Below are 69708 nucleotides of genomic sequence, written 5' to 3'. Positions count from 1 at the left end.
TTTCTTGAAGTATTATTCAATAAATATCTATAAAGGATTTTTGAATTGTTGCTATTTTTAGAATATTTAAAAAAAAATCTCACGTACCCCTTGGCATGCCTTCAAGTACCCCCATTTGAGAACCACTGGCATAATGCAATTGTGACATAACTCACCTCATAATTCTGGTACCAGGTACCAACACGTCTCTTTGAATGGTAAAAGTTATGAGGCCCTCTTAAATACGTCACACTTTTAGTGTTTAGTAGCCTTTTCTGTGTTGACGTAAATATTGATTGTATGGCCACCAAGTGTTAATTTGCCCTTACCAGCTCGGCTAAAGGATCAACTATTCAGGATATGACATGACGTCAGAGCAAGAACACACCTTAACGACATGCTAGGTAAAAAGTTGAGCAACTTCACAGTTTACCTGTCGCCGTCTTCCGAATGGGCCAGCGGGGGAGCAAACACGCCGAGATCCGGGTCCTTCTCCTCGGTCTGGACAACGCGGGCAAGTCGACCGTCCTGTACAAACTGAAACACAGGTCGGCCTTCAGCACCGTGCCCACCGTGGGCTTCAACGTGGAAATGCTGGACGTAAAGCGGCAGCGCAAGAACATTGCCCTGACCGTGTGGGACGTGGGCGGCCAGGCGGAGATGCGCCGCCACTGGGGGGGCTACCACCAGGACACCGCGGCCGTGGTCTTCGTGGTGGACAGCGCGGACCGACAGCGCCTGGACGAGGCGCGCAAGGAGCTGGAGAAGACGCTGAGGAGCGAACATCTGCGGGAGCGTCCGCTCCTCCTCCTCGCCAACAAGCAAGACGTCGCCGGCGCCATGACGGTCACCGAGCTTAAAGACGCCTTCAACCTGAAGAGGATCTGCGGGGAGCGGGAATGGTTCGTTCAGGCCTGCTCGGCCGCAACGGGAAGTGGACTGGTCGAGGCCCTCAGGCGGGTCAGTCACATGGTCAAACTACCGTCAGACCCTGCAGCCGCCGTCAAAGAAAACATCAAAGGCACCGTCAATTATATTCGAGACAAGTCTGTACGTTGACTTGGGAAACAAGTGGACGGTGACGTCATCACCATTGATCAAAAAGTCATTTATTTATTCCCGCCATTAAACTGCTCTGACCAAATATAACAACTACAGCGTGGCTCGGGACAACTAACAGATTGTTACGTGTTCTCCAAATACAACAAAACTGCACTATGACAAGATAAAAAGAGCAAATATGTAGATGGTGACTATCTAACCTGTTGGAAAATTGTAAAACAGTCCCTGAATAGTTCATTTTTTACCATTAGACGGGTGTCTCACGCTCAACTTAATTACTGTCAACTCTCTTCCTTAGGCTGACCATATTCTGAAATCCCAAAAAGAGGACACATACTGTATATGCATGCCAAGGTGAACATTTGCCAATGATACTTGAACTTGCTTTATAAATAATATATTTATTTAAACAAATCCTTTTTTTTATCCTCTGTTGACAGCAGTGTTGGTGCTAGGAATTTTCAAAATGGGGTCCCCATGGACCCCATCAAGTCATAATAATGGGGTCCCACAGTAAATTTTTGGGGTTCCACCTTTTTGTAAGAGTTTTGAAAACATGATAAACGTATGCATTGTCCTGTTATATCTCACATTCTATGTTGTGTTTTGGAAAGAGGTTGTCATAAACGTTAATTCATTAAAAAAAATTATATTAAAAAAAAGACATTTGTATGCATACGTAAATGTATTCAGTTATAAACATTCATTCACTTTCTTCTTTCCTTCATGGATCCAAACTTTACAGGCTGCTGGTAGTTTGTTCTATGTTTTTATTTAATAAGTTGTAAGTGTATTTATTTCAGTATGAAAGAGTAAAACATGTTTTAATTCGGTCATGAAATTATGATAATGGTGTCACTGGGCATACACACATACTTCAGATCTATTCCTCATTTCAAAATGTTTTTTTTTTGTTTTGTTTAGTTTTCTGCCCTGGCAAACACAAAATATGCTAAATCTTCCACCAAAAGTATTTTTCAAAGTGGAATATTTGATCTGACGTAATCGGGGTTGAGTTAGGGGCATGGGGTAGTGTGTAGCGGGGGGTAGGGGGGTGGAGGGGTATTTGTTCTGTTGTGTTTATGTTGTGTTACAGTGCGGATGTTCTTCCGAAATGTTTTTGTCATTCTTGTTTGGTGTGGGTTCACAGTGTGGCGCATTTTTGTAACAATGTTAAAAATGTTTATATGGCCACCTTAGTGTGACCTGTATGGCTGTTGACCAATAATGCCTTAACACTCAATTAACTACCTCTGTCTCTCGCTCTTTTATGTCTGCCCCTCCCTCACGAATGTTGCTGCGTGCGCACACATTCACAATTTGTTTTGATTTTAACTCCTTTTAACCCTGTAGGTACATTGAAAATACACGCAACTTTGACACAAAATGCCGGACATTTGAGGCATTTAAGAAACCCCGCCTGGACAGTCTCGCCAAAGAGGACATGTCCGGGGAAAAGAGGACGTATGGTCAGTCTACCTTAGAACTGTTTGAAACACTTTGTACATACTACAAAAATTCCCTTTGTGATTTTTCCTTTGAAAAATGTAACATTTCACATATTTTACCAAAGGTTTGAAAATGCCATCCATCTTCTTCCGCTTATCAGAGGTGGGGTCACGGGGGCAGCAGCCTAAGCAGACTTCCCTCTCCCTAGTCACTTGGTCCAGCTCCTGCTAGGGGATCCCAAGGTGTTACCAGGCCAGCCAGGAGACAAAAGCTGTGTTCGAATTCAGGGGCTGCATCCTTCGAAGGGCGAATTTGAAGGCCGCTTACATCACAACGCTGCGCGAAGGCTGTCCCAATTCATTACAAATCGAAGGCTCCTCCAAATGCGCCCTCCTTTTCCCTGTATTCGTAGGATGTACCATGACTATTCTTCGTGGCCTCCCATATCCCAAGATGCTTTGCGCGCTTTGTTCAACCCAGATTTAAACTGTCCCATTTAACAACGGGTGACACATCCTCCGGAGGTGCCTCCAAAAGTCCAAATTTCTGAGGCGGCAGATCCTGAATTGGGACACAGCTAAAGTCTTCCCAACGTGTATTGGGTCTTCCCCGTGCCCTAAACATCTCCCTAGTGTGGCATCCTGACCAGATTCCCGAACCACCTCATCTGGCTCCTCTCCACGTGGAGGAGCAGCAACTTTACGCTGATCCCTTCCTGGATTACAAATCTTCTCACCCTATCTTTAAAAGGGACAGCCCCATCACCCAGGGGAAACTCTTTTAGGCCGCTTGTACCCGTGATCTTGTCCTGTGGTCATAACCCAAAGATCATGACCATAGGTGAGGATGAGAACGTAGATCGCCCGGTAAATTGAGAGCTTTGCCTTCCGGCTCGGCTCTTTCACCACAACAGATCAATACAGCGTCCTCATTACAGAAGATGCCGCACCGATCCACCTGTCGATTTCACAATCCACTCTTCACTCACTTGTAAACAAGACTCCGAGGTACTCATTCTCCTCCACTTGTTTGAAAATTTTTTTTCCAAAAAATCATGCAGGGGCGGATAAGCTTAGAAAAAAGACTAAGTAGGTATGCCACAATGATAGTTTATTGGTTTGTGTGTGTGCTGTTCTCACAACATAGATACAAACATACAATACACATGTATATTCAATTTGGATAATATCATTGATTAAAGACAAAAGTGTTCAGAATTTAGAAGATGCCTTGTGGAATACACCGTGGTCATCAACATTACATTTCTAGTTTTCGCTTGACCTCATCCAATAGGAAGTTCTTGCTTTTTTTGTTTCTCAATCAATATGCTACAATTCAGGAATATTTAAACTCCAAAAATAAAAGTAAACATTCTCTCAAATAAATTTTGGTTACTCAAACCAACACCTCAATTACCATTTCATATGCAGACTAATTCAGTAAAAGTAAAGCATATGTGTGCCAAACACTGGGCTGCCATTAAATGGAGTTTGAGATAAGATATCACATGGACTGTAGTACGATACTGATAATGAGCTTCAAGCACACCTGTGAAGTGAAAACCTTTCAGTTGACTACCTTTTGAAGCTCATTGAGAGAATGCTAAGTGTGCAAAGTAGTAATCAGAGCAAAGGTTGGCCATATTGAATAAACTAGAATATAAAACATGATTTCAGTTATTTCACCTTTTTATGTTAAGTACATAACTTCACGTGTTCATTCATAGTTTTGATGTGACAATCTACAACATGGGTGTCAAACTCTAGCCCGCGGGCCAAATTTGGCCCGCCGTGTAATTTAATTTGGCCCTTGAGTCAATATCAAATTAACATTAAAGCTAGCCCGCCGCTGTATCACCACATTCTCCGCTAATACTCTCACTTGCCAACCCTCCCGATTTTCCCAGAAGACTCCCAAAGTACAGTGCCCCTCCCAAATTTAATCCCGGACAACAATATTGGGCCTGGGCCTTAAAGGCATTGCCTTTGGCGTTCTCTACAACCTGTTCCCACGTCTACTTTTCCTCCATACAAACAGCGTGCTGTCCCTGTCACATAATATATGCGGCTTATACACCCACTCAAGTGAATGCAAGGCATACTTGGTCAACAGCCATACATGTCACACTGAGGGTGGCCGTATAAACAACTTTAACACCATTACAAATATGCGCCACACTGTGAACCCACACCAAACAAGAATGACAAACACATTTTGGGAGAACATCCGCACCTAACACATAAACACAACAGAACAAATACACAAAATCCCTTGCAGCACTAACTCTTCCGGAAAGCTACAATATACAAACCCCGCTATCACCAAACCCCGTCCACCTCAACCCCGCCGCAGAAAAGAGGCATTCAATTTTTATTTAAATTTTGATATGCCATTGTTATTTTTGATTATTATTATTTGAAACTCGATTGTGCATGTCACTATAAAGTTATATAAGCCTTGCTTGTTCAATATTCAATGCAAAACTTGTTTGGGTCCCTATTAAAAGGTTAATTTGTTCAACCTCGGCCCGCGGCTTTGTTCGGTTTTAAATTTTGGCCCACTCTGTATTTGAGTTTGACACCCCTGATCTACAATGTAAATAGTCATGAAAATGAAAACACATTGACCAAAGAAAAGGTGTGTCCAAACTTTTGGCCTGTACTGCGATAGATAGATGGATACACACCTACACACAATACTAAATTCTATTTATATAGCGCTTGTCTAAACCTCAAAAGGCTTCATAGACAACTGAGAACCCACCATTCATTCACACCTGGTGGTGGTAAGCTACATTGTAACCACAGCTGCCATTGGGCAGACTGACAGAAACATGGCTGCCAGTTTGCGCCTCCGCCCTCTCCGACCACCACCTATCATTCATTCACCGGTATGAGCGGCACTGGGGGGCAAGGGTGAAGTGTCCTGCCCAAGGACACAACGGTAGTGATTTGGATGGCAAGGGGTGGCGGAGAGAGAGTGGACGCATGCATAAATAATGGGTTCTCACATCTGAGCGCTTTGAGTATCTAGATGGGGAAAGCACTATATTTAATCCATTATTATTAAACACGCACACACCAAGCCATTATTAATTGCACAAATAATGAACTTCAATGGATTTAAAGTTACTAAAGATGATAGTTGTATCAATAGTAAAAGTTGTATACATACAGTGTAGTAGTTGTAAAGCTGCACTGTATCACACCAAGGTGTTTCTAATTTTTATACTTTATTTTAAAAACAGCTACAGCTCACAGTAAAATGCAAGACAATTTCCCTGCACAACCTCTACTGGAAACTACTCTGACAAAAGCTATACATCTTGTTTACCTGAATGACATTCTTACATTGAACACAGTCTGAGTCAAATCCTTTGTGTGTTATATATACTTGGGCAATAAAGCTTAAACGGGAAATGTTGGGGTTCATCTAAAGCTGAAACAAAGAAAAATGCAAAGTTATTAAGTTTATTACAGATCTCCCCATCAGGTGTTGTAAATTATTCATCAACATTAGCAGAGCCATTATAGTCAGATTGCTACCTATGCAGCATCAAGCTCATGACAAGACAATTCTTTTAAGTGCATCCAAGTGTAACAAGTCTCCTTAGATTGGGGGGAAAAAGATACAGTAAGTGTCCTTTATCAGGTAGTTTGTCCAATAAAGGAATTGGGCTGTCCATACCGTATGGTCTCCTCATATGTTGGCAGATGTTTGCACTGCTCATATGTGGGAAGTTGAGCCATGGTTCCACAGTCCAGAAGGGTGTCTGGTGTGGAGCTCCCCACGAGCAGCTCCTGAGAGGTTGCAACAGCAGAGTCGCCGCTGTGTGCTGGGTTGAGCTGCCTGGATCTGGAACACAACACTCGCTGCACCAAGTATCCCAACGCAAATAGAAGCAGCATAATCAGAACACCGGAAAGTTTGCGAGTCACCATGGCAACGTGGTAGTAAGTATTATCCTCCAAAAGGTTGCAACAGGTGCCATCGCTGGTGGTAACGTTTCCCCGGGGACAGCATTCCTGGTCATCGCGGCAAATTGCAAATCCGCATCTCTGGATGGAGTAAACAGAAGTGCCAAGCGTGGAGAAAACTGTGAGAACAGCGGACACTGAAGACATGGTTGTAAGCAATCCAGTAAGTCTATAGAAGAGACCGGATGCTGGAGAGACGAGTCACTCACTGAAGGATGCGGAAGCGCTGATGCATCATTAGTCTTTACAGCACATGTCCCGCTGCATGTGCTCTGCAACATAAAAGCCCAAGTGTACTTTGGAGCATCACAGATTGATTATGCACTCACTCTGCCTGTTATAGCCCACTTGTGATTTGATACAAAAACATTGGCTTATTCATTTTTCAAGACAGTAAACAGGCCCCCGGGGAATGGACCAGTTATCTCAGGTACCGTGCAGTAATCCCACGATTTATAACAGGGACTTGGGCCAAAACTGATTTCAGCACCATGGACAGTGCTCACCAAACACAATCGCTGACCAAAAGGGGGGATGTGTGGCACACATGGAAAACCTACCCATGTTTAACATTTTAATGGAATAAAAGCTCATCTACCAAAGTGGTCTACATTTAGTAAATTGTCCCCAGTGATGTGCTTCTGTTGTACGTTCAAGGAATTAAATATTGCAGGTGGTCTGCTTTGAACTTGTCAATTGTTCACATATAGGCTGCAATACCTTCTACAAGAAGGCAAGCATCTGTAGGTTATTGCACTGTTCTACAAACACATTACAAATTAAGTTTTTGACTCACAATTGGGTTGAAGATTGTGTAGTTTGCTAAACAGGTTAACTTGTGGAACTTTGGTAAATAAGAGAGATAATTTTTTGAAGTTCGGGCATGTGATTTGACCACAATCAAAAAGACCGAAAAAAAATGGGGGGGGGAGACAAGGGGGGGGGTTAATGCCCCCCGAAGCTCCTGATTTTTCACCAATTTAACATGCTAAAATTAACAAAGACAGCACCATTTGAAGAAAATATTTAATCATTACTATTAGTCTATTGTATATATGAGGTAAAAATGATCAGTGGTGTAACAGGTTTGCCAAGATATATTATACAAAATATATTTTAAAGTTAAGACTATTACATGATATATGCTATCAGAAAGTAGCATTAATTGTAAAATACACAACCACTAATAATTCACACTTTTGATGTATATGCCTAATAGCCTACAAGTTTAGTTATAAATAATACCAGAAACATTTTTTTCGCCAAAATAGGATATAAATTTATGAAAATAACTTGTTTTATTGTTTACTCATATTTGAAAATAGGAAATAATGTGAAGACAGACATTGCATGAAACAAGAGTGAAAATATTTACCATCATTGTTGCACCACTGACAATAGTGTTTCAAGAGACTACATAAAAACTTAGAACAAAAAAGTATATGCAAATTTCAAATTGTTAACTGGAATCAATGACTCTTTGGGATTTCTGTAATTTAATATATTTGTATGTGGCTTTTTATTTTTTTTTATTTTAAAAAAGAACCCATTTATATTTCACAAAGCAATAATGGGTTAATATTTAAAACATGCATTTTTCGCAAGCAAATATTTAACTTACCTCATTAACTACCCTGTCTGCAACTGAAGTGGGCTGTTTGGATTAATCTTTCGATGTCTACGACAGTTGATGTAAACAAAGGATGGATTCCGTAAGGTTTGCTCACTTTCGGTTGACATCCAAAAGTACCAGCTAGTGAAGAGTTTGTTTTCCTTGCTTCAAGTGGTTCATCTGTTTTGGCGTTTCGCATGTACTTACAAAGCCTTGAAACCTCATGATCCATAGTCATTATGACCCCACGTGCACAAAACTTTTCCGGGACTATCGATTTTCCGAATAAAATCGCCGAACAAAGTCATAACTTCCTTCTTCCCAACAGTATCAGTTATTTCCCTTTCCATCCAGTCCCATTGAAACTTATTTTTGACATGTTTATCAATTTTTTACTCGTTAAGCGTCCTCTCGAGAACCGACATAGTTTACAATTGGAAAATGGCGGTAAAACGTCATTCATAACAGACAAGCTGATTGGTCACAAGGAACATATCGACCAGTCAACTACGGCGTAATATAATCCACGTCTCAATTACAAAAAGAATCGGCAAGTAAACGAATCTTGACTTAGGGTCGGAAAAACAGAGAATTCCCCCCCCCCCCGAGATTCAAAAAGACAGATTCCGACTTTAAATGGGAGAAAAAATAAAAATAAAATAAATTTTAAAAATGCCTGGAAGTTGCACTGCATTTCTGGAATCCAACTTTTCATGCTACATCACACTCCCCACAAATGTGACTAGATGGGCAAGTTGTGGGTGGTAATGGAAGGAAGTGCTCCATAACAGCAAGTCTACTTCTCTCTGTGTAAACGAGCAGACATGTTGGATTGATGAGTATTTGTGTACTTGAACCGAAATATACCCTGCCTCTCACATCAATTTCTGTTTGTTGGGCCTAATGAGGCCGAGTGCAGAGAACCCCAATACTAATCAAATTGTACGCTAAAGTCATTAAGTCCACAAGCTACTGAAAAATTCAGTAGTGTGTGAAAAACAACAATGAGGCTGGCTGTTGTAAAACAGGTGTATTGAAGAAAGCAGTTCAATGATGCATTGAGATCAAGTCACTGTCCTGTGCATGAGTCCATGAAGTTCTTGTCCACTGGTCATGTCGAAACTTGCCATTCTTGATTCAAGATTTGTTACTCTCCAATTTGATAGTAAGTGGTCCAAACTGGACGATACCCCCTGTAAAAAACACATTTGAGGGAGAAAGAAAAACAAGTGTTTTTGGTTAAGTTCTTCCGCTATAAATTGTAGATTTAGTTAAAACTTTCAAATGATGGTAAGGTGATACAACTGCATCTATATTTGCAAATTATCAGGTTAGCTGCCCAAAGTACATTTGAGACAAATGCAGCTGTAATTAGCAACACTTGCTGCAAAAACTGAACATGGTGTAGCTACCAAATTAACATTTGATGGAAATTACAATGAAGACAGTTACAGCCACCTAGTGGGGAAAATAAGGCATGTTTGATTTAGAGAGATGGGAATGTAGTTGAGGTTAGCTGGTAGGTTCAAGACCCTGACAGCCTGCACATTAGCAGATACATTTTCACAACATGTACTCACCTGCTTCATAGTCTACTCCTCTCTTGGTCAGTCGAGAAGAAGACTGCTGAGATTTGAGACTTGGAGACATTTTTGGCCGGACCCACAGAAAACTAGTCAGTTGTTTAGGTTTGTTCTGAGCAAAGTTCTGCTCTGACTTAGTGGCTAGCCTTGTTTCTGTGGTTTTTTCTTTGACTGCAACAGGATCGCATGATCTACAGACCGGGTCTTTCCCGTCCACGGACCTCCATCTGCACAAGGAAATAAAATGTAAAATAGTGTACTTGTGTAAAAGAAACTTCAAGTGAAGTGTACTATATTGTTAGACTAAAAGAGGATATTACTTGTCAACAAAAGAGCAGGCCCTGTTGTGAGAGCTGATGGCTGAAGTGGTTGGGACAGCCCTTAACCAGCAGGTGATGTAAACCTTTGGAAAACCACGTATTTAAAGTTTTTCTAAAACATTCAAACCTGACTTAGGACAAAAATGTATAGCGGCTAATTTAGCGGCAGGGGTGATGCTAACCTGACTACTTGGCCCTTGGTGGAACCTGAATGCATCGAGCTGAAATCGAAGCGTATGCTCGTCCAGCCTGGACAGGAAGTGAGAGCTAGAGTTGGTCAGCAAAGCGTCCATGAGACATCTGGTTAGGGAAAAAACTAATTGAATTAAAGTCTGACATTCCTTCTGATTTTACAGCCACATGATTATGCCTTCAGGTAAATCAGTACTCACCCACGCTCAATAAAGTTGTATCTTAACAGGGCTTGCGGGTCAGGACTGTCTGTGGCCACGCAATGGTCGACGAAAACTCGCAAGGGTTTGTGTTTTCGGACCACAGCAGATGCTTCAAAGTGCATGGGGTCTCCCAAGAAGTAGGTATGAGAACGCCTCACAAACTGCCAGTTGTCTTGAATAACAAGTCTTCATTTCAATATTCTCATCGCTAATAGTAAACGAGCGTTAACAGAAGAGGAAGATACCAGTCATAAGGCGCAGATGGAGGTCTATGTAATGGTGAGCTGAGATTACAGACACCAAAGGAACCCAGGTGGGGTGCAGGGAAATACCATCCACCGGATACTTCCTGGAACAAGTACACAAAATATTTTATTGGTTGAAACAGTCCTCCCTTGCCTCATTGCACTTCAAATATTATAGTTTAATACATCTAATTTATTTTTAAGCATATTCCACAACATTGTTGCCCTAAATAAAGCATTTAAAAAGGGACCTGTACTTTTTTGGAAATTTTGCCTCTCTCACAATAATGACATACATGACTGATGGATTTTAAAGCATTCTAAATGTTAAATACAAGTCCCCTTACAGCAGAGATTCACTACTTCACTCATAAAATGCGATAACCATTCAAAAATCGCCAATATTCCATTTACATTATGGACTTTAATATTAACCAAGTATTTGTGATGGTATTAAACGCCAATACAAGCAAATTTAGAAAGGCGCCATGATCATTTCCAGATATGCCTATGTTTAAATCGAGTAGTCTGCTGCTTCCTCACTCCTTGTAAATCATGCTTCTCACCGGAAAAATGTGAGAATTTAAATGACAAGTTGGGACACTGACAACCGTTTCGAACGTGGAACTGGCGACGACATGAAAAGCGCTTGTTCCTTTCCGATCCTACATAAAATTCAGGTTAGTATTGGCCATACTGTTTCGATACCAATAATTAAATAAATAAATAAATAAATGGGTTGTACTTGTATAGCGCTTTTCTACCTTCAAGGTACTCAAAGCGCTTTGACACTACTTCCACATTTACCCATTCACACACACATTCACACACTGATGGAGGGAGCTGCCATGCAAGGCGCCAACCAGCCCCCATCAGGAGCAAGGGACAAGTGTCTTGCTCAGGACACAACGGACGTGACGAGGTTGGTACTAGGTGGGATTTGAACCAGGGCCCCTCGGGTTGCGCACGGCCATTCTCCCACTGCGCCACGCCGTCCCTGTAAATACATCTGTGTTTGATAAATGTTCAGTAATGTAAATGTGCCATTTTAATATTAGGTGACTCAAATTGAATTAAATAAAATAGTGAAGTTGACTGTAGCAGTTTTATTTCAATGACTGTCAGTGCAATGTAATGACCTATACTCTACGAAATCCACTTTAGATTAATTCTTGAGAAAACCTTACGTAAAAAGGCTCACTTAGCTAAAGATATCTAGTTAATTATTCATAAGCATTACAAATGACTGAAGTATCAACATAATGATCTGGTACCGGCGGTATCGATTTTCAAGTATCGAGACTCACATTACTTGGAGGGCGCTCATGTTGAAAAATGCATTTAGAAAGTGTGGAGATTATGCTGTAGATATGAAAAGATTCATAGTTAATGATTCCTACTTTGCAGGAATGATTTGTAGTCATGTCCTGAACCACTTCAACAAACCAAGGTGTCCACATACTTGTCAAAATGGCACTCGACTGGGATAGCTGCAGCATCCAATCGAAACAAGCCCTCCATTGACGGCTCGGGTGAGTAGACCAGCATGTTGGAATAGATGATCATGTCTCCAGTTGACTAGAATCAAGAAATTAAAGCAGTTTGCAAATTAAAAAAAAAAAAAAAAAAGGTCAAATCCAAGCAGACAAGTGTTAGAAAATGGACAGGTGAACAAATCACTCTTACGCCACAACAGAATTACACCAGTGGAACTTTGAGTTAAAATGTTGTACCATTTCATATAAAGCAGTTTAGAAAGTGCATATTTAGAGACGTCTATTAACTTGTAGAGTCGTTGACATGTTTTCGTTACAGGTCTAATCTCTCAGGTTTAGCTGGATTCAACCAATACATTTAACCTTGACTTTCATGATTTCCAGGCCACGTAAAATGTGACGCAGGGCTCGAATTTAATCACGGCAACTACTTTGTGATCCCCATTGACTTTTTACTTGATAATGGACAAGGCATATAATGGTCAACGGCATGATAATTCACGATAAAATTCCAGATGGTTCCTGATACTGTCTCCTTTAAATATAATCGATGTCTTGTCATTTAAGTATTTTAAGCAACACTAAGTCAGGCGCATGAGTAAGGGAGCACTTTAATTTGATCCTGGCGGACTGACAAAGGTAATTTTGCTCCAGGGGAATCGCCTCGTAGTACACTTATTTAACAGGCCTACATGTCACATCAATGGTGGCTGTATAACCAATGCCAACACTGTCATAAAACTGCCATATAGTGAGACCTCACTAAACATTACATTTTGGGAGAATATGTTCACAGCAACAGATCACATTTCCAGAATTCCTTGCAGCACCAACTCTTCCAGGAATCTACAGTTTTTTTCCCTCACTTCCTGTCGTGTTTAAAAGTGCACTACTGTGTTTGGAGACAGGTGTGGACAATATTGGAGACAGACACACAGTACAAACTTGTCCCCACACAAAATATACAGCGAAGGAAGATAACTGTTGCTTTCATTTTGACAATACAGCATCCATCAGTTGCTCTGACAGTGAATGAGGTGAGGGAACACTTTTCCACTCCCAGAGTTTTTGTTGGCCAAACTGTTGTACTGAAACACGATGGGGTGTTGGGGAAGAAGACATCAATCAATCTTGTTCATACTTTCATTAACGAAAATTCTTTGTTTTATTTTGATATAAAAAAGTAAGCTTGTTTTTAAATTACTTGTGTTTTTTAATGCCACAAAAAAGATTTTACTTTACAAGCCATCCAACCCATCATTTTAATGTTTTATTGTGTATAGTTAATTCCTATACAACATTTCTGCTCAAACTCTTAATGGATCTGTCCTGATACAGCATCTACATAAATTACCACGTCCTCTATCAAATAAAGGTAAGGATAGAGATAAAGGCATCATGAAATGACAAACCTGACAAGTTTATATTAAAAAACTAAAACGGTACATGCATGCATGATTTGGACACCCTGTATGGAAAGACAATGTTTGCCTCGGTGCCCTAAATCAGTGGTTCTCAAACTTTCAGTGATGTACCCCTGTAAACATTTTTTAATTCAAGTACCCCCTAATCTGAGCAAAGCATTTTTGGTTGAAAAAGAGATAAAGTAGTAAAATACAGCACTAGGTCACCAGTCTGATTTATTAAATTGTATGACAGTGCAATATATTGCTCATTTTTATTGGTCTTTCTTGAACTATTTGGAAAAAAAAAGATAAAAATAACTAAAAAAATTGTTGAAAAATAAAGTGATTCAATTATGAATAAATATTTCTACACAGAAATAATCAACTTAGTGCCCTCTTTGGGGGATTGTAATAGAGATCCATCTGGATTCATGAACTTAATCTACACATTTCTTCACAAAAAAAAATCAATCTTTAAAATCCATATGGAACATGTCCACAAACATCTAGCTGTCACTGAATATTGCACTGTTGCATTTTTTTCACAGTTTATAACTTACATTCATATTTTATTATAGTATTATTCAATAAATATAATTATAAAGGATATTTGAATTGTTGCTGTTTTCAGAAAAAAAAAAAAAAAAAAACAATCACGTACCCCTTGGCATACCTTCAAGTACCCCCATTTGAGAACCACTGCCCTAAATTATGAGCCCTCATTTAAGGCAACACTTGACCTTAAAGGCCTACTGAAACCCACTACTACCCAGCACGCAGTCTGATAGTTTATATATCAATAATGAAATATTAACATTGCTACACATGCCAATATGGCCTTTTTAGTTTACTAAATTGCAATTTTAAATTTCCCGGGAGTTTCGTCCTGGAAACGTGTGATGTGTGCGCAAGACGTCACGGGTTTTTAGGAAGTATGAGCGCTACGCACACAGCTAAATGTCGTCTGCTTTAACAGCATAATTACAATATTTTGGACATCTGTGTTGCTGAATCTTTTGCAATTTGTTCAATTAATATTGGAGAAGTCACAATAGAACGATGGAGTTGGGAAGCTTTAGCAACACAAACACGGGTATTCCTTGTTTAAAATTCCTTGAGGTGAAACGTTACTTTGGATCAGAGCGCGGTCAAGAGAACATGGATCAAGACGGAATGTCAACCAGGAGGTTTCGGTGAGAAAATTGAGGTTAAAAAGTCGCTTCTTACCGGAAAAAAGCTGAGCTGGTGTCGTCCATAGATACCGTCGACTCCGAGACATTGGCGTAAATACACCCGGGGGAGAGACCCTTCCGACTATCAGGTACTATTTAACTCATTAAAACACTAGCAACACAATAGAAAGATAAGGGATTTCCCAGAATTATCCTATTAAATGTGTTTAAAAACATCGGAATCCGTCCCAATTGCGTTATTTTTTTTTTTTTCTTCTAGTCAGTCACTATCAATATCCTCAAACAAATCTTTCATCCTCGCTCAAATTAATGGGGAAATTGTCGTTTTCTCGGTCCGAATAGCACTTTTTGTTGGCTCTGTCACGCCAAATTTCTTCCCCCCTACAACCCCCCCCAATTTACTTCCGGGGTCATGATTAATACAGACATTTTGTTAACGCTATATTATAAAAATACAGACATTTTGTTAATACTATATTATCAAAAAAAAATTAAAAAACAATTTACAAACAAGCTATGGGATGACTCATTTACTTCCGGAGTCACATTTCCTCTTATGTCATGCCATAGCTTGTGTTTGTAAATTGTTTAAATTTTTTTATAATAGCATTAACAAAGGGTCTGTATTTATAAAATGTAGAGTTATATTTTTATAATATAGCGTTAACAAAACATCTGTAGTAATCATGACCCCGGAAGTAAATGGGGGGGAAAAAGCTTTTTATAGGGAGAAGAAATTTGGTATGACAGCTCCCATTAAAAACTGCGAAGATGTAAGGAGCCCTCAAAGGGTGACGTCATCGTCTGTGACTTCCGGTAGAGGGAGGGCATTTCTCTTAGCACCTAAAGTTGCGAACTTTATCGTGGATGTTCTGTACTAAATCCTTCCAGCAAAAATATGGCAATATCGCGAAATGATCAAGTATGACACATAGAATGGACCTGCTATCCCCGTTTAAATAAGAAAATCTCATTTCAGTAGGCCTTTAAAGTTAAAATTCGAGACCTGGTGAGGTGCTGAATCTAGCCCCCGTGTCACTAGTTCACCACCCTGGCTCTAAAGAGTGATTGAAGTAAATCAAAATTGGTAAAACTGAACCCTTATAAACTGTGCAGCCATTATAAAGCTATTTGAAACCACAATACAAGCCATTTTTATTAGAGGTTTCAGCTCCAACTGGAAAACTTACCGAGAGTCGAGTCCCGCAGTCCAGCAGGTCTGCCCGGATAGTAAACGTCCTCTCTCCCGTGACGGAAGCTCGGCATGCCCGCCCGCTGCTCGCCGGCCCTGAACCCAGACTCAGATGTTCCGGCTCTAGCAGAAGTCCCGTGTCGAACAAGTCCGCTTGGACCACGACCTCGATGGCGTCCGAGTAACACGTGACACTGACGGGCTTAGAAGGACCAGCGACGTCCTGAGGCAGCACGGAAGCAAAAGACGTCCTGCTCGGGCCTTGAACTTTGCGCGGGTTGTACGACACCTGGCGGCTCTCTGCGATGGTAAGAGAAACAAGAAGAACCAAAGGCCAACACCAGGAGCTTAGGGTCTTGCTGCTTTTCATTTTTGGGTAGGAAGTTCAAAACGTGCCACACATCAGCCGAAATAACCCGAAGCCAGTCAGTCAACACCAACATGTGCCAGCTAAACACCAAGCGTGCTAACCTTCCTTTTTAACCAGTGCTGAGGCCTCTTAATGAGCCAAAATTGGCGCCAGGTGTCTCTCTAGCTGACGTCATTTCCGGTTTATTTTCTCCTCCACTTATACATTCTGCATTTTTTAAATAGTGCTGTGCTGGTATACCGACATTAAAACAATATATAGTCAACCTTTCTTTAACCAGAAAAAAAACATTGCGATTAAAAACGTTAGATATTTAACTATGTCCGAGAGAAGAAAGATGGTTGAAGTGGACAATTTATTCAGAAAAACACTTATAGAACTTTTGTATGGTAGAGAAGCACCTTTTGGACGATGAGTAGACCACTGGAAAAGTGAAAAATAAATGATGACCATTCAGTGTTTGCTAAGTTAAAGTTAAGGTACCAATGATTGTCACACACACACTATGTGTGGTGAAATTTGTCCTCTGCATTTGACCCATCCCCTTGATCACCCCCTGGGAAGTGAGGGGAGCAGTGGGGAGCAGTGGGGAGCAGCGGTGCCGCGCCCAGGAATCATTTATGGTGATTTAACCCCCAATTCCAACCCTTGATGCTGAGGGCCAAGCAGGGAGGTAATGGGTCCCATTTTTTTAATAGTCTTTGGTATGACTCAGCCGGGGTTTGAACTCCCAACCTACCAATCTCAGGGCAGACACTCTAACCACGAGGCCACTGAGTAGGTTTTGTAATGTTTTCTATTGTTTTCATTTTTTGAACAAAATAAAGTTGTATTTAAATTTGTCTTAAGTTTAAAATAGTTTAACTAATACATCTATCTTTTTACCCATTATTAAAACTATGTATAATTGTTCCTTCTAAAAAAAAAACTAAAACAAATCACATATCCACGACCACGACATAAAACGTGATATTATGCAAGTTACCCGAAGTCAGTGGTTCTCAAATGGGGGTACGCGTACCCCTGAGGGTACTTGAAGGTATGCCAAGGGGTACTTGAGATTTTTCAAAAATATTCTAAAAATAGCAACAATTCAAAAATCATTTATAAATATATTTATTGAATAATACTTAAACAAAATATGAACAAAACTGTGAAAAGAAATGCAACAATGCAATATTCAGCTAGATTTTTTTGTGGACATATTCCATAAATATTGACGTTAAAGATTTCTTTTTTTGTGAAGAAATGTTTACAATTAAGTTCATGAATCCAGATGGATCTCTATTACAATCTCCAAAGAAGGCACTTTAAGTTGATGATTACTTCTATGTGTAGAAATCTTTATTTTTTATATTTGAATCACAGTTATTTTTATATCTTTTTTTCCCAAATAGTTTAAGAAAGACCACTACAAATGAGCAATAGTTTACACTATTATACAATTTAATAAATCAGAAACTGATGACATACACTCAAAAAAATTACTCATTGGATGAACTCAATTAAAATGAGGGCAGGATTTCCATCCAACAAACATATGTTGCCCCAATTCAAAATTAGTACATTCTCGCAACACAATAAAAATGAGTTAGTCCAACTAATTTTTAGCAAATAAAGCCAAAATGAAATTATTGCAATAACTAAGCGAAATTGATTTACATTTGTCAGACTAATTTTTAACAAATACAGCTAAAATGAAATTATTTTGGTTACTAAGCGAAATTGATTTATCTGTGCCCAACTCAAAATTTATTGGAAATTAAGCAAGCTAAAAATCACCCTTGATCCCATAAAACACATCAGACAAAACCTGGTTGGTATTTTAATGTAGAACAATACTTAATTAAACAATCTTGAATATAACAACACAAGATGTCAAAGTTACTTTAAAACACAAACCAAAATGTTGAGTTTCAGTGAAAACAAAACATCAAGAAGTACATTTTACATAAAGACCATGCTGTATTTTACTTTTTATCTCTTTTTTTTTCAACCAAAAATGCTTTGATCTGATTAGGGGGTACTTGAATTAAAGAAATGTTCACAAGGGGTACATTACTGAAAAAAGGTTGAGAACCACTGCCCTAAGTGACTTTGGTTCACTTGAATCATAAAGCAAGTTCAATCCTAAATAAAACCAACAATGCAAAATGATCATTATAACCATGTGCATTAAACTATATATTAAGAGAAAAAAATAAAGAAAAACCTATTTTTCAAAACTTACTTGAAGTAGGGCTGGGTGATATATCGATATACTCGATATATCAAAGGTTTGTCTCTGTGCGGTATAGAAAATGACTATAGAATAGAACAGAATAGAATAGAATAGAAAGTACTTTATTGATCCCTGGGGGAAATTCAGCACCACAGTTCGCTCACAATAGACAATAATAATAATAAATAATATAATATATATCATATATTATGTATACAATATATGAATAATATAAATATATTCTACATATATTCTACATTTAAGAGCAGTCAAGAAGGAACATATGCATTATACAGTCTGATGGCTGTCTGTATGACGGACTGTGTCGATCCGTGTTGCATTTTGGGAGTCTGATCCTTCAACTGAACGTGCTCATCCTCTCCGCAAGATTGGAGTGTAGTGGGTGGGAGGTGTTGTGCACAATGGCTAGGAGTTTTGCTAGACTTTTTCTCTCTGACACCACCGCCAGAGAGTCTAGCTCCACTCCCACCACGTTACTGGCCTTCTCCTGCAGCTTGTCCAGTCTGTTTGCGTCCCTCGCTCTCCGCCCGCTACCCCAGCAGGCCACGGTGTACAAGAAGGCGCCCGCCACCACCCTCTTGTAGAACATCTTCAACATCTTTGTACAGACGTTGAAGGATCCTAACTTCCTGAGGAAGTAGAGTGCCTCAGCGTGTTTTGATCCATTCAGCTTGTTGCTGATGTGTTCACCAAGGTACTTATAATCCTCAACCATGTCCACATCGACCCCCCTGATGGAAACAGGGGGCGCCGGAGTACTCCTTCTTCCCAGGTCCACAACCAGCTCCTTGGTCTTAGTCACATTGAACTGGAGGTGGTTCTTTCCACATCATGTGACAAAGTCCTCCACCAGTGCCCTGTATTCCTCATCATCACCATCCTCAATACACTCCACTATCGCAGAGTCATCAGAAAACTTTTGAAGGTGCCAGGACTCTGACTGATAGTGGAAATCGGTGGTGTAGATGGTGAAGAGGAAGGGGGAAAGGGGGCCCCGGTGTTGCTGACTAGCCTGTCGGACACACAGTCCTGCAGTCGCACATACTGTGGTCTGTCAGTCAGGTAATCTACAACCCAGGACACCAAGGGGGCCTCCACCTGCATCTTCTCCAACTTCACACCCAGTAGCCCAGGCCGTATAGTATCGAAAGCACTGGAGAAGTAAAAAAACATGACCCGCACAGTGCTCGCAGGTTTGTCTAAGTGGGTTTGGGCTCGGTTCAGCAGGTAGATGACTGCGTCCTCCACTCCCAGTCAGGGCTGGTAGGCGAATTGGAGTGGGTCCAGGTGGGGCTATATCGTTATATTCGAGTATACTTTCTCACGCAGTTGCTTTAAGCTGCTGGCATTATACAGGCTCTCCTTGCTCTTTCTTGTCTGTTCTTCTCACAGACAGCAAGCGCACCTTCTTACATACGTCACATACTGTCACGTCATATGTCACATACGTACATGTCCTTGCGGAGTAGAGAGGTAGCAGCATGGGTAACGTTAGCTGTGATGCTAGCAGAGCCGTTCGAGTAGTAATACAAGAGAAAGAAGGTGCAAACCTGGTAACAAATGAAGGAAGAATCAATTCCCAAGAAAAACAGCAGGAGGTCCATTGTCTGGTGGTGGTTTGGCTTCAAGTGGGAATATGTCGAACATACAACCGTCAAGTCAAGTGTGGGGCACAAGTGTTGCTACAAAAAGCAGCATTACTGCTAATATGTAGCATCATTTGAAAAGTCACCTGCTAGAGAATGAAAAGTGATTACTCCGCAAGTCAACTTATCCATTCGGTGCCACACGCCCACACCATCAAAATGCCGAGCCAAACATTTCCAGATCAACACCGTACAAAATAAATTGTGATTTTTTTAGTTGTGATTTCCTTCTCTGCATGAAAGTTTAAAATGAGCATATATTAATGCAGTATGAACAAGAATGTTTTATTGTAGACACATAGAATCTTCATACTGGTGTGATTATATGCATCAAGTGTTAATTCAAGGCTAAGGCAAAATACTGAGATATATCGCGATATTGCCTTCAAGTCTTGAAGGCAAAAATGTACTAATGTATATAATAGTAAGCTAAAAACAACACACAAGGTACAACAATCTGTTTTTCAGGCAGTACGCTGGGGGCGGCACCCTTATTTTACTTCTTTGAAAAAACACTGGTTTAAATGTTTTTTTGACAGCTGACTGGAGTTGTCAAATCAAATTGAACAATCTGAGTCTGCAGTGTTTGTGGTGAGCCAGCCCAAGGACTTATTGAATCTGTATTGTCTAAGGTTTCAATGTAAATTCACAGTAAATTCACAGTAACATCTGCAGCAATTTACTGTAAAGGTAAATGATGTGAAATACCAGAGTACTGCAATTTGTTGTAAGGTTACAGTACATTTTGATTACAGTATTTCACTGTGAAAAACTGTGAAAGCCTATTCATTTTTACACAAGTGTTTTAAAGCATGATTTAGTCATAAAACAACCACATTGAAAATGTTTAATTACTTTACAATCATTATACAGTACACAATAGAAAAAGAAAGCTGACAATATGTTAAAAGGACACACTATTAGTGACCAACAATGTTGGCTTCCTATTTCTCTCTTTGACATCCATCATGTCCATAAATGTGTTCATCACATAAAATAGGTATATATTTGTTGAGTGCAGAGTTGAAGAATAGTTGTCATTTAACAAAACGAGCCTCAGTCACAACAACCACAGTGCATGTTTCTTTTTGAGGCAGTTCATCATCCGTTTTTACTCTTTCAACTCTCTTTTAACCCAATACAACACTTGTAACTTGCATGTGTTTTACTTGTATTGGGGGGGTATCACAGAAAGTGTGCACTAGCAGCATTTTTTTTACATCCAGTTTTGTGTATTAATAATTCTCAGCAATGCTTGCAGCATCTGAGCGTCACATTGAAGCAAAGCTGCGAAACAGCATGTATACAGATGTCATTTCTTATTGCAACATTGAATTTCTGTGCAAGTGATCCCTTCCAGACTATCATTATGTGCTGAAATGTACTTTTAAAAACTAATGGAATAATAAATTGGTCTCTGGATGGAATTATGTCAAGAAGATTCCCTTAATTCTATGAAATAAATCCAGCAGCTCACTGATGAATAATGCTCATTAATCCACTGGGAATGAAAAGCTGCCCATCCTTCCATCCTTGGGCTTCATTTCTGTATGCTTGGACAACATCCGGTGGTGCAACATTTAACTATATGCTCTCTTCTCTCCTCCAGAGACAGCACAGATGGAGTTTCCGTGGCAACACAAGGAACAATCGATGGAGTGAGTACTATGGCGTGCAAATGGACACTCAGGAGGAATTTATTTTGCGTTGGCTTTCTCCAGCTGCTGCCGCTGGTGGCTGTGAGAATGTCTGACGGTAAGCACACGAGCCAGTCAAGAGTGTTTTTGCAAAAACAAAGAGCAAAAATGGGTATGAATACCTGGTGAGGTCCTCGATGTCTACCAGCATGGCATCCTGCTCGACATGCTGCTCGTCCCTCATCAGCAGAAGCTGCACCAACTCTTCATTTAGACCTGCGTGTGGACACTTGTCATGAAACCGAATATACCAACCCTGAGGGAATCACCAGTCTTGTAGGATGTTCATCCAGTTGTTAAATTGAGTAGAAAACCAACATGACACAAAACTATGCTCAGTTTAAATGGCAACTTTCTTGCTTTTACAAAAACAATAACATGTGTTTTACTTGTTTCACTCTTGGATCCAGCAGAGTGAAAGAAACTATGGAATCATGAAAAGCCAACCAAAAACACAACACAACAGTAGTACATTGTTGCACCACCTCTGGCTTTTATAACAGCTTGTAGTTTCTGAGGCATGGACTTAACGAGTGACAAACAGAACTCTTGCTCCAACTTTCTTTGATTGCTGATCAGCTTTGCAGGTTTGAGTCTTGTCATCCACGATTTTCTTCTATTTCCACCTCACATTTTACATTGGAGCTGCGTACTTTTTGCAGGCCATGACATTGACCTCATGTAAAGTATTCAGTTTTTGCTCTAAAGAGGCATTATCATCTTGAAAATGATGTCATCACCCCCAAACATCTTTTTGACTGATGGAATAAAAATAAAAAATCCAACTTGTGCATGTATAGAAGATGTAATGATGTCCCCAGTGCCATGACCTGACATGCAGCCTCATATTATCTAATGTTATGCTAATGCTAATGTTCTTCAGGCAGTCGTCTTCAGAAATCTCATTGGAAGGACACCCAACAAAAGTTCCAACATCTTTGCTCAGTGCAGAGTTGTGATTCATCACTGATTAGGACATTAATGCAGTCATCAAAAGTCCACCATTCCCTTTTCTCCTCCCATTGGATTTTGTTTAGCTTTTCAGTATTTAAATCTAATTTCCTTTGGTGTTTTTTTACAGTTTATTACGCAGACACTGGCTCCAGTTTCTGCTATTTGTTCTTCATTTACTTTAAGTTTTCTGTTTTGGCGCTTTGATGTTTTCCTTGGTCTAGCAGTATGTTTGTATTTTACAACCTTACCGTGTTGTTTGTACATTCTCCTGATCACAGGTGTCCAACTCAAGGCCCGGGGGCCAGTTCTGGCCCGCCACATTGTTTTATGTGGTCCGCCAAAGCCTGGAAGTAAAGTGCATCGATAAAGCACTTCGTCTTTTCTTACTAAATGTATTCGCTCTTTCAATTTTAAATTTTTTCTTTAATTGCATGTGATGCATACAATTGTCTTTTAAACTTGAGAAAGATCTGAACATGCAAAAAATATCGTATAAACATAGTGGTGTCCAAAGGCAGATTGTTGGATAAAACAATAATAGTAAAACTGTAAACAAAAACGAAAAAAGCATACATTTGTCATGGAATGCGAAAAACTCTAAACATTGAACACAACTCAGGTGTATCCACACGTCTTCTACGAAGGGTTGCTGTGCAGAGGGGCGTGGTCCACGCGTTCCCTTTGGGCGGGGTGTGTGCAGGGGCCGGCCATGAAGCAGCTGACAGGTGAGTGGATAATCTCAGCTGGAACGAGTTGTCTAATCACCTGTTCCTTTATTAGCAGCGTCGGAGACCATGAGAGGGGGAGAGAACACGGAAGCGACGCCGCCTGAGTGAGCGGGGCTGAAAAGCCAAAGAGACTTTGTGTAGAAAGAATTAAAACTATTGTAAACCCTGCCTCTGAGTGTCGTGCCATTTCCTATGGTCCCAGAAGAACCCGAGTAAGAGTCATCTTCACAGTTGTATACGGAAAAGTATGCAAGGGCCATTTTGATTTTGGATTTTGTAAAACAAAAAAAAATACAAAAAATCGACAATAATGATACTTTATTTAAAGATACAATTTAGGGTCAGCTCTGTGTTTTAAGAGAAAGTAAATTATTAATTATTAGTATCAAAATCTCATCTTTTTCTCATGACATTATGTCTTTTTGATTTTCTATTTCTTTTAATGGTTTGTAGTTACCTGTTTAATAATTAATAGAACACATTGTCACCTATAACACAAAGCTGACACTAAGCTTTGTCCTTACAGTAAATGTATGTATGCTTAGCATCTTTTTTACAAATTCAAAATATGTCAACATACTTTGACATCTTAATATGCGGCCCTTGTTGGAAGAAGTAGCGACAACTCTGTATTATTAACATATTTTCCCAACATTTCTGAATGCCTTTCCCCCTCACTTATGATTTCAAAAGCAAGTGCTTTATCCATCAATTTGTATGAAAACTATGGAGATCCCTAGGGAATTGTGTAATAACATAATAAGGCAATTACATATTATAATTCATATATATTCTGTAATATCCCCCACTGTAACATGTGGCCCTTTTAGAGCAGCCAGAACTGTTATGTGGCCCTCAAATGTGGCCCCTGGTGCAGATGTTAGACATAGCTAAACGTCAACAATCAAGATCTTTTGTAATATTGCATGATGATTTCCCTTATTAAAGAACCCTGTTCTTTGTTTCAATTGACATCTTGTGTAGGAGCCATGCTCCATGTCATTCCACCTGCTGCAACAGCTCTCCTAGTTCTGAACACTCCTTTTGAACTGCAGACTAATGAACAGACTCAATCTGATGCAGGTACTAGCTTTGGAAATGAAAAAATACAGGGTGATTCCATATTTTTTTCATTCTGATCTATAAATTAAACTGTTACTACCACAATTTATTTTCTTCATTTTCTTTAGTGTTTTTTAAAGCCAGAACATTGACATTTGAAGTAACAATAGTTTTGTGTCATGGCTGTTTTAAATACAAAATCAAAGAACTGAATAAACATCCTCAAAGTTTGGGTTCAGCCATTTGTTGTAGCATGAAAGTTGTTCAACAAGAGGTTCCAATAAGATGGCCCTCTCACATTAAAGGCCTACTGAAATGAGATTTTCTTATTTAAACGGGGATAGCAGGTCCATTCTATGTGTCATACTTGATCATTTCACGATGTTGCCATATTTTTGCTGAAAGGAATTAATAGAGAACATCGACGATAAAGTTCGCAACTTTTGATCGCTAACAGAAAATCCCTGCCTTTACCGGGAGTCGCAGACGATGACGTCACCCGTTGATGGCTCCTCACATCCTCACATTGTTTTTAATGGGAGCCTCCAACAAAAAGAGCTATTCGGACCGAGAAAACGACAATTTCCCCATTAATTTGAGCGAGGATGAAAGATTCCTGTTTGAGGATACTGATAGCGACGAACTAGAAAAAATAAATAAATAAATAAAAAGCTTAAGAAAAAAAAATGTGATTGCATTGGGAAGGATTCAGATGTTTTTAGACACATTTACTAGGATAATTCTGTGAAATCCCTTATCTTTCTATTGTGTTGCTAGTGTTTTAGTGAGATTATATGGTACCTGATAGTCGAAGGTGTGTCCACGGGTGCCTTGACGCCAGTGTCTCAGGGAAGTCAACGGCAGCTTTATGGACGGCGCAAGCTCCGCTGATCTCCGGTAAGAAGCAATTTTTTACCACAATTGTCTCACCGAAAACTGCTGGTTGACTTTCGTTCGGGATCCATGTTCGCTTGACCGCTCTGATCCATAGTAAAGCTTCACCTCTGGGAATTTTGAACAAGGAATCACTGTGTGTTCGTGTGGTTAAAGGCTAACGCTTCCCAACTCCATCTTTCTACTTTGACTTCTCCAATATTAATTGAACAAATTGCAAAAGATTCAGCAACACAGATCTCCAAAATACTGTGTAATTATGCCGTTAAAGCAGACGACTTTTAGCTGTGTGTGTGTACAGCGCTCATATTTCCTAACAGTCCGTGACGTCACGCATACACTTCATCATTACGCGACGTTTTCCAGAAGAAACTCCCGGGAAATTTAAAATTGCAATTTAGTAAACTAAAAAGGCCGTAATGGCATGTGTTGCAATGTTAATATTTCATCATTGATATAGAAACTATCAGACTGCGTGGTCGGTAGTAGTGGGTTTCAGTAGGCCTTTAAAGCCTTTGCTAGTCTAGACCAGACCTGTCCCATCGAGTCCTTGAGAATGAACTAATGAAGCCCGCCCGGAATATGACTTGAAACATCTTTTACATGGACAGTCTAGTTGCCATTGACAAATCAACTTACTCTGGATCTGTGAGTGCAAGTCATTTGTGATGACTTGGAGCTGCCCAAGACTCATCTCCCTCATGTCTCCTCGTCTCAGATTCCTCTTCATCAGGCCTTCGTTGATGTGAGGCATGTGGGGAAGCTGCGTGCACATCCAAAAACAAACTAGAATCATTTATACTGCATGGTCTAGTGCAGTGCTGTCAAACACACGAGATGAGTGTGCCAAGTGCGCTATGTGTAGCCCTAACAAGTCCATGTGTGGACACGCTGCTCATTAGTCCTAGTATACAAAATGTCTTCATGCCTTGATTGTTGGTCATGTAACCTGTGACATTTGTACCCAAATAAATGCTTTTGATCATCTGTACATTCTGTGTTGTACTGCGGACACTTTTTCCAGGCGCACTTAAATATGCTGGAATAATAAGTATCTCATTCTAACTTCATGTCTGATTCATGAATTAAGTCCAAAGTCGGAATAAACCATATGAGTTGAGGAAAATGAGTGGGAGCATTTCACAACTGCCAGACTCGATTCTATTCGACTGATGAACATGATCACATTATTTATTCAAAAAGTATAAATAACAACAAATGAAGATAGAATACTATTAACTGCACGATGTAACTGTCGAAAAAAACATGATGATTTGTCCTTTTTTTAGAATGTGTGTGGTCTATTTTCAAACAAATATAAATGTGTCTTTATTTTTAAGGTATTATGCAATGATTTTACCAGTCTTGCCCACTTGGGAATACATTTTTTTCATGTGCCCCCTGATCAAAAGCTCTTCAAAAGGGTAAAAAAAAACATAACGTTTGTTATTTTTGTTTAAGACTGAAGTTTAATAAATTACAGCAAAAAAATATGAAAAAAAACTTAAGGACTTGCATTTCCTGTTTGACTAAGGAGATTATTTAAACCAAGTGTTTTTAAAAACGTCTGCAACAGAACATAAATCTTGTGCTTGCCATCATTATTGGGTGGTGAATAATAATTGACTGATATTTTTTTGGCTCTTAATGTGAGACATGCTGATGTTCTGTCTTTCCTATTTGTAAGATTTAGGGCCACTGGCCACATTCAAAGACAAGAAAATCCAATCCTGACTGACCAAATCTGCCACTGGTGAGCGTCTGTGGAGCTGGATTTGTCTTTCCACCTCCACCTGCATCCTGGCCATGGGCCTCGCCAGAGCCAGCGCCACCCTGGCCTCCTCCTGGAGCTTTCGCTGCACCCGCCAGAACCCGCCGCAGTCATCTAACGGATCCGAGTCCTCCTCCGCCGTGTCCCGATCCGACAACGACGAGCTTTGCTTGCTCTTAAGAGGAAGACAATGTGAGGATTACACACTGTGAGGTAGGGATTAGCACGGAATTTGGTACTTTTATAGGTACCGACCAAAGTTTGTCTGTACTACTGAGTACCGATTCACGTAAAATCAATTTGGATAAATGTTTTGCACATGGGGCAGCACGGTGCAAGAGGGGTTAGTGCGTCTGCCTCACAATACAAAGGTCCTGAGTAGTCCTGGGTTAAATCCCGGGCTCGGGATCTTTCTGTGTGGAGTTTGCATGTTCTCCCCGTGACTGAGTGGGTTCCTTCCGGGTACTCCGGCTTCTCCCACTTCCAAAGATATGCACCTGGGGATAGGTTGATTGTCAACACTAAATGTGCCCTAGTGTGTGAATGTGAGTGTGAATGTTGTCTGTATATCTGTGTTAGCCCTGCGATGAGGTGGCGACTTGTACAGGGTGTACGCCGCCTTCCGCCCAATTGTAGCTGAGGTAGGCACCTGCGCCCCCTGCCACCCCAAAGGGAATAAGCGGTAGAAAATGGATGGATGGATGGTGTTGCACATGATGTCACGCCCAGTTGCAGACTGCGCACTGTCTCAAGCGCTCAGATGTCCAGTCTTCCACCACTTTTCAAAATGCGCTAGCTCGATGCTAATTTGATTTGCCATGTACATAGTAAAAATTAGAAAAAGCGATTATACATGGCGAATATCAAACCTCCAAATTTGGTAATGAAAACTACAATTAGGATTTACGTTACTATCAAATAGCAGCTTAGTAATAAATAAATACTTACAGCTTAAGCACTTTGTAGGACTCTACAAAAGACACAAGTGGTACATTCAACTTAATGGCAAAGACTACAATGGCACTGTAGTTCAGTGGTCCGTATTGCGAGCAGTGGTACACTTTTCCACCATATGTGGCAGTGGTGACTATCTAAAAAAACAGACAAAATCTTGAGCTAAAATCATTAAGTTGCCTGAGCGCAAAAAATATGAATAAAGTGGTGGAGCTGTATTTTCATTTGCACTTTATTTCTAGTGACAGTTTAGTTAAAGGCGTATTTATTAAGTACATGTATTTATTTTACCGAAACATAATTGTATGTACACTTATTTTTCGTCAGTGCTTTCTTATGCGGTATACCTGGTAATTTACTTTTTCTAATAAGCCTGATGTAAACCAAAGGTTTAAGTGTTGAAATAAAAAAGTGTGATTAACAAATGGTGTAAAATCATTTAAGTTAAGTTAAAGTAAATTTATCATTTGACAAGGTTCTAAACTAAGTAGAGTAGATATACTTATTGAGTATGATTAGGATTAAGATTAAGATTATTAATTTAATGTTAATATGTGAGTGGGCCCTAGGACCTTCTGTAGTGGAAAAGTTGGGACTCCGAGGTCAAAGAGGTTAAGAACCCCTGCCGTATTCTATACATGGTGGTCACGGCGGTCATGTAATGTCTTCAAATTGCAACTCCATGCAAAGTCGATTATATAGTACAGTGCAGTACTTGCAAATGAGACGTAAGAAGGGTAGGAAAACAAGGTAACCACAGTGATAAACGTTAGAAGAAAATAATTGAGATTCTTTAAAAACAATTAACACTTTTAACACATTTAAACACACAAAAGTACTGAAAATTGGTAACGTTGAGGATCAGTATCAATTTCTTGGAACTGGGAATTGGTACTATATCATCTCAAAATGTACCCGTCCTTAAAGAAGAGACAAGCTGGACACTTCATTGAGCACACTGTCAAAAAACATGCATTTAACAAAGTTGATGCAGTGCACTTCTAGAAACTACAAAAAAAAACATGTACAAACACACAATGAAAACTCAGAATGACTATCCTAGCAGAGATGAAAGTGTTTCATTATGGGTGTGCTGCAAGCCTACCACAGGTGACAAGGGTGTATCCAGACTGGTTTCGGTCCTGCTGTCCTCCGCATCACTGTCTTTGTCGCTGCTGCTGTCGTTGACAAAACACACCTGCAGGTTTTGTAAACTAAGAGAAAAAAGACAGAATGGTGATGCAAGTGTGAGACACTTGAGAAAAAGCACCAGTAGTTGTAAGGTTTAGTACTGCTGTCATGCACCTCATCAGAAGGGTGGAGAACAATGGTTTACAGAGTGAAAGGCAACAGAGGACAACGTGAGTAAAATAGAGACAAAACATGTGATGTCTATCTGCTATCAAACTAACATGGGTTGAAGTTGAAATGGTCACGACATACAAGTACTTGGAGATTGTTACTGATGACATCTTGTCCTTTAAACTGCTGTGCACATAAGAAAACTTGTGATTGGGGGTTTTCCTTACAAGTTAAGAAACACTTGATCTTGACCTCTTTCATGCTAGATTATGGAGACTTACTTTTTCTGAAAAAACTGTATATCACTGTGCCTTACGTTTTATTACTTCTTGTGGTAACTTAGTCCACCATTGCACTTTGGATGCAACAGCGAACGGTCCATTCTTGCCACTATGAACTTTTTCTCAATAGATGTTTTTTTTTTCTATAAATAAATCACTTCTTGATCTGGTTCATACCTATTTATGTTTTTATACATGTAGAGAGTCCAGTGGCAACACTTTAAGGTTACAGGACATCCTTGGTGTGCTGGTTGCTAGAGCCAACACAAACCATGGTAAAAGCCTTGAAATATACTGCTCCGTGGTCAGGGAACATATTTCTGATCTGATGAGGCTACCAGAAGTCAACACTTTGGGGGAATTTTAGTCCATTTTAAATGACCAAAAAACTGGTTCTATTAAACTGTTGTAACTAAAACATTAGATATTTTCCTATTGTGTGTTTGTTAAAGTTGTAAGTCATTTTTATTATTTTTTAAAATCATAGTGCTGTTGTTGTTGTTGTATGGATGGTGAAACCTGTTTTGCTGCCCTCTTGGTCAGGTCACTCTTGTAAAAGAGATTTTTAATCTCATTTAGCTGGTTGAATAAAGGAAAATGAAAGTGAATGTAAGATAAACACAAACACAGACCAGAAGTTAAAGTAAATTGAATTTTCTTCATGTAACATAACGAATGGTCCATTTTCGTGTCAGCCAGTATATGCTGAGATCAAACATGTCAGCCTTCAGAAGCAAAAATATTGGCGCTGGCCTTCAAAGGGCCGCATTGATCAAACTCTGTGTCACATCACACGCTACAGTCCAAAACCCACCCAGAGGACGAATCGTTTTTGCTGCAGCTGGTGAAGATGACTGGCTCGTCGTCATAGAAACTGCCGAGGGCAAGTTTCTGTCTGATGGACTCTCTCTCATTCCTCTGGGCCTGTCAGAGAAAACAAGAAAAACACAAGAATACAATTCTAGGTATAAAAAATATATGGGAAGATTTGGTCCATTTTCATGTTCAAGTTCTTTGTTAGCTCTTAGTTCAATGTGGTTTTTGGTTTTGCTCCAGTTTCAATTGTTAATGCCGGTTCTCTTTCAAGTCTTGTCTGTGTTGCACACCATTCTAAAAATAAACCCCGATTGTGATTCACATAACTTGTATGAATACAATATTAAAAGTCTGCTTCCATCTTGGCAGCCAGACTGTGTAAAATTAATCATATCTTGTTCAGTTTAGTTTAAATAGCACATTTAAAAACAACCCGAGTTGACCAAAGTGTTGTACAGATTAAAAAAAAAATACAAATAGTGCCAAACAGTAAATACCAATTGTATCTTTCAAAGAAGTGTGAAAAATAAATGGCATAAAAGTACTAAAATAATGGAGTACAGGCATCCCTTTTTTAGTGTCGTCAATTGGCTGCGGTCATTTTCCTTCAGTTAGAGTCATTTATTTTAAATCAATCAATCAACCAATGTTTATTTATACAGCCCTAAATCACTAGTGTCTCAAAGGGCTGCACAAACCAGAACACAAACCACTACGGCATCCTCGGTAGGCCCACATAAGGGCAAGGAAAACTCACACCTAGTGGAATGTCGGTGACAATGATAGATATGAGAACTTTGAGGAGGACCACATATGTGAAATAACATTAGAAGAATTGTTACAACGTGTAAAAGGAATAAAACAAACAACATGTTGACTTTACCCACTTCCTGGGAAACTTATCAAGGAGCTCTTTGTATTACTAGGTCCATCAGTGCTAAATATTATAAACGTATCACTTTCCTCTGGCACTGTTCCACTAGCATTCAAAAGAGTGGTTATTCATCCCCTCCTTAAAAGACCGGTGTCTCACCTTCCCTTTATTTCAAAAATCCTCGAAAAAATTGTTACAGAGCAGCTAAATGAATACTTAGCGTCTAACAATCTATGTGAAACCTTTCGATATTTCCATAGCTAGAGCATAAAAACATGCTTATGACCTTCTAAATACATTTTTAAACATTATGAGAGGAGAGGAGACATGAAATAACACCCTCTAGTCACTTTTACACTCTTTTAATCCAATATATACTAATGCTGCCTCAGTGGTCACAATACTGACCAGCACTGATTGGTTGGATCTCATCTAGCGACCAATACTACTGCAGTGATGATGTTCTTTGGTTTTTTTCCCAGCTTTTTTATGCTTGAAAAAAGCTGAATTTAGGACCAAAAGCATTTAGAATTAACCTAACTCTCGCCAGATCCTTGTAGTGTGCTGAGCTCCACACATTGAGCTCAGCGAACTACAAGGATGTGGCGAGAGTCAGGTTATTTTAGAATGTGTTTAAAAAAAAAAAGAATATTCCCCCCAAAATTTCTGATGTGGTGAAGCCACAATATTTGAAACACGTTATGTAGAAGAACGACTGGAGAATAAATATATAAAAACATACATAAATAGGAAAGAGAAAACAAAGATATCATACTTAACTGGATTTGAAAACCAGAAAATAAATGTGTTATATTGCCATATCCCTGCGACCCCGAAAGGGACAAGCGGTAGAAGATGAATGTATATTGCCATATCAACTCATTAACTAGTTATAAAGAACACATTAGAGATTAAGGTAAAAAAATAAAAATAAATAGAAGGTGTGTGCCTGGCAGCATCTTATTCTCTACCCAAAAGAGCAGCAACATTTATTAATTAAGTAAGAAAAGACTATAAATTTAATGCAACAGCATAATGATGGATTAGATTTAAATAACGCTTCACAGACACAAGTGAGAGCCCATTATTCATTCTCTCCACACGCACACATGCATGGTGGTAAGCTACATTTGTGGCCAAAGCTGCCCTGGGGTCCCTCCCACCACCACATTCATACACCAGCAGGTGGCTACAGTGTCTTGCCCAACAACCGTGACTAGTGAAGTGAAGTCAATTATATTTATATAGCGCTTTTCTCTAGTGACTCAAAGCGCTTTTACACAGTGAAACCCCCAATATTTAAGTTACATTTAAACCAGTGTGGGTGGCACTGGGAGCAGGTGGGTAAAGTGTCTTGCCCAAGGACACAACGTAATGACTAGGATGGCGGAAGCGGGAATCGAACCTGCAACCCTCAAGTTGCTGGCACGGCCGCTCTACCAACCGAGCTATGCCGCCCCGACTAGGATGGGGTAAACTGGATTTCAACCAGAAACATTCGAGTTGCTGCACAGCCGCTCTACCAACTGAACCACGCCTCCTCTATCGTGCGGCCTGCACTATGAGACATAAGACATTTGTAGAGGCAGACATTTTATATTCGATGAATTTACTCAAATCTAAAAAAAAAATCTCAATAATATATATTTTAAAGTCAGTACCATTAGCCTTATACGAAGTAGCATTTAGCATCCGCACAGTAATTATCGGACAGGTGACATCTGCCCAAAGCTGCTATAGAAAATGCATGAAGGAATGATGTAGCAGATTTCATTTAGTCCTGTTGTAACTTTCTACACTGCACAATCTTTACAAACATACGGTGGGGCAAAAAAGTATTTAGTCAGCCACCGATTTTGCAAGTTCTCCCACTTAAAATGATGACAGAGGTCTGTAATTTTCATCATAGGTACACTTCAACTGTGAGAGACAGAATGTGAAAAAAAAATCCAGGAATTCACATTGTAGGAATTTTAAAGAATTTATTTGTAAATTATGGTGGAAAACAAGTATTTGGTCAACCATTCAAAGCTCTCACTGATGGAAGGTTTTGGCTCAAAATCTCACGATACATGGCCCCATTCATTCTTTCTTTAACACGGATCAATCGTCCTGTCCCCTTAGCAGAAAAAACGCCCCAAAGCCTGATGTTTCCACCCCCATGCTTCACAGTAGGTGTGGTGTTCTTGGGATGCAACTCAGTATTTTCTTCCTCCAAACACGACGAGTTGAGATTATACCAAAAAGTTCTATTTTGGTTTCTTCTGACCACATGACATTCTCCCAATCCTCTGCTGTATCATCCATGTATCCATTTTGGTATAAACTCTACTGTAAAGCATGGGGGTGGAAACATCATGCTTTGGGACTGTTTTTCTGCCAAGGGGACAGGACGACGGATCCGTGTTAGGGAAAGAATGAATGGGGCCATGTATCGTGAGATTTTGAGCCAAAACCTCCTTCCATCAGTGAGAGCTTTGAATGATTGACCAAATACTTATTTTCCACCATAATTTACTAATAAATTCTTTAAAATTGCTTCAATGTAAATTCCTGGATTTTTTCCCCCACATTCTCTCTTTCACAGTTGAATTGTACCTATGATGAAAATTACAGACATCTGTCATCATTTTAAGTGGGAGAACTTGCACAATCGTTGGCTGACTAAATACTTTTTTGCCCCACTGTATTGTTGCATAATAACTATCAATGCATTGATCTTTTTAGCCACTCTGCGTGAAAATGTTGTTTTAAGGCTTCGTTTAGTCACTTCAACCCACATTTCTTTCATTTCATCCCAGCGGGTAACAAAATTTGCTTGATCTCACCTATTCTATCCTATAAACGATGAACGCCAACACGCGGAACATATGCTTCTATTCTAGTACCGCTGCCAGGCTATTTTTGCATAATGACATTCATGTCCCAAGGCCTATCTGCTTGATGGGCAACAAACAGGACCTGTGTGATAATGTTGCATGTGAGGCTGTGACAAGACCATCATTGTCTGTTGAAATGAGGTTTTAAACACTTCCAAGTAGACAAGCAGACATACACCCTCTCTGAATCATGCACAGCATCACTCCGGTGATGGATGCAGATCATGTAACACCTAATTATGCACAGCATCACAGTGATCATGTGACGCATAATCATGCACAGCGATATGTCACACTTACTGTGTGCAGCAGATTATCCCCAAAGACACACACGCACCTGGTAAACACGTTTCTCCTGGTGCACCATCCCTTCAGCGCATTGTAGTGAGCAAGCACGCCCTGCCCTTCGTCTACACTGCAGTGCAGCCGGACCCGGGAGACCCTTTCCTATACTGCAGGAGCGGGAGGGGAAAGAGAGGCGGGATGTGGGAGGGGGAAGCGTGGGAAGACAAACGCAGGAGAGGGAAGATGGAGAGAGGGAGGCGCTCACTGATCTCCACTCCACCCACTAAACCCTGCCTCCACCTTCCTTCAAATGCAGGAAAGGTATGAGTGCACTGACCTGACGAGCAAGTGCATGTGAATGTTACGACACCAATGATCAATAGTTTGCTCTAATAGTCACGTCAGCACATTTCAACAATGCTGGCCCCAATCAGAATTGTGTAATTGGCCTCCAATGGTGAATCTCCTCCCAGCTCCTTCCGCATCACTGATTCAAGGGTGTTGGTAAGCGAGGCAAATAGGCGTGCACACACACACACACACACACACACACACACACACACACACACACACACACACACACACATACACACACACACACACACACACACACACACACACACACACACACACACGGCTCACACACACACACAGTATAGTGCTGTGTCACAGCTGGGCATGCTGGGTAAACATTTTGAGTCATCTTTGCTGCTCCATTGCATCAGATGACTAACAGTTGAGCGATTTCTCTCAGAAGAAATGCTTCAGCTATTATAAATAAGTCTTCTACGCTAAAATGTCAAACAACAACCCCTCCTACTGTATGTGCCTTTGCGGTAACAGTCTTCTCAAGAAAGAATAGTGTTATGGTTTGGTTGGTTTGAGTGACATTAAGGAACACCACATGGTTATATGCGACGACAAACCCCAAAATAAATGTTTGTTACCATCGAGGTTAATGGCCGTGTTAAACTTGTTAGCAAGCGAATAATGTAAACTGTAGCTTGCAAAACCTACACATTGTTATTGTTCTATTGAAAAGCCATTTTGTAAAAACCTTGAAGCATTAGAATCTGGATCGAATGTTGTTGGTCTGGACCTCAGGATGCAGACACGGCAGGCAAAGTGCAAGTAAAAAATGTTTACTTTAAGGCCTATTGAAACCCACTACTACCCACCACGCAGTCTAATCGTTTATATATCAGTGATGAAATATTAACATTGCAACACATGCCAATACGGCCTTTTTAGTTTACTAAATGACAATTTTAAATTTCCCGGGAGTTTCGTCTTGAAAACGTCGTGTAATGATGACGTGTACGCAAGTCGTCACGGTTTTTAAGGAAATATGAGCGCTGCACACACACACACAGCTAAAAGTCGTCTGCTTTAACGGCATAATTACACAGTATTTTGGAGATCTGTGTTGCTGAATCTTTTGCAATTTGTTCAATTAATATTAGAGAAGTCACAGTAGAAAGATGGAGTTGGGAAGCTTTAGCCTTTATCCACACAAACACACAGTGATTTCCTTTTAAAATTCCTGGAGGTGAAACTTTCCTATCGGTCAGAGCGCGGTCAAGCCAACATGGATCCCTACCAAATGTCAACCAGCAGGTTTCGGTGAGAAAATTGTGGTTAAAAAGTCAGTTCTTACCGGAGAAAAGCTGAGCTTGTGCCATCCATAGCTCTCCCGTCCAAAGGCAAAACCTAGTAACTCACTTCGAGTTGATTTTGAGAAAACAAAGGAAAACCAATCTATCTTGATGCTGTCTTACAAAGATCTACAAAGTCATCAAACGTATAGATGTTTTCTTGAGCTTTCATTTTCTTGCCGATTGAGCCATGGATTGAATCTGCTCTCATGAACATGTGCCCTTTCTCCAGATATTTTATCACAATCTCGGGTGGGCCCCATTCTGCGTTTGCACATTGGGCAAGAGCCATGTACAGCGTCCAGTTTTTATTTTGACCTCCACAGATATCTGCCCAAAAGAGTATGCAAGGGGAAGAATCAAGAACAATACATTTAATGAAGGTCCTTACAACGTCCTGGGCCAATCTTCCAAATACCCCCTCGTGCCATAATATCACATAATCAGGTTGACCGCCGCCCCCATTCGTGCAAATGTCTCATTAAAGACAATAAGGCGACTGACAAAGAAGCTTCAATTGGTCCCTTGAGATACTAGGTTTTTCTGTTGTATCTACGCGGTTATGTGGTAGTTGCTAGGTCCTGCCATGCGCGTAACAGCTTACTTACGGAACAAATTACAATATCGCATACACTAATGTAAAGCATATCACCTAGGAACTCCAAAATTATTATCAGCTCAGTTTTGACCAAAATTGAGTTACTGTGTTTTGCCTTTGGACGGGGGAGCTGCCGTCGACTCCCCTAAGACACTGCGCGTCAAGAAACCCGTGGAGACACCCTTCCGACTATCAGGTACTATTTAACTCACTAAAACACTAGCAACACAATAGAAAGATAAGGGATTTCCCAGAATTATCCTAGCAAATGTCTCTAAAAACATCGGAATCCGTCCCAATGCAATCGCGTTCTTTTTTTTAAACTTATTTTTATTTATCTTTTTTTTTTTCTAGTCCGCCGCTATCAATATCTTCAAACACGAATCTTTCATCCTTGCTCAAATTAATGGGGAAATTGTCGTTTTCTCGGTCCGAATAGCACTTTTTGTTGGAGGCTCCCATTAAAAATAATGTGAATATGTGAGGAGCCCCCACACGTGTGACGTCATCGTCTGCGACTTCCGGTAGAGGCAGGGCATTTCTCTTAACACCGAAAGTTGCAAACTTTATCGTGGATGTTTTTTACTAAATCCTTTCAGCAAAAATATGGCAATATCGCGAAATGATCAAGTATGACACATAGAATGGACCTGCTATCCCCGTTTGAATAAGAACATCTCATTTCAGTAGGCCTTTAATGACAAAAGCCAAAATAGTGCAGCAGGGAAGTGCACAGGAATCATAGGGAAAGCTGTTACACATTGAGGTCACCATTCCTTCTATTTTTTTATGTGTAAGGCAAATGCAAAAACTCCCTGAGAATGCAGTGGAGCACATGTGAGCAACATCAGATGTGCCCCTGTCCAAAACCTAACGTCATGACAATTTAAATGAGATAAAACAATAAAATGAGAGCAGTCACTTCTATTAGATTATTTTCTAATACAGAGGATTTGGCCCACCTACATTGAAAATAAAAACAACAACAAAAACATCTCATTATTCATGAGCCACTGGTATTGTATGCCTGGGTGGGGGTCCTGCTTTCGAGATAATTTGTACCCCTTTTAGACAAATATTCACATGTCGCACAATGAGATGTAAGCAAGGGATAAAGTGTACATTCCTAAAACTTTGTCTATAAAATAAATATTTTCTATTTGCATTCCTGTAATGTAGTAACAGCATTTCATGATTAATATCCATAAATTAACATTCCTAATAAATGACGGTAAAATAAGCACACATCTGATTAGGGAGTCATCATGTAACGACCTGGAATTTCCACTTTGTGTGGTGTTGGAATTGTCCGACTTTTTGTGTTGCCATAGACGCATCAGTGCCATGGGTGCGTGTGTTGGTGCAGGTAAGGAAGATGATACGACTGACTGCTTTAAGCCTGCGTTGTACAGCAGACAATGACCAGTTTTGCTAGATAGGAATGTTTTTAGTGTGGTTACGGCCGAATATAAACAGTTTTGTTGATCAACTGATTGATGGAATTCCTGTCATTAAAGCGCCTGGACAGACCTTGCAATAATCAAACAGTGTTGACGATCGTTGTTGTCTTTTGTGGCCGTTTTTTGTCAAATGTCACTCACAGTAGCATTGCAAAATCACACAGAATAAATTATATTTGATTTAGTGCGTGGCATAGATTTTCTGTGCGCAGAGCGCGCGTGCACCTTAGAGGGAACGTTGGTTGAGGTACACAGCAAACAGCCCAGAGGACAGGGCCTGATTGGCAACCAGGGCCAGTAAGGAAGCCAGCGCTCAAAAGTAAAGAATTGCTGGAAAATGGAAGAAAACATGAAGTGGAAACCAAAATAATAGCACTGGACAGGAAATAAAATACAAGAAACGAATAACGGTCGTGTGAGAATCCTGATAAGAGCATGAATACAGTAGTAGGCATACCTCAACTTATGAGTTTATGAGCAACTTGTATATCTAACTGACATCTCCTACTGAAATTAATTGAAATCAACTTAATCGCTGCTTGCCCGCCCCGCAAAAAACAGCAGAATACTAATATGGAACATGCTTTTAAAAAAGAATAGCACACTTTTAGATAATAAATATTGTATAAAAACGATACAATAGACCGTAGTCCAAAGTTACAGTAGTTTTATGAAGTAATGTAATAATAATGTACAACACTTTGGACGGCACACTTCTACGGTATCTCCTTTGAGTTGCTTCGCCGTCAAGTACACCATCAGCAGCTTCTTAATATTTTCATGGATAAATGTCCACCGGTTTGATAATATTTTACTGTCCTTGGCTGGCATTCCTACGCTCCAACTGCCTTGCCTAGTCGGCTACACGGCCAGTCATGTTTTTGAGATTCCTTTCTTTAATTTCATGAATGTCATCCACTTCTTCCCAGGACCGTCAATCACAGTCACGGTTTCCTTCCAATAGTTGGGAAACTGTGATGTCTTGGTGGCATTGTGGTGACGAGTTGTTCTCTCGTGGGTGCAGCGAAGATGGACACAGCGTGAGGTAGGAACAATAATTTATTTATACTACCTAAAACAGACTAAGAACCAAAAACACTTGCTCGAAGGCATTAACAAACAAAACAGAAAGTGCTACCATGAGCTAGGGACAAACAACTGAAATAGCATGGAAGCTAATGTACACGAAGGTAGTTACCACAAGGCTGGAAAGAGCGACGTCAACTGTAGCATGAAGCAAACAAGAGTCCAAGAAAGAATGTCAAACAAAGGCGGTCTTAATCAGGGAGATAACTAATCAAGGGCAGGTGCGTGTGATCAAAGGAGAGACAGGTGACACTAAATGGGTAACTATGACAACGGAACAAAACCAGGAAGTACCACAAAGAACTGAGGAAGACAAATACTAGACAGAATGTGATAACAAACAGAACCAAAACCAGAATATGCCATGATCCAAGACGTGGATCATGACAGAAACAAAGTTATGCCAATATTTAGCTACAAGCTAATGCTAGCGATTAGGATTGGATATTTTGGGCAGATCTTCACTGTGCTATTTGTTATGCCCGCAAGTGGCCGGAAAGGCTCATAACTCAAAATTGAGCAGAACAATTAGCCGAGAGACAGCCCGTGTCCTAAATTACTAAATCGAGGTACCACTCTGATTACAATTTGTCTCTTTAATCCAGAAAGAATTGTGAGCTGTTAACCCAATTGTATACATTTGCAAAACACAATTTGAACAACGCCGGCCTGTTCTCCCCTCCTGGGACATTCTGGTGTAGGCAAGTACAGTAAAATGCCATCCTTTGGGACCCCAGGCTGCATCTCACTTTTCCAAGAATTAAAGACACTCACCGAAATGACGGACAGTCTCTTCTGTCCCGCATTGTAACACTCCTGAAGCTCCTCAGCCCAGCTGCGACTGTTCACCATGCAGCCTCGTTCGGCCCGAATGCTGCCCCCATTCCCCAAGTTCATCATCCACCAGTGACCCGTAGTGAACACTTCGCCCATGTCCACGTCACTGTCCTCCTCCATGGAGAAACTGCAGGCAGTGTCAGGGACGTAAAAGCTGGAATCCGTGTTTATGTTCCCTGCAGGATGGTCATAGGCAAAACAACACCGTCACTATCACGTCTGGAAATAAATGAATACCTGAAGTGGCCGCAAAAAGCACTCACCTTCGTTGTAGACTGGCAAGCAGTCTACAACAACAAAGTCATTCCCGCAACATCCTTTAACGAAACAAGAGCTGCCTCTCCCCAGAGTCGGAGACCATAAGATGAAGATGCATTAATGGAGGTTCAATAGTGAAGGAGCAGCGCTCCACTACTGTGCACTCAGTGATGTGTGTAGATGTGCTGCCCAGAGGAGATAGCGCCATGTGGAAATATAGGAAGAGACAGAATGGGGTGTGTGTGCATGCGCACTGACATTGAAGGCTGGCCAGGTTTCACAGCAAAACCCAAAAGGAACCCATACTTCATGTCATCTGAAGCAGGGTTTCTTAACCTTAGGGCCAGAGCCTGTAGTTCAGAGCGGTGTATACAGAGAGCAGAACTCGGTCTCCTCAATGATTGGTCAAAAGGCACTCACGTGACCACAGGGCGCCATGACTGCTACCAACTTTGAGATGATGCTGTGTTTTCAGCGCTTCCTCGTTAGTTTTCGACGCGTATAAATCAATCAATCAATCAATTTTTACTTATATAGCCCTAAATCACTAGTGTCTCAAAGGGCTGCACAAACCACAACACAAACCACTACGACATCCTCGGTAGGTCCACATAAGGGCAAGGAAAACTCACACCCAGTGGGAGGTCGGCGACAATGATGACTATGAGAACCTGGGAGAGGACGAAAGCAATGGATGTTGAGCGGGTCTAACATGATACTGCGAAAGTTCAATCCATAATGGATCCAACACAGCCGCGAGAGTCCAGTCCAAAGCGGATCCAACAAAGCAGCGAGAGTCCCGTTCACAGCGGAGCCAGCAGGAAAACATCCCAAGCGGAGGCGGATCAGCAGCGTAGAGATGTGCCCAGCCGATACACAGGCAAGCAGTACATGGCCACCGGATCCACAAGGGAGAGTGGGACATTAGAGAAAAAGAAAAGAAACGGCAGATCAACTGGTCTAAAAAGTGAGTCTATTTAAAGGCTAGAGTATACAAATGAGTTTTAAGGTGAGACTTAAATGCTTCTACTGAGGTGGCATCTCGAACTGTTACCGGGAGGGCATTCCAGAGTACTGGAGCCCGAACGGAAAACGCTCTATAGCCCGCAGACTTTTTTTTGGGCTTTGGGAATAACTAATAAACCGGAGTCCTTTGAACGCAGATTTCTTGCCGGGACATATGGTACAATACAATCGGCAAGATTGGATGGAGCTAGACCGTGTAGTATTTTATACGTAAGTAGTAAAACCTTAAAGTCACATCTTAAGTGCACAGGATTGTGGAAATATTTGACATCGCTTTTCCCACAACCTGGAAAGAAGACAAATGAAGGTTCATGTCTAACACTGGAGAGCCTCCCGTTAAAGCGTCTTGTGCCAAGAAAACACAATAAAACGTCTGTGTTTTGTTCAGGAGAGAACACACAGCAGCTAAAACAAATAATACATCCATCCATTTTCTACCGCTTGTCCCGTTCAGGGTCGCGAGGGTGCTGGAGCATATCTCAGCTGCATTCGGGCGGAAGGCTGGGTACACCCTGGACAAGTTGCCACTTCATCACAGGGCCAACGCAGATAGACAACATTCACACTCACATTCACACAATACGGCCAATTTAGTGTTGCCAATCAACCTATCCCCAGGTGCATGTCTTTGAAGGTGGGAGGAACCTGGAGTACCTGGAGGGAACCCACTCAGTCACGGGGAGAACATGCAAACTCCACACAGAAAGATCCCGAGACCGGGATTGAACTCAGGACTACTCAGGACTTTCGTACATGCGATGAGATGGCGACTTGTCCAGGGTGTACCCCGCCTTCCGCCCGAATGCTGCTGAGATAGGCTCCAGCACCCACACGACCCTAAAAAGGGAGAAGCAGTAGAAAATGGATGAATGGATAGATGGATTTATTTAAGAGATGGTTTGACAAAAACAGACTACCTTTGAATCTCAGTAAAACTAAAATAAAGCAACTTGGTAGCAGCAGGAGAGGAAGTCAAACACAAATACAAATGGGCGGACATTGGAATAGTAAAAGAAACCCCATTTGGGGTGTAATAAAGGATGAGAAAATAAACTGGAAATCTCATTAAAAAATTTAAATAATGTATAAAGCAAAATATGGTTTGGACAAAAAAAAAAAACACTGCATAATCCCTACTGCTCGTCAGTGTTAGCATATCTGAGTTGCTGTGCAGAAATAAGTGAAATAAGTATAAAAGTATTCACTTAGCATGTTAGAAAAGCGAAAGATGAGTTATAATAATACAGGGGTCACCAACGCGGTGCCCGCGGGCACCAGTTAGCCCGTAAGGACCAGATGAGAAGCCCGCTGGCCTGTTCTAAAAATAGCTCAAATAGCAGCACTTACCAGTGAGATGCCTCTATTTTTTAAATTGTATTTATTTACTAGCAAGCTGGTCTCGCTTTGCTCGACATTTTTAATTCTAAGAGCGACAAAACTCAAATAGAATTTGAAAATCCAAGAAAATATTTTAAAGACTTGGTCTTCACTTGTTTAAATAAATTCTTTTTTTTTTTTTAACTTTGCTTCTTATAACTTTCAGAAAGACAATTTTAGAGAAAAAATACAACCTTAAAAAATATTTTAGGATTTTTAAACACATACTTTTTTACCTTTTAAATTCCTTCCTCTTATTTCTTGACAATTTAAATCAATGTTCAAGTATTTTTTTTTTTTTTGTAAAGAATAATAAATACATTTTAATTTAATTCTTCATTTTAGCTTCTGTTTTTTGACCAAAAAAAAACTGTGAAATGTTTCTTTAAGCTTATGATTAAAATAAATAAAAAATATTCTGGCAAATCTAGAAAATCTGTAGAATCAAATTTAAATCTTATTTCAAAGTCTTTTGGATTTCTTTTAAAATTTTTGTTCTGGAAAATCTAGAAGAAATAATGATTTGTCTTTATTAGAAATATAGTTAGGTCCAATTTGTTATGTATTCTAACAAAGTGCAGATTGGATTTTAATCTATTTAAAACATGTCATCAAAAATATATATTTATTGTGAGAAATCATTAAGATGATCAGCGTTTCCACAATGATAAATATCATTAATTATTATTAATAACATAGAGTTAAAGGTACATTGAGCAAATTGGCTATTTCTGGCAATTTATTTAAAAGTGTATCAAACTGGTAGCCCTTCGCATTAATCAGTACCCAAGAAGTAGCTCTTGGTTTCATAAAGGTTGGTGACCCCAGTAATAATACATAGTGAGTGATACATATAAGGATTACATTGCAGGCAAACACCACAGTTGACATACTTCACACTAAACTTCTCCGTGGTTGTTGAGCCAAAGCTAATGAAGATGTTGGAAAAATGAGGGTAATAAGTTTATTTTTTGGTCGTTCTGTGTATTATTTTTTTTAACATTTTTTGCGCCATCGGTTGCATGCCAGAGTGCCTGCTGGTCAGGAAACACTGCAGGAAAGTAGCAGCAGAGTGCGTCAAATATGGCCGCAAAATTATACTTTGAAAAAATAAAAGCATGTTTTATTGTAAGTTTATGATCTGGAGTATGATTAAAACTATATATAGGCATATTATTTTGGCTTATTTTGTCAGAAAACGGTCAAAACAACAGTAATTGCGTGCATCCTGGCACAGCCGCACACGCCTGTTGTCTAGTTGGCCATTCTCTTTATACACCACTCTGCCATTGCTAGGCCGCCAAAAAATATCTGTTTCTCAGCTATGGTCCTCAAGGACGCAGTGGTACTCAGTTGTATTTCACTTTTTCACCACCTGTAGCAGTAATGACATTATCAAAGAGAAGTAGTCTGGAATTAAAGTCTGAGTAGATTTTTAGGTACAAAATTAATGATTACTTTGTGCACTTTAATTCCAAAATTAAAGTGCAAAATCATTTGCTCTTTAATTGTATTGAGCTTATTTAACCAAGATATACAGAGTATATTTTATTAATTTATTTAAATGATATTTTTTTAGCACTGTGTAATTGTATGTACCGTCGCAGTTTTTTTCATAGTTTGGCCGGGGGTGCGACTTATACTTAGGAGCGACTTATGTGTGAAATTAACACGTTACCGTAAAATATCAAATAATATTGTTTAGCTCATTCACGTGAGAGACTAGACGTATAAGATTTCATGGGATTTAGCGATTAGGAGTGACAGATTGTTTGGTAAACGTATAGCATGTTCTATATGTTATAGTTATTTGAATGACTCTTACCATAATATGTTACGTTAAAATACCAGGCACCTTCTCAGTTGGTTATTTATGCGTCATATAACATACACTTATTCAGCCTGTTGTTCACTATTCTTTATTTTATATTGCCTTTCAAATGTCTATTCATGGTGTTTGGTTTTATCAAATAAATTTCCCCCAAAAATGCGACTTATACTCCAGTGCGACTTATATATGTTCTTTTCCTTCTTTATTATGCATTTTCGGCAGGTGCGACTTATACTCCAGGGCGACTTATACTCCTAAATATACGGCAAATGTATTTTTCATCAGTTTTTGTGAGTCCCTTCTTTATATAAAATTCTTAATTTGATAAGTATTTATTTTTGTAATCAGTCTGACCTAAGCCTTAATAGTCTTTTTGACGCATGCTTTCATAACATTTGACAAAGTTAATTCTGTTAAACTGTAAGTAGGTTTATGTACTTATTGAATATGATTGGAAACAAGAGTAAAGTTACCATTTCAGTGTTAATATTTGAGTGAGCTTCGGGCCCCGCTGTGGTAGAAAAGATGGGCCCCGAGGTCAAAAAGGTTAATAATAACCCCTGATCTAAAATATTTCCAAATTTTTGTCTTTTAAATGTGACAAAACAGTAAGGTGTTTAATTGTACACATAATTATTGAAGATGAACAGACCTAATAGTAGTTTTGTTTGCTGAAAACAAATGCTAATAACAGGTCTTTGTGGTAGGTGACCCTAACGCAGCCCACTCAGCATACTTCAGTTGTAAATGTATCTCACACAAGTGAGTCCACGCCTCATATTTCATCATATTATTATTCTAGCGCAACTTAGTGTTAGTAGCTATCTCGCCGCTAATTGTTATGCTTCAAGTTACAAGCCTCCACGTCAGCGTAGCAAATCTCACAGCGAACCCCTTAAAACATCTGTTACTCACTGTGGACCTTTACAAACATGGGAAGGAAAAAAATGTTAACAGTGCCGAGAAGAGAAAGTGGATGATATTTATTGAAGAATTTATCAAAAGATGACAGAGCGTCTAGTACACTTGGCAAAGCAGTTTGATCCTATCACCATTATGAAACAGAAAGAGTCCAACGCCAACAAAGAATGTTGAATTCATGAATAAATGGCACACATTTAACCATGAAAATAAGAAGCTGGAAAGAGATACTGTAGAAGTCCGCTGTCCAAAGTAAATACTGCAAATTACATTACTTCATAAAACTACTGTAGTTCTTTGTAGTACATTCTATTTCATTAATTGTATACAATATTTCTTTTTATCTTAGTTTATTTTTCTTTTTAAAAGATATGTTTCATGTTTTTTTTAAACAGTGCTGTATGGGGGGGGGGGGGGCAGAGAGAGTTGAGCACAGAAAAATTAGGTTGTATGATTTTTTTTTCTCCTACATTTAATTTATAACACCTGTGGTGCACTAAAAACATTATGGTGGTTCTTTGGTCAACATCTTACATAGATTCGGTTTTACAGACCATCTTTAAGCTGCTTTCTGAACGTCTCTTTAAAATGCCCTCTTTTGTGGGCGGTCTTATTTACGCCCGAAGCCTTCCTCCAGGCCAAGCCCCCTTTGACTGCGTCTCCACTCCGTCAGCCATGTTGTACATTTTAGTGCTTCCATATAAAGTCCACGGACAGATATGTTAGAACTATGTCCTACTTTGCATTAGAAACGGCAACAGCGGAGGATTTTAGCATTCATGTGCATCCACGAGCCAATCTGGCCCAAAACAGGAAGATAAAGTTTCTTATTATAGCGGACTCACAATCATATTTATATAGCGCTTTTCTCTAGTGACAAAGCGCTGTACATAGTGAAACACATCTTAGTTACATTTAAACCAGTGTTTGTAGCACTGGGAGCAGGCGAGGTGTCTTGCCAAAGGACAACAGTAGTGACTAGTATGGCGTAAGCGGGTATCAAACCTAAAAACCTCAAGTTGCTGGCACGGCCACTCTACCGACCACACCGCCCTTGGGCAAGACACTTTATCCACCCGCTACAACTACCACTCTCACTGGTTTAATTGTATCTTAATGATATAAATTATGAGTTTCACTATGTAAAGTGCTTTGAGTCTTTAGAGAAAAGCTCTATAGAAGTAGACTTCACTTCAAATTCCAGAGATCATTTGGAAGACAAGATTGTTTGATAAAGATCTCCGCCATGCCTCCATGGTTAGATTTCAAACTTTCGAGAGTATCCCAAATATAAGAACCTTTTAAATTTATTTGAAATAATTTCCACATTCACTGTGGGGCGGTATAGCTCGGTTGGTAGAGTGGCCGTGCCAGCAACTTGAGGGTTGCAGGTTCGATTCCCGCTTCCGCCATCTTAGTCACTGCCGTTGTGTCTCTGGGCAAGACACTTTACCCATGTGCTCCCAGTGCCACCCACACTGGTTTAAATGTAACTTAGATATTGGGTTTCACTATGTAAAGCGCTTTGAGTCACTAGAGAAAAGCGCTATATAAATATAATTCACTTCACTTGGGATGCAAGTGTTTTGAGTCCAGAGTTTCCTCAAAGAAACCATTAAGCTTGATATGATCAAACAATTATGAATGACAATACTGTATAAATTAAACTTGGATATGCTTTAGAGTAGTGCTGTCAAACCATTATATTTTTACCACATTCATTTGAATCAATAATTAGTTTAAGTTTTTCATTTTGCTTTAGCAAAGACACCCAGGAAATAAATATATGGGCTGATCAAACACTTAACATTACGGTTTTGTGCTACTTCAAGATGGAAGTGCTTTTGTAAAAAACTACATGATACTTTAGTTGTACTCAAATGTCTCATGAAGAGCAAATATGCTGTTTAGCATCTTCCATCTTACCTTTTTGGCTTCTACAGCCCGTCACTACCTGATCAACCGCCTATTTGTTCACGCTCGATGATTATGCTTGGACAAACTGCCCGACAAACTGGGTTTTAGGCGCAGCAGATGGGTTAAACGCAATAATATTTTTAAAAATCAGATTAATCACTTAAATTTTAACTGCCCTGCTTTTTAATAGTCGGAGTACAACTTGGTAGATGTACTGTTTATAATGCCGTTCCTGGAGGGTAACATACATTTCAAAAAGGCAGGATCATTCAGACCAACTTGTCAAAACATTTATTGAATGCCATCAGGATCACAATCCCTGAAAAAGAGAAAATCAAAGATTTTTTACAGGAGAAGAGAAAAATAATATGGAACGTGAAAACTTAGTGATGTTGCTAAGGTTCTAGACCATCCCAGTCAAAGTGAGGATCTTGATCCACCGCCTCAGCAAACCAGTACTGGTAGTTTGGTAGTGGAGCAGATTTGTAGCTACCGTAAGGGACACTTTTAGGATCGCTGGGAATTTGACTTTTGCTGCTGGATAAAATCTCTGGTGCAAAAGGGTCCTGGGCGTATGGTGTGAAGAGTTTATTCGGTGTGGTGGTTTTGGGCTTACACGGTTTGGCTGCATCAGTTCTGGTAGTAGTCGTGAGTTTGCATCTGGATGGAGTTGTACCGGTGCTGAGTGGTGCTTTAGTACTTGTAGTGGTGGGCTTGCATCTGGCTGGTGTAGTTGTGCTGGTACTCGGCTTGCACATCCTTTTAGTTGTGGTGCTTACAGGGTAGCCTCTAGATGTAGTTGGAGCTTGGGTAGGTTCCATTGGTTGCTTTAGTCCCGAGTAATGAGGAAAATAAGGACAAAGTACACCAGGTATGTAGCAATATGGGTATTGTTGAGGGTAAATATAGCGGGGATAGTTAAAGGAGTCGGATGAGGGAAGAGTGGTGGGCTTAGAAGGATTGTAGCCAAACTGATGATAGATAGGATTGTAAATTGGTTGGGGAGGAACTTTGGTCTGGGGATTATTCGCCATCATATTCATGTAGTAGAGGTAATACAAATAATACTGCTGGTAAGGGTCATAGGCCTGCCGCTTGGACCGGTATGTGTTCCTGGTAATTGGTAAAGGGCTGGGGTGCCCGGCAGTCAAAGCAGATGTTGGGCAGGTAAGTTTGATTTTAGTCTGCATGTAGATCATCGGCAACACATAATAGCCATTCTGAAAGAAAATGGAAGTAATCAGTGCCATGAAAGAAAAACATTTATATGCAATTGTGCCATAGAGTTCTGTAGGCAAGCCTCCCGTAGTTTGTTTAGAAAGTGACCCTCACTTTCTTCACTACATGATCAACAAATCAAAGTCCATTCATAAATGTTGCCTGTCCTTTTTGCATGGATGTCCTCTAATACTTTAAAGTTACTCTGTTATTCAAGGTTTCAGTACACCTCTAAAAATGAGACCACTTAAAACCTACATCAGTATGTGGGAATAAATATGGAATGCATGAAGAAAATCAATACAAATATGATGGTTTAAAAAAAACAATCATACATTTTTGTGGGCAAAGACTCCTAAAATAACTATCAGTATTTGTTATGAAAATATATCGTTATGTGATAAGTACTAAAAGCTCTGAAATGGAGAAGGGGTTTAGGATTAAATAAGATCTGCTTCTTCCTACTTCTTTTTGGACATGCTGAACTGTGCGACAAATATCAACGGTGGGAATCTTTTGGCACCTCACTAATCGATTACGATTCAGAAGCTTCGATTGCTATCATTGATGCACCTTTAGTATATGTGTAATGATGCAGTTTTAAATTTTCTTTTTGTTTCACTGAATAAATCATTACTTGCAATTAAAAAAAAACTATTCATTTGGAATAAGAAACAGTTAAATTCCCACATTTATTGAATGAATGAAAAGGTTTGCAAAACTGGAACAGAAGTGCCCTATAATAAATGGAGCTTGTCGGATCTCCATGAGCTGGTTCACTGCAGTCAGACATTTTAGAATTTTTTTTCATTTATTTACTTACAATAAGTACATCAATTGACATTTACTAATCAATTAGGCTCCAGCAACCCCCCACAACCCCAAAAGGGACAAGCGGTAGAAACGGATGGATGAAATTCTATAATCGTCCATGTCCGAATTGCGATGCATCTAAATATTTATTATTTCCCCCACCTCTAGTAAATATGTTCTGTATTATTGTGTGAATAGGGCTACCTTCACATCGCAGGGCAAGATTTTTATTTCAATTTTTTTTTTAAAAGCTGCTCACATTACAAATTGATGATTTCTAACGTGAATGCAATCTGACCCGCATGTGGACATGACATCGCACACACTGCAGTGTTTACGGAAGTAAAAATGGCTTCAATTGTAATCGGTCTCAGTAGTGGCGCATTTGTGGCAATATTAAGGATTTTTTGCAATTAATATCCACATGTCCTGGATCAAATAATTACGTATAGAAGACAAGTATGTTGACTCTGGCAGACTTATGGGATATTTTGTTTCCATGTCGTACCTGTGGGCCAGCAGTCGGAGACAGGAGTGGGAAAACATTCATGTGAGTTCCTAAAACATTTTCACCCTTTCTGCTGCGTTGTCAACTATTCATTTTGTAACCATCTATTTTGGCGAATGATTATGATGCTTATCGCTTTCTGATGACGTTCTAGTTGGATAAATGCTACCTGAGCGTTCACATTGAGGACTTATATCCCAAATATACGAAAGAGGCCTGGGTTGGATGAAACAAATTCCTTGCCGCACTTATCCCAGTGACATGAAAAAATCCGATAAAGGTCGTATATGAGCTAAAAAGTCTGAATTGACCTGAAGTGTGAACAGGGCCAAGTTATCCTGTTCAAAATAAACATAAAAAAGCCTGGTGCTCTGCTCCAATATGTCAATCAGCTAAAGGCATGAAAGCCAACAGTTTCATTATGTATTATTGAATTAAAGTCAGTAGGCTAACTTAACATGTGACAAATGTAAGCACTGGAGCCTACCTGGCTTTGCTAATGTTGCTCACGTGTCACATTCCTTTGTTACGTTGTCTGACATTTATTTTATATGAAAAAAAAAAGGCTAAAATGCACAATTGTGCTAAACTTTGAGACAGTTAAACAGCTTAGCGTCAAAGCTACAAACACACAACTACTAAAAACAAGTTTATTTCAAACTGTCGACAGCAGGGGTCACCAACCTTTTTGAAACCAAGAGCTACTTCTTGGGTACTGATTAATGCGAAGGGCTACCAGTTTGATAAACACTTAAATTGCCAGAAATAGCCAATTTGCTCAATTTACCTTTAATAAATAAATAAATATATTATATATATATATATATATATATATATACATATATATATATATAAAAGGGTATTTATGTCTGTCATTCCGTCGTACATTTTTTTTTCCTTTTAGGGAAAGTTATTTGTAGAGAATAAATGATGGAAAAAAAAATGGAACGGTTCAAGAGAGGAGAAAAAACGAAAAAAAAGAAAATTAAATTTTGAAACAGTATCTTCAATTTCGACTCGTTAAAATTCAAAATGCAACCGGAAAAAAGAGAAAAACTAGCTAATTCGAATCTTTTTGAAAAAATAAAAAAAAGAATTTATGGAACATCATTAGTCATTTTTCCTGATTAAGAATAATTTTACAATGTTGATGACATGTTTTAAAGAGGTTAAAATCCAATCTGCACTTTGTTAGAATATATAACAAATTGGACCAAGCTATATTTCTAACAGACAAATCATTTCTTCTAGATTTTCCAGAAATTTTTTTTTAAAAGAAATTCAAAAGACTTTGAAATAAGATTTAAATATGATTCTACAGATTTTCTAGATTGACAGAATATTCATTTTTTATTTTAATCATAATAAGTTTGAAGAAATATTTCACAAATATTCGAACAGAAGCTAAAATTAAGACTTAAATTTAAATGTATTTATTATTCTTTACAATAAAAAAAAAATACTTGAACATTAATTTAAATTGTCAGGAAAGAAGAATAATTAATTTAAAAGGTAAAAAGGTATGTGTTTAAAAATCCTAAAATCATTTTTAAGGTTGTATTTTTTTTCTAAAATTGTCTTTCTGAAAGTTATATGAAGCAAAGTAAAAAAAATAAATGAATTTATTTAAACAAGTGATGACCAAGTCTTTAAAATATCTTCTTGGATTTTCAAATTGTATTTGAGTTTTGTCTCCCTCAGAATTAAAAATGTCGAGCAAAGCAAGACCATCTTGCTAGTAAATAAATAAAATTTAAAAAATAGAGGCAGCTCACTGGTAAGTGCTGCTATTTGAGCTATTTTTAGAACAGGCCAGCGGGCGACTCATCTGGTCCTTACGGGAGACCTTGGTGACCCTGGTCTAAAGTACACCAAGAATAGATATTACATTTGTTGAGTAGGTGGCGACTTGTCCAGGGTGTACCCCGCCTTCCGCCCGATTGTAGCTGAGATAGGCGCCACTGCCCCCCGCGACCCCGAAAGGGAATAAGCGGTGGGAAATGGATGGAGTACTACCCTTGTCCTGAAGAGGGCAGCAATGTGCTTTAAGACTTGCATCACTCCAGTCTTACAGAGTCAGCTGTGCCCAAAGTGTTCAATTCAGTATTTGTTGCTATTAGGATTTTCACATCTAAAAATGCTGACAATACCAAGAAAAGCGGTCCTTTTTCAAGGTGTAAGTGTAACCACATACCTCCTGTACCACGTGGCAGCCATCATAGGGAACTACCAACACAAGGCCAAACGCATTTCGACGCAGCAAATAGCCACAAGACTCCAGTGCCTTGCTCAAAAGTTGGGGTGGTCCAGCGCCTGTGACAAGCAGACAATCAGCCAAATGACAAATATCATGAGCAGAGTTGTTGAAAAGACTAATGCCGCAGATATCCATTATTTTAGTAATGTTTTAGATCCGTGGTTATGGAACTTTTTTTTTCACAAAGTAACCACCTCGGAAAACACTTTGCTCTCCAAGTACCACTACAATGATCAACATTAAAATATAGTAGCGTAGTAAGCACAAGCATTCGTTAACAAGGCAAAGGTTTTATTTAACATTCACATGTATATTTCTTATGTTGGCCACTAACACAGTTTGAACATAAACACTGTTTCAATATTTGAGTGATTCTTTGGTACACCACTAGTGCTGGGGTGTCAAATTCATTTTAGCTCAGGGGCCAACGTGGGGGAAAAATCTATGCACACGCGGGCCGGACTATTAAAAATCATGGCATTAAAACTAAATAAGACAACTTCAGTTTGTCTTCTTTTGTCGAAAATAGAACAAACTCATTCAGAAAATATTACATAAAAATATAGAAAAAACTAGCGGCAGCGGTAAAGTTTGGATCCATGGAGAGAAGAAAGTAAATGAATGTTTATAACTTAATAAATCTGCATATGCATAAGAATTTGCTGTCTTTTTTGTCATGTTTTTAATTTATTAAGTAACGTTTGACAACCTTTTTCCAAAACATAATATAAAATGTGAGATGTAACAGGATAATGCATACATTTATCATTTGTTTTCAAAACGCTTACAAAAAAGTGGGACCCCATTTAGAAAATTCCTAGCGCCAACACTGATGGAGTATTGGTGCGTGCAAAACAGCAGCAAGCGGCTGTGTTCTAATACTAATCAAATATCCCAGGGGGCCATAGATCATTCATTCATAGGCCGGATCTGGCCTACAGGCCTTGACTTTGACACCACTGCACTAGATTAATTCAGCGCAAAATTTGAAAATCACTGGAATAGATTGTTCAAATAACCGAAGAAAACACATTATAGCCACAAATACGGCTGGGCGCTATGGCCTAAAATCTGTATTGTATATATATTTCAGCCTCTTGTGATAATTAAACATCAAAATATATTTTGCATATACTGTAAATTATATGAAATATTTCAAAATCAGTTACAAAGGCTGCTAATTTAGATGTATGTGATAACATGTTGCGTCATTTCTCAAAACTATTGGTACTCAACTTGCTAACTTACTGTTAATAGTTTATGGTGACGCGGACCAATATACACTTAGGTTGAAATGTTTTCAGCATTTATTCTTCTATTCGGGTACTTGACAGTTTTGGGCGACACTACTAATATGGGTAACGATCAAACACCAAGCTGTTGCGCAGACATTGGTCATACTTAATATTTTTTCCCCCATATATATCGTGTAAATGGAGCAAATCCTACTATTGGAAATTATTAATGACAAAAAAACCATTTATATCCATACACAAATATACATGTTTATCCATACTAGGTCGTAGTATTGTAGCAATACCAATATTTTGGTACCGGTACTAAAATTATTTTGGTATTTTTCTAAATAAAGGGGACCACAAAAAAATTGCATTTTTTGAATTATTTTAATAAAAAAACCTTAGGGTAAATTAAACAGGTTTATTATTGCAGTTAAGTCCTTAAATAAAATAGTGAACATACTAGACAACCTTTCTTTTAGTAGTAAGTAAACAAAGACTCCTAATTAGTCTGCTGACATATGCGGTAACATTGTGTCATTTATCATTCTATTATTTTGTCAACAAGTACAAGTGGTAAAAAATGTATTATTAATCTACTGTTCATATCTGATTATTTTCTCTTAACATATTCTATCTACACTTCTGTTAAAATTTAAAAATCACTTATTCTTCTGTTTGATACTTTACATTAGTTTTGGATGACACCACAAATTTGGGTATCAATCTGACATCAAGCAGTTACAGGATCATACATTGGTCATATTCAAAGTACTCATGTGTCCAGGGAAAAAATTTCCCGAGTTTATAAACATAATATATATTTTAAAAAAACGAAAGATGCTGTGATGCCAAAAACTAGATGTAATCATCGTATAAACTTGATACGTGGTTGTACTTGATATTACAGTAGATAGCGTCAATCCACCAATGGCGTTTGTTTTGATGCTGGTGAGCTACAGTGTGTAGTGAAGCATTTTTAGCTATTTCTTGTCCTGCAGTGATAATGTACTGGTAAGAAAACTGTCGCCATGATGGCGAGGATTAATGATTTAGAATGTTGCTAAAACACTGCCGGCGGAGGATGGACAATAGCTGCTAGCTAGCCATGTCTTAAAGCACCTCTTCCTCAGGGCGTTTCAGTGTGATAACTTCACCTTTATCTTTATTTTTAAGCCAAAGTGCATCTGTTCTTCCTTTTCAGTCTACACACTGTGTCTGCTTGTAACTAATCTGTGATTGTGTGCCGCCGAACATGCTCCTCTGCTCGTAAACCAGCAATGTCACGACGTGACTTCGACAAGGGTGCGGAACCAGTATGTTTCAGAAACTGTATCATACTAAAAATGATTCATTAGTATCGCGGTACTATACCAATACCGGTATACCGTACAACCCTGCTAAGCCGACATATTTGTATCAAACCACCCACCCCTGTTTACATTCAAGATCTCTAGTTACGCTCAAACGATTAATTGAAGCAAGATAATATCCAATTAATTCAATGGAATAATCATTGCAGCCCTAGAATAGAATATACCCAGGTCCAGGGCCAAGTCTGCAGCTCCACGTCCCACCACTTTCAATTCCATCTGTCTTGGTCCACATTGCAGCGACGTCTTCACGAGGCCCCACAGTCTTTCTGGATTCAAACATATTTGATTTGGTAACTTACGCTTATGTATGGAAAGTAATTTACATCAGGCAGGAATTCTTATTTACATATTTAGCCACATTACTTATTTCAAGTAACACATTTTGTTTTATGTTGAAAAGGTTCATTTAGCCTACTGATGTGTATTTATAAATGGTTGATGTGTGATTGTGCGTGTGAATGTCTGTCTATCTGTGTTGGCTCTGCGATGAGGTGGCGACTTGTCCAGGGTGTACCCCGCCTTCCGCCCGATTGTAGCTGAGATAGGCGCCAGCGCCCCCCGCGACCGCAAAAGGGAATAAGCAGTAGAAAATGGATGGATGGATGATTTACAGTATATAGGCTAGTAAGGTAAAGTTTTGTACCTGACAAGTTTGGGGTTACCTTGCTTCTGAGGTGTCACGTGATGCTAGTGTGACATCGTCTGTGACGTGTTGTATGGATTTTTCCATCCCACATGAGGTGTCAGGTACAAAACTTCTCCTTACTAGCCTATATTGTAGCAGATGTCCCTTATGGGCATCTGTAGTTGTGTATGTATGTTGAGAGCATGCGCAGTTGATTCAGTAAAGTCAACACCACTGAAGTAGTGATGGGATCGGCAGTTCTTTTGACTGTACTGAATCACTAGAATCAGTTCCTTAAATTGATTCGTTCACCGAATCGCCCCGCCCCCCAGTCAGTCAGTAACAGCTTCCCCAGCGGCAGATCTCGGTGTGTGTCAGTTCGCGAACGACAAGCCCTCAGCACCCAATGAATGACACGCAGTGACTGAACGAGATCCTCAATGTGAGGTCCTCCTCCGCGACACAGTCAGTTCTCTGTGTCAGTAGGTTCACGAGTCCTGAGAGCGAGAGCGTTGTTCACGGAGTAATTCATGTCGTTAATCTGCGGTGAACGAAGCGTTCGCTCAATCCCTCCCCCCGCCCCCAAGATGAGTAGCTGGCTGAGTCGAGGGTTCAGTGAGTCACAAAATGCGCCAGTCTGAAAATTATGTTTATTTTTTTTAATTACTACATTAGATGTGATTATTTTAACAATTAAAAGTGAATCTGACAAGATACATTTTTAAATTTACTACAAATATTTTCTTTTTTTTCCTTCTTTTTTATGTGTCCTCGTCATGAGGTGTCCATGACATTTTAAAATGGATCTGAAAACAATATTTAAAAAAAAATAAAAAATAAAAAATGTAAAGTGGTAAAAATTACAAATGGTATTATTTTTACATTTGACTCGACGACAAAATTAATATACATTCTTAAATGTGTTTGAAATGCAATTATTTTCTACATTACATCCTGGAGGATGCCAGTCACCCTCTGCATAGCGTTATCAGTAGCCAGAGGAGCCTGTTCAGTGCTAGACTGCTTCATCCCAACTGCAGAACTAATAGACTCAAAAACTCCTTTGTCCCACACGCCATTAGACTGTACAACTCCTCTCTGGGGCTGGGGGCGGGGGGTACTAGGATGACAGGGGATGCAAAACAATAACAGTGCAATACGTTTTCATAACATGGTCACTACTGCCTACTTTCTCTTGTTATATTCTTATTTTACTGTTATATTTTTATTCCCATTGTTGCTTTTAATTTTTTATTCTTATTGTAATAATTCTCTATTTTGTTTCCATTTAAACCCCCATTATTTACTTTTTACTTTTATTTAAATTGATCTCAACTCTGTACACTGCTGCTGGAATTTTAATTTTCCTGAAGGAACTCTCCTGAAGGAATCAATAAAGTACTATCTATTACATTTATTTTAACAATTTATAGTGGATCTGACAAGATAGAAAAAACGATTCTAAAATGTTTTTCCACATAACATGTTTCTAACAAAACATACATGTATTAAAAATGTAGTAAAAAAATTCACTCTTATATCACATCCAATATGGGTTATATATTTTTTTAAACAATTATGATCACTCTAAAAGCGGTATATAATAAACACAATATGAAAAATAGAATAAAAAAATGTGTGCAGGTCGGCGAATCATGAGTCAGTCAGTAACAGATTCCCCAGTGGCAGATCTCGGTGTGTGTCAGTTCGCGAACGACAAAAGCCTTCAGCACCCAATGAACGACGCGCACAGTGACTGAACGAGATCCTCAATGTGACGTCCTCCTCCGCGACGTAGTCAGTTCTCTGTGTCAGTAGGTTCGCGAGTCCTGAGAGCGAGAGCGTTGTCGTTCACTCTGTGAATCATGTCGTTAATCCGCGGTAAACGAATCGTTCGCTCAATCTCCCCCGACCCCCATAATGAGCAGCTGGCTGCATCGAGGCTTAAGTGAGTCACAAAATGCGCCAGTTCCACTCATACCGGAATGCTCGCTTCGGAGCTCAACTGAACTGAGAAAGGAACGGATCGTTCATGAAGTGATTCGGTTCAGTACTTTCACTCAAAAGATTAGTTTGTTCGAATGAATCGTTCGCGAACGACAACACTACACTGAAGTGGACAGCCGTGTGCATGTTTCACTGATTTCTACATTGTGTCAGAAACGTAAATAAAACCATTTATAAATAACACATTAGATGTAATTTATTGGTTGCATTTTGGTTTCTGCTTGTTTCTGAGTGCCCGAATAGGGAACGGACAGGGAGGAGATAAAAATGCATGACCATATAAAAAAAAATTAAAAATACAATACATCAAATGTGTAACTTAAAGGCCTACTGAAACCCACTACTACCAACCATGCAGTCTGATAGTTTATATATCAATGATGAAATATTAACATTGCAACACATGCCAATACGGCCTTTTTAGTTTACTAAATTGCGATTTCAAATTTCCCGGGACTTTTTTCTTGAAAACGTCGTGTAATGATGTACGCGTGACGTCACGGGCTGTTATGAATATGAGCGCTGCGCACACACACAGCTAAAAGTCGTCTGCTTTAACGGCATAATTACACAGTATTTTGGATATCTGTGTTGCTGAATCTTTTGCAATTTGTTCAATTAATATTGGAAAAGTCAAAGTAGAATGACGGAGTTGGGAAGCTTTAGCCTTTAGCCACACAAACACACGGTGATTCCTAGTTTAAAATTCACGGAGGTGAAACTTTCCTATGGATCAGAGCGGACATGGATCCCGACTACATGTCAACCAGCAGGTTTCGGTGAGAAAATTGTGGTTAAAAAGTTGCCACTTACCAAATATCAGCTGACCCTGTGCCTCCCGTACAGCTGCCGTCGACTTCCCTAAGACACTGCGCGTCAACACCCGGCCGTGGACGTACACTTCGACTATCAGGTACTGTTAAACTCACTAAAACACTAGCAACACAATAGAAAGATAAGAGATTTGCCAGAATTATCCTAGTAAATGTCTCTAAAAACATATAAACCCGTCTCAATGCAACGAGATTGCAATCGCGTTTTTTTTGTTTAACTTTTTTTTTTTTTCTTCCAGTCCGTCGCTATCAATATCCTCAAAAATGAATTTTCATCCTCACTCAAATTAATGGGGAAATTGTCGTTTTCTCGGTCAGAATAGCTGTTTTTGTTGGAGGCTCCCATTAAAATCAATGTGAATATATGAGGAGCCATCAACATGTGACGTCATCGTCTGCGACTTCCGGTAGAGGCAGAGCTTTTCTGCAGCTGCGAACTTTATTGTGGATGTTCTCTATAAATCCTTTCAGCAAAAATATGGCAATATCACGAAATGATCCAAGTATGACACATAGAATGGACCTGCTATCCCCGTTTGAATAAGAACATCTCATTTCAGTAGGCCTTTAAACATAACTAATGTGACTCAATAATATGTAAGTAAAAAATCCTGCCTAACGTAAGTTACTTTCTATACATAAATAATAACATACCAAATCACATGTTACACAATTATCACAGCAGTTTTACATGCTCATTTAAAGCTTACCTGATCCTGGCTTCCCGTTGAAGACAATCTTGCCCTTCCTCACGTCCTCACTTGCTAACTGGCGTGGAGATATTTCACCAAACGCCTGCCATGAAAAACACTTTAAACTCGGCACAAGAGAGAAAAGAATAAACCACAGGAGCGCAACAGTCGGACAAGATGAGGCCGCCCCCATGTTGGTGGACACTCAAAGCAAGTAAAGATACAAACACTCAAAACAAGGAAACTATCTTGTTTTTGCCAGGTGGGCGCACGTAGGACCACACACACCTGTGTCCATCATGCCAGGAGAGCACACCTGTATTCATCAAACTTGGCACGCCTCGGCTAATTAGATGTCACATTCCTATTGGCTGGCATTTTCATCTTCCGCTTTTAGCATTATGACAATATTAGCTTCCTTAAGTCTTTTCGTACGAGTTTGTGCATTTTCATTCACCATCACAGGAACGTCTCTTAAGGGTGAATTAATAATAGAGCAGTGGTTCTTCTTCTTCTTCTTCTTCTTCTTTTGTTTTTATGGCGGTTGGCAATCAACCTTCTAGTGTGCATTACCGCCACCTATTGTAATGGAGTGTGGACCGAGGTGGATCCCTACTCTATATTCTTTTATTTAACCCAGTGTTTTTTAAATATGTGTATATTGCTTTATATCCTATGTTTTCTGAATGCAATCCTAATATACCTCCCACTTCTAACCTAATATTTTCTTTTGCTAACTTATTTTCCAGTATTTCTCTTTCTCTATTATATTTCCTACAATGTATTAAGACATGGTCAACATTTTCTATCTGGTGGCAAAAATCACACAGCCCTGTAGTATGTTTGCCTATCAATTTGAGTGAACTATTTAGATATGTATGTCCTAATCTCATTCTAGTAATAATGTCTTCTTCTTTCCTATTTCTACCCCCTCCTCTCATTACACCTACTCTCCTCTGGACTTTGTAAAACACTCTAACTTTTGTTTCCTTATTCCAATTATCCTGCCACTTTTTATTGTGTTCTATCTTAATTATGCTCTTCACTTCTTCTTTACTGTGCTTAATCTCCATGTTTACTTCTGTTTTAGTGGTTGCTTGTTTTGCGTATCTATCAGCTAACTCATTTCCCTCAACTCCTACATGAGCAGGAACCCAGAGAAATGTTACCACACCTCCCGCTTTATTTATCCTGTCGATTGCCTGAACTATTTCATAAACTATATCTTGTCTTGTTTCTGATGCTATGTTTTTTATGCTCGTCAATGCACTGCTGGAGTCCGAGCACATGACTACTTTCCTTGCTTTGTTTTCCTCTATCCAGTTAGCTGCCATATAAATTGCTACCAATTCACCCGTAAAAACAGATAGTTTATCACTAATTCTTTTATTTAACACTATATTTCTCTGTGGGATAACTGCAGCAGCTCATACTTTACTATTTATAGTTTTTGATGCATCTGTGATTATCATAATATTGTCAAAAAAAATTTCCTCAATCCATTGTTCTATTTGGTAACTATTTGAATGTCTATTCTTCAGTATTTGCATGTTTACCTTTGGGTTGTCATACATCCACGGTGGTATTGCAGGAATTGGTACTGTAGGGCTAACTTTAATATTGTCAATTTGTGTTTTGTTACATATATCTCCTATTATCCACCCTAGAGCAGAGGTTCTTAACCTTGTTTGAGGTACCCCACCAGTTTCATATGCGCATTCACCGAACCCTTCTTTAGTGAAAAATAGAAAAGTTTTTTTTTTTTTTTCAAATTCATGCCAAAGTTATATGTTTTCGGTAACACTTTAGTATGGGGAACATATTCTAAGTAACAAAGACTTAATTTAGAGTTATTTGGTTAGGGTTAGAGCCAGGGTTAGAGGGTTAGGGTTATAATAAGGCCATGCCGAATAAGTACTTATGACTAGTTAAGAGCCAATATATTACTAATTTGCATGTTAATAAGAAACTAATGAATGGTGAATATGTTCCCCATACTAAAGTGCTACCATGTTTTTACTGGTGCACAAAATGAACCGTGCAAGAACATCACCTTGTTCAAACAACAAAACCAACATAAACTCACAACAAATTACACACCTGCAAATCAGTGTGACTTCTGCTGTTGCCGTATCCGTAATATGCCAATAGGGAGAAGTTTTTATTTAAACGAGGAGTCAGGTGTGTCTTGACCTCTGCCGAACCCCTGAGCCCGACTCACCGAAACCCTTGGGTTCGATCGAACCCAGGTTAAGAACCACTGTGATAGAGTATTATAATTTCTAAATACATTTTGTGTTACGTTCATTTTCAGCTTCAAGTTGGCAAATAACCTGACAGTTATCTGAGCTCTTGCTCTTTTCATTTCTTGGAAGTCTGAGTGGGCCGTGGCTCATTGGGGACACTCATAGGTCAGTCATGGTATTACATCCATTCTCCACTAAACAGTTTTAAAAATATGCACCGTAAGAATGACACACTTTGAATAAATCCATCCATTTTTCTACCGCTTGTTCCCTTTGGGGTCGTGGAGGACGCTGGTGCCTATCTCAGCTACGATTGGGCGGAAGGCGGGGTACACCCTGGACAAGTCACCATCTCAGATTGACAGACAACATTCACACTCAATTTAGTGTTGCCAATCAAACTAACTTTGAATACATAACACACAAAAATTGTTACACTGCCATCCATCCATCCATCCATCCATCCATCCATCCATCCATTTTCTACCGCTTATTCCCTTTCGGGGTCGCGGGGAGTGCTGGCGCCTATCTCAGCTACAATCGGGCGGAAGGTGGGGTACACCCTGGACAAGTCACCATCTCAGATTGACAGACAACATTCACACTCAATTTAGTGTTGCCAATCAAACTAACTTTGAATACATAACACACAAAAATTGTTACACTACCATCCATCCATTCATCCATCCATCCATCCATCATCTTCCGCTTATCCGAGGTCGGGTCGCGGGGGCAACAGCCTAAGCAGGGAAACCCAGACTTCCCTCTCCCCAGCCACTTTGTCTAGCTCTTCCCGGGGGATCCCGAGGCGTTCCCAGGCCAGCCGGGAGACATAGTCTTCCCAACGTGTCCTGGGTCTTCCCCGTGGCCTCTTACCGGTTGGACGTGCCCTAAATACGTCCCTAGGGAGGCGTTCGGGTGGCTTCCTGAGCAGATGCCCGAACAATCTCATCTGGCTCCTCTCGATGTGAAGGAACAGCGGCTTTACTTTGAGTTCCTCCCGGATGGCAGAGCTTCTCACCCTATCTCTAAGGGAGAGCCCCGCCACACGGCGGAGGAAACTAATTTCGGCCGCTTGTACCCGTGATCTTATCCTTTCGGTCCTGACCCAAAGCTCATGACCATAGGTGAGGATGGGAAAGTAGATCGACCGGTAAATTGAGAGCTTTGCCTTCCGGCTCAGCTCCTTCTTCACCACAACTGATCGGTACAACGTCCTCATTACTGAAGACGCTGCACCAATCCGCCTGTCGATCTCACGATCCACTCTTCCCTCACTCGTGAACAAGACTCCTAGGTACTTGAACTCCTCCACTTGGGGCAGGGTCTCCTCCCCAACCCGGAAATGGCATTCCACCCTTTTCCGGGCGAGAACCATGGACTCGGACTTGGAGGTGCTGATTCTCATTCCGGTCGCTTCACACTCGGCTGCAAACCGATCCAGCGAGAGCTGAAGATCCCGGTCAGATGAAGCCATCAGGACCACATCACATGCAAAAAGCAGGGACCTAATCCTGCGGTTACCAAACCGGAACCCCTCAACGCCCTGACTGCGCCTAGAAATTCTGTCTATAAAAGTTATGAACAGAATCGGTGACAAAGGACAGCCTTGGCGGAGTCCAACCCTCACTGGAAATGTGTTCGACTTACTGTCGGCAATGCGGACCAAGCTCTGGCACTGATCGTACAGGGAGCGGACCGCCACAATAAGACAGTCCGATACCCCATACTCTCTGAGCACTCCCCACAGGACTTCCCGAGGGACACGGTCGAATGCCTTCTCCAAGTCCACAAAGCACATGTAGACTGGTTGGGCAAACTCCCATGCACCCTCAAGAACCCTGCCGAGAGTATAGAGCTGGTCCACAGTTCCACGACCAGGACGAAAACCACACTGTTCCTCCTGAATCCGAGGTTCGACTATCCGGCGTAGCCTCCTCTCCAGTACACCTGAATAAACCTTACCGGGAAGGCTGAGGAGTGTGATCCCACGATAGTTGGAACACACCCTCCGGTCCCCCTTCTTAAAGAGAGGAACCACCACCCCGGTCTGCCAATCCAGAGGTACCGCCCCCGATGTCCACGCGATGCTGCAAAGTCTTGTCAACCAAGACAGCCCCACAGCATCCAGAGCCTTAAGGAACTCCGGGCGGATCTCATCCACCCCCGGGGCCTTGCCGCCGAGGAGCTTTTTAACTACCTCAGCGACCTCAGCCCCAGAAATAGGAGAATCCACCACAGATTCCCCAGGCACTGTTTCCTCATAGGAAGACGTGTTGGTGGGATTGAGGAGGTCTTCAAAGTATTCCTTCCACCTATCCACAACATCCGCAGTTGAGGTCAGCAGAACACCATCCGCACCATACACGGTGTTGATAGTGCACTGCTTCCCCTTCCTGAGGCGGCGGACGGTGGTCCAGAATCGCTTCGAAGCCGTCCGGAAGTCGTTTTCCACGGCTTCCCCGAACTCCTCCCATGTCCGAGTTTTTGCCTCCGCGACCGCTGAGGCTGCACACCGCTTGCCCTGTCGGTACCTGTCCACTGCCTCCGGAGTCCTATGAGCCAAAAGGACCCGATAGGACTCCTTCAGCTTGACGGCATCCCTCACCGCTGGTGTCCACCAAGGGGTTTTAGGATTGCCGCCCCGACAGGCACCAACTACCTTGCAGCCACAGCTCCAATTAGCCGCCTCGACAATAGAGGTGCCAAACATGATCTACTCGGACTCAATGTCCAGCACCTCCCTCGTGGCATGTTCAAAGTTCTTCCGAAGGTGGGAATTGAAACTTTCTCTGACAGGAGACTCTGCCAGACGTTCCCAGCAAACCCTCACAATGCGTTTGGGGCTGCCAGGTCTGTCCGGCATCCTCCCCCATCATCGCAGCCAACTCACCACCAGGTGGTGATTGGTAGAAAGCTCTTCACCCCTAGTGTCCAAAACATGAGGCCGCAAATCCGATTACACAACTACAAAGTCAATAATGGAACTGCGGCCTAGGGTGTCCTGGTGCCAAGTGCACATATGGACACCCTTATGTTTGAACATGGTGTTTGTTATGGACAAACTGTGACAAGCACAAAGTCCAATAACAAAACACCACTCGGATTCAGATCCGGGCGGCCATTTTTCCCAATCATGCCTCTCCAGGTTTCAATGTCGCTGCCAACATGAGCGTTGAAGTCCCCCAGCAGAACAAGGAAATCACCCGAGGGAGCACTCTCCAGTACTATCTCGAGTGTACACAAAAAGGGTGGGTACTCTGAACTGCTGTTTGGTGCATAAGCACAAACAACAGTCAGGACCCGTCCCCCCACCTGAAGGCGGAGGGATGCTACCCTTTCGTCCACCGGGTTGAACTCCAACGTACAGGCTTTGAGCCGGGGAGAAACAAGAATTGCCACCCCAGCCCGTCGCCTCTCACTGCCGGCAACGCCAGAGTGGAAGAGGGTCCAATCCCTCTCGAGAGAAGTGGTTCCAGAGCCCTTGCTGTGCGTCGAAGTGAGCCCGACTATATCCAGCCGGAATTTCTCGACTTTGCGTACTAGCTCAGGCTCTTTCCCCCCCAGTGTAGTGACGTTCCACGTCCAAAGAGCTAGCTTCTGTACCCGAGGATCGGACCGCCAAGTGCCCTGCCTTCGGCTGCCGCCCAGCTCACATTGCACCCGTCCTCTATGGCCCCTGCTATGGGTGGTGAGCCCATTAGAGGGGTGACACACGTTGCCTCTTTGGGCTGTACCCGGCCGGGCCCCATGCGAACAGGCCCGGCCACCAGGCTCTCGCCATCGTGCCCCACCTCCGGGCCTGGCTCCAGAGGGGGGCCCCGGTGACCCGTGTCCAGGCGAGGGAAATCTGGGTCCATGCTTTTTCTTCTTCATATAGGTCTTCGAGCTGCTCTTTGTCTGATCCCTCACCTAGAACCTGTTTGCCTTGGGAGACCCTACCAGGGGGCTTTATGCCCCCGGACAACATAGCTCCTAGGATAATTGGGACACGCAAACTCCTCTACCACGATAAGGTTGCAGCTCAGAGAGGAGTGTTACACTACCAATATCGTCAAATTTGGCATTTTGAAATCAATTAATAATCCTTTAAAATGTGATAATTCTCGCTTTCCAGTGGTTTCAGTTCATACCTACAACTTTATCTAAGGGAACATCCATCCATTTCTACCGCTTATTCCCTTTTGGGGTCGCGGGGGGCGCTGGTGCCTATCTCAGCTACAATCGGGCGGAAGGCGGGTTACACCCTGGACAAGTCGCCACCTCATCGCAGGGCCAACACAGATAGACAGACAACATTCACACACTAGGGCCAATTTAGTGTTGCCAATCAACCTAACTTTGAATACATAACACACGAAAATTGTTACAATACCAATATCCTCAAATGTGGCATTTTAAAATCAATTAATAATCCTTTAAAATTTGATAATTCTTGCTTTCCAGTGGTTTCAGTTCATACCTACAACTTTATCGAAAGAGCATCCATTCATCCATTCATCCATCCATCCATTTCCTACCGCTTATTCCCTTTTGGGGTCGCGGGGGGCGCTGGTGCCTATCGCAGCTACAATCGGGCGGAAGGCGCCGTACACCCTGGACAAGTCGCCATCTCATCGCAGGGCCAACACAGATAGACAGACAACATTCACACTCACATTCACACACTTGGACCAATTTAGTGTTGCCAATCAACCTAACTTTGAATACATAACACACGAAAATTGTTACACTACCCATCCATCCATTTTCTACCGCTTATTCCCTTTGGGGTCGCGGGAAGCGCTGGTGCCAATCTCAGCTACAATCGGGCGGAAGGCACCGTACACCCTGGACAAGTCACCATCTCAGATTGACAGACAACATTCACACTCACATTCACACACTAGGGCAAATTTAGTGTTGCCAATCAACCTAACTTTGAATACATAACACACGAAAATTGGTACACTACCAATATCTTCAAATGTGGCATTTTAAAATCCATTAATAATCCTTTAAAATTTGATAATTCTCGCTTTCCAGTGGTTTCAGTTCATACCTACAACTTTATCGAAAGGAACAATCCATCGATTTTGTTATTATATAAATAAATACATTATTGCAAACAAAACAAAACATTCAGTTATCCAATTGTGATATTTTCTGGAAGGGTTGGTGGGCACCAGAGGGTTTTTTTGCCCAGTGCGCCAAACAGGCTGCGACCGCCTCTGGAAATACTCAAACTTTTCAATGTAACTTTTCAATCTATATCACGGGTTCGGAGTTGGGGCACGATGGCGAGCGCCTGGTGGTCGGGCCTGTCCCCATGGGGCCCGGCCCGGGCACAGCCCGAAGAGGCAACGTGGGTCATCCCTCCAATGGGCTCACCACTCATAGGAGGGGCCATAGAGGTCGGGTGCATTGTGAGCTGGGCGGCAGCCGAAGGCAGGGCACTTGGCGGTCCGATCCTCGGCTACAGAAGCTAGCTCTTGGGACGTGGAACGTCACCTCACTGGGGGGGAAGGAGCCTGAGCTAGTGCGTGAGGTAGAGAAGTTCCGGCTGGATATAGTCGGACTCACCTCGACGCACAGCAAGGGCTCTGGAACCAGTTCTCTCGAGAGGGACTGGACCCTCTTCCACTCTGGCGTTGCCGGCAGTGAGAGGCGACAGGCTGGGGTGGCAATTCTCGTTGCCCCCCGGCTCAAAGCCTGCACGTTGGAGTTCAACCCGGTGGACGAGAGGGTAGCTTCCCTTCGCCTTCGGGTGGGGGGACGGGTCCGGACTGTTGTTTGTGCTTACGCACCAAACAGCAGTTCAGAATACCCACCCTTTTTGGGTACACTCGAGGGAGTACTGGAAAGTGCTCCTCCGGGTGATTCCCTTGTCCTACTGGGAGACTTCAACGCTCATGTTGGCAACGACAGTGAAACCTGGAGAGGCGTGATTGGGAAGAATGGTCGCCTGGATCTAAACCCGAGTGGTGTTTTGTTATTGGACTTTTGTGCTCGTCACGGATTGTCCATAACAAACACCATGTTCAAACATAAGGGTGCCCATATGTGCACTTGGCACCAGGACACCCTAGGCCGCAGTTCCATGATCGACTTTGTAGTTGTGTCATCGGATTTGCGGCCTTATGTTTTGGACACTCGGGTGAAGAGAGGGGCGGAGCTTTCTACCGATCACCACCTGGTGGTGAGTTGGCTGCGATGGTGGGGGAGGATGCCGGACAGACCTGGCAGGCCCAAGCGCATTGTGAGGGTCTGCTGGGAACATCTGGCAGAGTCTCCTGTCAGAGAGAGTTTCAATTCACATCTCCGGGAGAACTTTGAACATGTCACGAGGGAGGTGCGGGACATTGAGTCCGAGTGGACCATGTTCCGAACCTCTATTGTCGAGGCGGCTGATTGGAGCTGTGGCCGCAAGGTTGTTGGTGCCTGTCGTGGCGGTAATCCCAGAACCCGTTGGTGGACACCAGCAGTGAGGGATGCCGTCAAGCTGAAGAAGGAGTCCTATCGGGTTCTTTTGGCTCATAGGACTCCGGAGGCAGTGGACGGGTACCGACGGGCCAAGCGGTGTGCAGCTTTAGCGGTCGCGGAGGCAAAAACTCGGACATGGGAAGAGTTCGGGGAAGCCATGGAAAACGACTTCCGGACGGCTTCGAAGCCATTCTGGACCACCATACGGCGCCTCAGGAAGGGGAAGCAGTGCACTATCAACACCGTGTATGGTGCGGATGGTAGTCTGCTGACTTCGACTGCGGAAGTTGTGGATCGGTGGAGGGAATACTTCGAAGACCTCCTCAATCCCACCAACACGTCTTTCTTTGAGGAAGCGGTGCCTGGGGAATCTGTAGTGGACTCTCCTATTTCTGGGGCTGAGGTCGCTGAGGTAGTTAAAAAGCTCCTCGGCGGCAAGGCCCCGGGGGTGGATGAGATCCGCCCGGAGTTCCTTAAGGCTCTGGATGCTGTGGGGCTGTCTTGGTTGACAAGACTCTGCAGCATCGCGTGGACATCGGGGGCGGTACCTCTGGATTGGCAGACCGGGGTGGTGGTTCCTCTCTTTAAGAAGGGGGACCGGAGGGTGTGTTCCAACTATCGTGGGATCACACTCCTCAGCCTTCCCGGTAAGGTTTATTCAGGTGTACTGGAGAGGAGGCTTCGCCGGATAGTCGAACCTCGGATTCAGGAGGAACAGTGTGGTTTTCGTCCTGGTCGTGGAACTGTGGACCAGCTCTATACTCTCGGCAGGGTTCTTGAGTGTGCATGGGAGTTTGCCCAACCAGTCTACATGTGCTTTGTGGACTTGGAGAAGGCATTCGACCGTGTCCCTCGGGAAGTCCTGTGGGGAGTGCTCAGAGAGTATGGGGTATCGGACTGTCTTATTGTGGCAGTCCGCTCCCTGTATGATCAGTGTCAGAGCTTGGTCCGCATTGCTGGCAGTAAGTCGGACACGTTTCCAGTGAGGGTTGGACTCCGCCAAGGCTGTCCTTTGTCACCGATTCTGTTCATAACTTTTATGGACAGAATTTCTAGGCGCAGCCAAGGCGTTGAGGGGTTCCGGTTTGGTGGCCACGGGATTAGGTCTCTGCTTTTTGCAGATGATGTAGTCCTGATGGCTTCATCTGGCCGGGATCTTCAGCTCTCACTGGATCGGTTCGCAGTCGAGTGTGAAGCGACCGGAATGAGAATCAGCACCTCCAAGTCCGAGTCCATGGTTCTCGCCCGGAAAAGGGTGGAGTGCCATCTCCGGGTTGGGGAGGAGACCCTGCCCCAAGTGGAGGAGTTCAAGTACCTAGGAGTCTTGTTCACGAGTGGGGGAAGAGTGGATCGTGAGATCGACAGGCGGATCGGTGCGGCGTCTTCAGTAATGCGGACGTTGTATCGATCCGTTGTTGTGAAGAAGGAGCTGAGCCGGAAGGCAAAGCTCTCAATTTACCGGTCGATCTACGTTCCCATCCTCACCTATGGTCATGAGCTTTGGGTCATGACCGAAAGGATAAGATCACGGGTACAAGCGGCCGAAATGAGTTTCCTCCGCCGTGTGGCGGGGCTCTCCCTTAGAGATAGGGTGAGAAGCTCTGCCATCCGGGAGGAGCTCAACGTAAAGCCGCTGCTCCTCCACATCGAGAGGAGCCAGATGAAGTGGTTCGGGCATCTGGTCATGATGCCACCCGAACGCCTCCCTAGGGATGTGTTTAGGGCACGTCCAGCTGGTAGGAGGCCACGGGGAAGACCCAGGACACGTTGGGAAGACTATGTCTCCCGGCTGGCCTGGGAACG

The 69708-nt window shown here is 41.0% G+C and overlaps 4 protein-coding genes across 8 annotated transcripts; 1 reads left to right on the top strand and 3 right to left on the bottom strand.

The window, feature by feature from the left end:
• The first annotated feature begins 291 nt into the window (after positions 1 to 291).
• On the top strand, positions 292 to 1705 carry arl14 (ADP-ribosylation factor-like 14). The gene has a single exon (XM_061920074.1). It carries the CDS (start codon positions 430 to 432, stop codon positions 1036 to 1038), a length of 609 nt encoding a protein of 202 aa, XP_061776058.1. The 5' UTR covers positions 292 to 429; the 3' UTR covers positions 1039 to 1705.
• Positions 1706 to 9094: 7389 nt separating this feature from the next.
• Positions 9095 to 16398, bottom strand: LOC133568257 (zona pellucida sperm-binding protein 3-like). Its single transcript, XM_061920072.1, has 7 exons — positions 15908 to 16398; positions 12085 to 12200; positions 10623 to 10726; positions 10375 to 10549; positions 10165 to 10282; positions 9660 to 10065; positions 9095 to 9272 (listed from the first exon to the last, which is right to left on the bottom strand). The coding sequence occupies exons 1-6, from the start codon at positions 16277 to 16279 to the stop codon at positions 9979 to 9981; spliced, it is 972 nt and encodes a 323-aa protein (XP_061776056.1). The 5' UTR covers positions 16280 to 16398; the 3' UTR covers positions 9095 to 9272; positions 9660 to 9978.
• Positions 16399 to 21000: 4602 nt separating this feature from the next.
• Positions 21001 to 40730, bottom strand: zgc:153615 (uncharacterized protein LOC777747 homolog). 5 transcript variants are annotated; one of them, XM_061920069.1, is made up of 8 exons: positions 40564 to 40729; positions 40238 to 40476; positions 30625 to 30734; positions 29333 to 29441; positions 27242 to 27448; positions 26142 to 26265; positions 21987 to 22080; positions 21001 to 21904 (listed from the first exon to the last, which is right to left on the bottom strand). In XM_061920069.1, exons 2-8 carry the CDS (start codon positions 40418 to 40420, stop codon positions 21865 to 21867), a joined length of 867 nt encoding a protein of 288 aa, XP_061776053.1. In that variant the 5' UTR covers positions 40421 to 40476; positions 40564 to 40729; the 3' UTR covers positions 21001 to 21864. The 5 variants fall into 5 exon arrangements, with proteins under 5 accessions (XP_061776053.1, XP_061776052.1, XP_061776055.1 ...); XM_061920068.1 differs by having other exon boundaries at positions 21001 to 21916; positions 40564 to 40728; XM_061920071.1 differs by lacking the exons at positions 40238 to 40476; positions 40564 to 40729 and adding an exon at positions 34717 to 34998 and having other exon boundaries at positions 21001 to 21916.
• A 7168-nt stretch (positions 40731 to 47898) lies between these two features.
• Positions 47899 to 59672, bottom strand: LOC133568254 (uncharacterized). The gene is made up of 5 exons (XM_061920066.1): positions 59655 to 59672; positions 59216 to 59300; positions 55205 to 55306; positions 52364 to 52482; positions 47899 to 48850 (listed from the first exon to the last, which is right to left on the bottom strand). Exons 1-5 carry the CDS (start codon positions 59655 to 59657, stop codon positions 48026 to 48028), a joined length of 1134 nt encoding a protein of 377 aa, XP_061776050.1. The 5' UTR covers positions 59658 to 59672; the 3' UTR covers positions 47899 to 48025.
• Between the last annotated feature and the right edge of the window lie 10036 nt (positions 59673 to 69708).

Source organism: Nerophis ophidion, linkage group LG14, assembly GCF_033978795.1.
Source record: "Nerophis ophidion isolate RoL-2023_Sa linkage group LG14, RoL_Noph_v1.0, whole genome shotgun sequence".
In the NCBI taxonomy this organism is placed as follows: domain Eukaryota; kingdom Metazoa; phylum Chordata; class Actinopteri; order Syngnathiformes; family Syngnathidae; genus Nerophis; species Nerophis ophidion.
Note: the sequence above shows the minus strand (reverse complement) of the source record. Positions and strands in the feature narration are given on the sequence as shown.

Coding starts and splice junctions, on each gene's coding strand:
- arl14 (XM_061920074.1), top strand. CDS start 430: ATGGGCCAGCGGGGGAGCAAACACGCCGAGATCCGGGTCCTTCTCCTC.
- LOC133568257 (XM_061920072.1), bottom strand. CDS start 16,279: ATGAAAAGCAGCAAGACCCTAAGCTCCTGGTGTTGGCCTTTGGTTCTT. Junction 12,201..15,907: donor ACTGCGGGACTCGACTCTCG/GTAAGTTTTCCA, acceptor TCTTGATTCTAG/TCAACTGGAGACATGATCAT. Junction 10,727..12,084: donor GTCGAGTGCCATTTTGACAA/GTATGTGGACAC, acceptor TACTTGTTCCAG/GAAGTATCCGGTGGATGGTA.
- zgc:153615 (XM_061920067.1), bottom strand. CDS start 40,420: ATGGAGGAGGACAGTGACGTGGACATGGGCGAAGTGTTCACTACGGGT. Junction 30,735..40,237: donor AGAGACTGTCCGTCATTTCG/GTGAGTGTCTTT, acceptor TTTCTCTGACAG/GCCCAGAGGAATGAGAGAGA. Junction 27,449..29,332: donor ATACACCCTTGTCACCTGTG/GTAGGCTTGCAG, acceptor CTTCCTCTTAAG/AGCAAGCAAAGCTCGTCGTT.
- LOC133568254 (XM_061920066.1), bottom strand. Junction 55,307..59,215: donor CAACGGGAAGCCAGGATCAG/GTAAGCTTTAAA, acceptor GTTTGAATCCAG/AAAGACTGTGGGGCCTCGTG. Junction 48,851..52,363: donor GCTGCCACGTGGTACAGGAG/GTATGTGGTTAC, acceptor ATTTTCTTTCAG/AATGGCTATTATGTGTTGCC.